The 63,693-nt window shown below is 36.8% G+C and overlaps 3 protein-coding genes and 1 non-coding gene across 5 annotated transcripts; 2 read left to right on the top strand and 2 right to left on the bottom strand.

Moving 5' to 3' along the window:
• Positions 1 to 3,581: 3,581 nt before the first annotated feature.
• On the top strand, positions 3,582 to 3,716 carry LOC138890993 (small nucleolar RNA snoR111). Its single transcript, XR_011407355.1, has one exon. It is a non-coding gene; the product is annotated as a small nucleolar RNA snoR111 (small nucleolar RNA).
• Positions 3,717 to 4,309: 593 nt separating this feature from the next.
• Positions 4,310 to 27,323, bottom strand: LOC104214652 (E3 ubiquitin-protein ligase COP1-like). Of its 2 annotated transcripts, none has more exons than XM_070171743.1 (13): positions 26,744 to 27,323; positions 24,953 to 25,030; positions 24,422 to 24,577; positions 23,477 to 23,818; positions 23,206 to 23,363; positions 23,044 to 23,109; positions 7,812 to 7,890; positions 7,212 to 7,367; positions 7,027 to 7,125; positions 6,199 to 6,303; positions 5,923 to 6,102; positions 5,421 to 5,531; positions 4,310 to 5,325 (listed from the first exon to the last, which is right to left on the bottom strand). In XM_070171743.1, exons 1-13 carry the CDS (start codon positions 27,077 to 27,079, stop codon positions 5,158 to 5,160), a joined length of 2,034 nt encoding a protein of 677 aa, XP_070027844.1. In that variant the 5' UTR covers positions 27,080 to 27,323; the 3' UTR covers positions 4,310 to 5,157. The 2 variants fall into 2 exon arrangements, with proteins under 2 accessions (XP_070027844.1, XP_070027845.1); XM_070171744.1 differs by lacking the exon at positions 26,744 to 27,323 and adding an exon at positions 25,970 to 26,729.
• Positions 27,324 to 31,927: 4,604 nt separating this feature from the next.
• Positions 31,928 to 35,929, top strand: LOC104232378 (tropinone reductase-like 3). The gene is made up of 6 exons (XM_009785568.2): positions 31,928 to 32,374; positions 33,529 to 33,645; positions 34,792 to 34,926; positions 35,121 to 35,246; positions 35,330 to 35,431; positions 35,524 to 35,929. The coding sequence occupies exons 1-6, from the start codon at positions 32,243 to 32,245 to the stop codon at positions 35,671 to 35,673; spliced, it is 762 nt and encodes a 253-aa protein (XP_009783870.1). The 5' UTR covers positions 31,928 to 32,242; the 3' UTR covers positions 35,674 to 35,929.
• Positions 35,930 to 36,124: 195 nt separating this feature from the next.
• Positions 36,125 to 40,585, bottom strand: LOC104232379 (uncharacterized membrane protein At1g16860-like). Its single transcript, XM_009785569.2, has 4 exons — positions 39,770 to 40,585; positions 37,712 to 37,867; positions 36,927 to 37,138; positions 36,125 to 36,787 (listed from the first exon to the last, which is right to left on the bottom strand). The coding sequence occupies exons 1-4, from the start codon at positions 40,508 to 40,510 to the stop codon at positions 36,595 to 36,597; spliced, it is 1,302 nt and encodes a 433-aa protein (XP_009783871.1). The 5' UTR covers positions 40,511 to 40,585; the 3' UTR covers positions 36,125 to 36,594.
• Positions 40,586 to 63,693: the final 23,108 nt, after the last annotated feature.

Raw genomic sequence — 63,693 nt, 5'->3', positions numbered from 1 at the left:
CTACTGCTTTCTTTCTTTGTTTGAAATTAGTATTAATGGTTGTTGTTTCATTTAAAGCTTAAAGCTTTTGTTTTTGGGATTACTACTCCACCGGTCTGTTACTGGGTTGTTACTGTTGCTGGGCAGTTGTTGCTGTTGTACTGTTATTACTGCTGCTGATTCTCATCTTCATTTTCTTTTGCTTCCAATATCAGGTACATATCTGTAAATTCATGTCACGAAAAGCTTCAACATGACAAATTAATGAAGTTCGGGAATTATAATTCTGTTTTCCATTCGTTCAAGTTCATTAGTTAAAAATTTGGTTTTTGTTTCAGTTGATTAATATAGTAGTACGTTTGGCGTAATGAATATAAGATAATTGTTACCTCTTAAAATTCGTTTAAGTGTTGTAATAATATCATCTATTTCGGAATTTTCATTAAGTGAAGTCATGATTAAAATACCAAGGTAGGGAACATGGCATAAAATGGGCCATTAATTACATCCCGTAATATTGTTAGCTAAATGTAAAGTAGAATGGAAGTATCAATAAATTACATTATTAGTATATCTTGTAAAAAAAATCTGATTTTCGTTTAGATTGATATAAGTTGTATGTTCATATATGGCATGATGATGAGTATATATATAATCATAGCTGGAAGGTGAGTTGATACAATATTAGGAATGGTTCAAACGTACAACTATATTGCATGTGATGTAATTTTATTGAATCAATTTGTATAATAGTTCTCTTTCTTATCAACTTGACTCTTATCTTCCATTGCAAACATTAACCAAACCATTGCAACTTTGGACTAAAACAAATACATGAGAAGGACATAGGATTTATAAACGAATCGTGGCATTTTATGTAAAAGATATATAGAAGAAGAGTTCGCCTTAAATGAAACAATGAAGATTCTGCGGAAAATATTAATTTGTTTACCATTTTAAGTTCTTTCCCAATTTTATACACGATTCGATTTATGGACATCCAAAGGTTGTATCCACGAAAAATGTTAGTTTTAGATACGTATTGTCTGTTTTCTTTTTCACGTCATTAATTCTTTAAAATTTGAGGTATATGATTCATATGTGTAAAACAAGGCTCGCGGTCAACACATAATAACAATTTGTAGAGAACCTTATCAAGAATATTTTTGTGATTAGGGATACGTTCGCGTAACCTGATTATATTTCTAAAAGCAATTCGGATTATGCGTTCGCGCAACTTCGATCGAATATTTAATAAAAGGGATTCCTCGGAGAATATCATTATTAATTTCATAAAAACCCGAGATGTGAGGTTCACTACTTAATTATACAAAAAGGGCGAATGTTCTTGATTTTATTAAAGCATAATTTCGAAAATAATTATTATAATAAAAATATTATCTATATTATTGTGTACACGTGCGCGTGACACAACTCCGCATGTTTTAAAAAAATATATAATTTATAACACGAATACACGTACGCGTGATTCAATTCAAAGAAGGGTCTTTAAATATAAATAGAAGCGGTGACAATAAAATCATGCAATAAAAATGTATTTTACAAATCAAATAATCAAGCCGAATATAACAGTTGAGCGACCGTGCTAGAACCACGGAACTCGGGAATGCCTAACACCTTCTCCCGGGTTAACAAAATTCCTTATCTGGATTTCTGGTGCGCAGACTGTTAAATAGACAGAGTCATATTCTCCTCGATTCAGGGATTAAAACCGATGACTTGGGACGCCTTAAAATTCCCAGGTGGCGACTCTGAAACAAACAAACAAATCCCGTTTCGACTGTCCTTTAATTGGAGAAAACTCCCTTGCACCCTCTCGGGTATGTAAAAAGGAGGTGCGACATCCTCTGCATAAGTTAGTTCCAAAACGGACGAAGTGGAATAACAAGTTCCCATCAAAACTTTTAACACAAAAACACAAAGCTCAAATTTATGTTATTGTAGTTGTATTTAACTAGGTGAAAATAATGTGTGAAAGTTGTAGAAAATTATAGATAAGTTGTATTCCTCTATGACAGGAGATGTTGTCATATCAAGTAACTTTAGTGTTCCAGACGAACATGCATGAAAATAAAGATAAATTATGTTATGAACAATTTGTAGAAATTTTATAGATAATTTGTAGAAACATTGAAATTCTGCATTTTCATCTTAATTTTTCAAATGATATGTAGTTTTATTGTAGAATAAATATAGAAAACAAGCCATTGTGAGTCTTATTTGACTCATTCCTCATATTCAACTTATTCTACAAATTCACGCCTCTTTAAATACAATACAATCATACTTTCTTGAATTTAAAGGTATAACAATATATATAACTTAAAAAATATCTTTTCCTCTGCACAAGTTAGCTCCAAAACAGACGAAGTGAAATAACAACCTTCCATCAAAGCTTTTAACACAAAAACACAAAGCTCAAAAATAAATAAACAACAGTCTACAATTTTTCTATAATTTATCTACAATTTTTGCAATATAATGTATGTCATGTCTTCTTCTTCTTCTTCTTCTTCTTCTTCTTCTTCTTCTTCTTCTTCTTCTTCTTCTTCTTCTTCTTCTTCTTCTTCTTCTTCTTCTTCTTCTTCTTCTTCTTCTTCTTCTTCTTCTTCTTCTTCTTCTTCTTCTTCTTCGACTTTCAATCTGAAATTCAGTCAAAACCAAGTCTAATTTTCACCAAAACCTCTTAAAATTGAGATATAAATTTCAAACCATATTCCCAATTATTTACAACAACACCCAATCCAAACAAATAATGATTTTTGAAAACCCAAATTTAAATTCAAAGCTTCAAAGTTTTTTAATGGCTCTTAATGGTGGAATTGTTGCTCTCTTTTTCTTTCCTTTTATATTACTGAAAATTGGGATTGCGAGATAGAGAGAGACGTAGAGAGAATTCTCAATTCTTTGCAACAACATCCAATCCAAACAAACAATGTCTTTTGAAAACCCAAATTCGAACTCAAAGGTTCAAAACTTTTTAATGGTTGTCAAATGGTGGAGGGGTTACAGATTTTCGCTGATTTTAAAATAGGAAATTGTGGATGTTTGAAGAGGAAACGTAGGGATTTGAAGATAGAAACTTGGGGGAGTGAGAATATACGATTGAGTAAAATTAAGAGACTAATTAATACCATTAAAATCTTAAAATGGTACATAAATGATAATTAGATATATAGAAGGTAATTATATTAAAAGTTAAGTATGGGGGTAATATAGTTTATTACATGATATAGGAATGTAAAAATTCTTAAAGCAAACGAGGGTAAAAATGTAAGATCATCCTACGCTATTTGTATACTTCACTCCCAAACAGGCTGAAGCCCGTAAAATCTGAAGAGGGCCCAAAACCTGGTCGAGGGATATTACTGTAAATTCAATTCTGAAGAGTTTTCTAGGGTTTGGCATCTCTATAAATTGCCTAATTGCTTTCACTATATTCACTCTTCTGTTGAGCAGGTAAATCGCATCTATGTTAACAAATGCTGCTAATTCCATGGCAGTTCTGTGCTCTCTATCTATAGAAATTACAATTTGTTTTATTATTTGAAATAGTATCTGTTTTTTGCGCCTCCTTCTGATCGAATGATGAACAAGTATTTTTTGTTTGTTTCATCATTTTTAATTAAATTTACAGGAGGCATAGTGATATCGGCGAGATATCGTTTCGGTCGTCATTTATTCAGATTGACGATTCGATTGTTGCTCGTCTACACCCTAACTTTTTCCATTTTTCCTTCCTCGATTTTCAATTTATTTAGCTTTCGTTTTTTTCTTCTCATTTTTGTATTTACTTTTTAGATATATATGGGTACAACAACGACCCAGTAATTTTAGAAATAGATGGGTATGCGAAAAATATTTTAATAGGTAAAGATGAAGTGTTAAACCTGTTTTCTTCACTTTTAACTATAAATTCGATCCTTGAGGAAATGTCAGACCGATGTACTTTCAAGGTGTAGAATTTAATAAAATGCTTTGGCTATTGTGAAAAACAACCTTAAAAAACGAAAATATCTTTCCCCATTTGCTGCCTAATTAGTTTAGGGTTGTTCTGCGTAAAATAAATATCAATGGATAGTTTAAATATAAATGAAGATAAGGAATCACTAATTTTTTAATGTGTATAGTTCTTTTTTGTGTACAGTTCTTTGTCAAAGTTTGATGTGTAAAGTGGGCAAGTGGGCGTAATAAGTAAACTGTTTTGACGTAGGAAATGTCAAACAATATAAGCCTCAGGTCCATACTCTAGCATTCTGCACAACACAGTACGATCACATATATAAAAAGTGTAGCGTGGCATGAAAGGCAAGAGGAACCAAGATTGGCATTAACAAAATGGCACAATCTAAGCCAAGATAAAAGGCAAGAGGAACCAAGATTGGCACTAAACATACAAATATTTAGTGCACAATCTCTCCAATATTTATCTGAATAGGAATTGATAAAAGTGAATTCATTCTAAATAGGAACTGTCTATGCTCTTCCTCTTATAGAAGGCGCAACAAAATAATCCCTCCTTCATTTAGAGGGTTGGTCTTGTGTGACTAATGTTCCACGTTTACAAAATTTGGTATCCCCAACATGTCCATGAAAAATGAATACTACCTCCCCTCCAAAGTTACAACAGTACAATTTTGTTGGTAAAAAGAGGACTAGCGAGGGTCTATATTGGAAACAACCTTGCTGCCCTATCGGGGTAGGGATAAGGTCTGTGTACACGCTACCCTTCTCAGACCTTATATTGTGGATTTTACTGGGTTTTTGTTGTTGAAAGCAGACTGCCAAGGCATGGAAATTGAACAGAAAAACCTTCATCCCACAAGAAGATTTTATGTTTTTAGACTTTCCAATGAAGTTTGAAGAAACAATCTTTTTCTCTGAACTGCTGCACTTGAACCATAAACATGATGTTTGCTGCAACTTAAGTACATTAAGTACCGTATAATCAGACACCCTTTGGAGCTACATCCCCATCCCCATCAGTCAAATTGGTTTTAAGGAGCAACAAAGATAAAAAACAATCTTCATTAATTACCCTAATAATCCGGTCACACACGTACAATGGAGAATTGGTGCAGGGGCATGGTACCTCTATTCCTTCATAAGAAGCTCCTTAGTCGTGCTTTTATCTTTTTATCGTTCTACTTTTACTCATCAAGCAGTAAGAACAAGCACTTGTACGATCCCTTGACTATTTGCTGTTAAAATGGTTGGGCTCTCGCGCTTCCAACAAACAGAACTAATGAAATGTGATCCCATGTCCTCATCTGGATCATTCTGGTCAGAATCAAATTTGTGCGATGCTGCTGGCTTAGAAATCGCCTGTGCACAAAATCCAACATATGATCAAAGGGAATGATATGAATCTTGTTATTTACTAGAAATAACCCTGTTTTCTACTGTAGTATTAGAAATACCTTGTGATAGACAAACACTTCATTTGTTTCACTGCCACAGGCAATGTATTCACTGTTTACTGCAAGACCCACAAAGTTCTTCTCGTTTGTATGTCCTCTATAATTTCGCAGCTGAAAGGAGAAAAAACATAACAAAGAAATGGCCAAGTCAAAGTTAGATAATTCTGTGGATTTACAAACAAAATTAATTAAAGTATATGCATGGACCAGCATAAAGCCCTTGTAGAAGTAGCTATTCTTTTTGGAAAAAATAACAACTTATTTACACCCAAGCTGCATGCACAGGAAAAAACACCGAAATTTAGCAAAATATGCTCCCTCCCTCCCTCTTCTAATTTTATTTTCAATCCCTGATTGGTGATTGGTTTTCAATTGATTTTTTCTAGTTTGCTTGGTTTTCAGGAATTAATTTTAAACAGTGGAATATGTTATTAACATCTCAAGTATTCACATTGAGGAACACATAGTGAAACAAAAGCAACGAATCTGTGTCATAACTTACTGGAATGTTCTCCTTGACATCCCACAAACGCAATGTACCATCCGTTGATGCAGACGCCAGCTCATTGTTGGATAAAAATTTCACATATGAAACAGATTTATGGTGTCCACAGAAAATATGCAGCGGCTGCTTAATATTTCTCAAGTCATAATAATGGATATGATTATCAGCAGAACCCACCTGCAAGAAACAAGATCATGCCCTGGTGTAAAAGTTCAACAATGTACGAGATTTAGCATAATTTGATGCATTGAATCAAGAGGAAGTGTGACTTACAGCTATATAAAAGCTGGATTGAGGATTGTACTTCACAGAGCAAATGTTTGCTTTCATGTCAATGCTAATAACACTTGCCTCCTGCTTCGTGCACCAAACTTTGACCTGTTGAGCAATTAGAGTTAGCTTGCTATGATATTTCACACATTTGAAATCCTTTTAATCATGTTTTTTTTTGTTGCAGTTAGTGAGTACATTTTGCTCTCTGTTGTTGAACCATACATGGGGCGTGATTCACATAACATACAGAAGCGGCCTCACACTTACTAGTTCATGCATAACCAGCATATGATTTTGCAAATATATATTTTTAGACTCTGGGACTAATCAGACCAGAAAAGTTAACCATCAATGAGGATTGTTATTATCAACCCAATCTGCGGAACTACCTCTCAAACTTGAAAGTGAATATAGTTGTTATCAATCCAATAGGAGGAACTGAAAGAATCTCTCAAACTTTTATTCCTACATCTGAACCAGAACTTTAGCAAATTCCTAAAATACGAAAAAGAATTCAAAGGAATGAAAAATCGAAAATAAGACGAATTATGGGCCTTGTTGCCTGCTGCATCTCACTCTTCTGATTTGTTGATGGTAAACCCAACTGCATAAGGAGTAACAAAATGATGTTTGTAGCTCAAAAAGGTTTGCATAATTAAGACAACCGTTTGCAAACTAATCTATTAGCAACTTCCAGGAATTTGATATCCATAAAGCTGAATGACATACTCCCCTATCTGCTCTATTTGTCAATTTCGTCAACTGTACGTTCGCTACTGTAGAGAAGACCATGAAAAGCAAAAAGAGAAATGATGAAGTTCTTTTTACCTTGCAATCATCACTGCCAGACACAAGCATAGAAGGATCAGTATGAGAGAAATCAACACTCCATGCTCGTTTTTCATGCTCCTCATACTCCATCACACTCTGAGCAAGAAAATATATAATAATGTTATTAGAGATTTGAAACATGCCCCATGATCAAAGATAAAACTCCTGAAAACAGATACTACCTGGCGACTGCTCACATCCCAAATGGTTACTATGCCTTCATAGTCACTGCTCGCAATGTGGTTCTTTGCGTACTTGTTCCAGCTCAGACAACTAAGTTTGGATCGTGAAGACATTTCAACAACAGGACGTTGTGCATCAGCTGGTTCATTTACCACCTGAAAATGAGAACATATCATATTCGATTTATACATAGTAGAGAAATAGAAGTACAAGAAAATGCTCTTAGAATATTAAGTATTTAAATCATCTCAAACTGTTGAGGTAATTTCAACAGAAAGAGCACCATCATACGACTTTTATCAGGATGACACTATTCTATTTAAACATCTTACTATTTTTTGAGAAGGTTTATTTAAACATCTCATTAAACCAACGTTTTAATAAAAAAAAACCCAATGTGGGAAAGGGACATGAAGCTATAATCCAGCTTTACTTGACAGCACTTGAGAATATTCCAACATTGTCGAATAAAACGGGAAAATAATCTACCAAATGTGAAGTAGTAAATCAGCCACAGCAGATTCAAAAAGAAAAACTACCAGCTGGAAATTTCCATTAACAATGGGAGGATTTATTAAGATCACGAAAAGTATACTTACTGATGAAAAGTCAAAGACCTTGATTCTTCTCGACACGCCAGCTGTAGCAAAAAATTCATCATCTCGATCAAATTCAATACTGAAAAATGAGGCAATTGCAGGTGTTAAGAACCCAGAGAGAGAGAGAGAGAGAGAGAGAGAGAGAGAGAGAGAGAGAGAGAGAGAGAGAGATTGAAGAGATAGTAGAGTCCATTCACTAGTTACCAAAATAAGACCTCCCAGAGGAGAAGATTCAACATCTTGCTACCGCAGGCATGGGGACTGCTAGGATGAGTCCAGATTAATGAAAAACAGAGTAGAATTACCATTATATTTCTAACAATGATAATGACCTTTCTGACCCATTTTTGGGATCAGGAGTGATCGGATGATGAAAATCTCTCAAACTCCACTAAGTCAATCATATGGTGATATCGCCAAAAGCCAAACAAAGAAAATTCAGCAAGCTGTTAAAACAAAAAAATAACAGAGGAAAGAAGAAATTGCAGTCAAAGAGATTGTAGGAGAAATAAAACACTGAAGAATGTTATTGCTTTCACTGGAACTCTGATTTACAGCAAGATACGCAAAGCATATAAATAAGACTGAACCACTAACGTTCAACTCCTAAAAAGACTCTAACAACTAGCAAGTAATCTTATCCAAATTAACAACTAAGCTGATACTATTCCTATAAAATAGGAACTGAATTATTTGACTCAGTAAACATAAGTAAAACAGTAAATAAAACATGTAAGATGCACTAATTTTTAACACTCTCCCTTAGTGCAAACTTACGATCAATAACTCCAAGAGCAGCTCTAAAATATTCAAACTTAGGCTTTACCAAAGCCTTTGTAAATATATCTGCGACTTGCTCATTTGTAGAAATTCCTTTCAAAACAACTTCTTGATCTAGCACTTTTTCTCGAATGTAGTGATGACGAACCTCAATATGCTTCGTCCGACCATGGAAAATGGGATTCGACGCAAGCTTGATAGCACTTTCATTATCACATCTAAGTTGAACAGCATAATCAACTTTGTGCAACATCTCTCCTATTAATCTTTTCAACCACATACATTCTTGCGCAGCCATAGTTGCTGCGACATACTCAGCTTCGGTGCTAGATAATGCCACCACTGATTGCTTTTTACTGCACCAAGATACCATGGCTGACCCGGTGCTGAAACAATATCCCGAAGTTGAATGTCTATCATTCACATCTCCAGCCCAGTCCGCGTCGGTAAAGCCACTTAATACGAATTCTTCATGTCTTCTATACATCAGACCATGGTCAAGTGAGCCCTTCACATAACGAAGAATTCTTTTTGCTGCATCTAGGTGTGAACTTCTTGGACATTGCATGAACTGAGATACAATTCCAACAGAATAAGCAATCTCAGGTCTTGTGATAGTTAAATAAATTAAACTACCAACAAGCTGCTGAAAACTTTTAGCATCTTTTAACAGTGTTCCTTCATCTTTCATCAATTTGAGATGTGGCTCCATTGGAGTAGCTTTCTCTTTCGACTCCCCCATGCCAAAACGCTGCAGCAACTTTCTTGCATATGCCTTTTGAGAAACAAAATATCCTTGATCTGTTTTTTCAATTTCAAGACCAAGAAAACAGCTAACTTCTCCCAAATTCTTCATCTCAAATCGAACAGAGAGTTCACTTTTCAACTTAGAAATCTCAGCTTCATTATTTCCAGTAACGATCATGTCATCCACATATGATAAGACCATCAAGTGCATATTTGATTCTATTTTAATAAATAAACTAGAATCTGCATCAGAAACTTTAAAGCCACAGAAGATAAAGTATTGAGCAACTTTACCATACCAAGCACGTGGTGCTTGTTTAAGACCATACAATGCCTTCTTTAACCGGCAAACATGATGAGGATATTGCGTAGAGACATAACCTTTAGGCTGTTCCATAAAAACATCACGATCCAATTCTCCGTAAAAAAAACGTTCTTTACATCAAGTTGCCACAACTTCCAATTCTTAGATGCTGCAACAGAGAAAATGGTTCTTATTGTTACCATTTTTGCAACTGGGCTGAAAGTCTCCTCATAATCTAGTCCATAACTTTGAGAAAAACCACGTGCAACAAGCCGAGCTTTGTACTTATCAACGACCCCATCTGAGTTTTTCTTCAATCGGTAAACCCATTTGCAAGTGATCAGCTCGCAATTCTCTGGCTTCGTCACCAACTCCCATGTCTGGTTTTTGTTCAAAGCATCAATTTCTTCTTGCATAGCTGCTTCCCACTTTGGATGACCTTTGGCTTCTTCAAAGCTTGCTGGTTCTTCATCCAATCCTCCTATAAAAAAGCATGAAGTAATTGAGCAGTTATTCAGTTGTACCTCATAGTATTTCAGGTAACTTGGCTGTTGTTTCTCCCTTGTTGATCTCCTAGGAGTTTGCTGTTCACCACCATCTGAAATTGAGGTATTTGAAGTTGAGATTTCATCATTGTTCGAAGCCTGCGGGTTACCCTCTGGAATCACCTGCAAATGTTCTTGATCACCATCAAGAATGGTTTCTTGATTGCTTGTTTTCTCGGCAGAATAGTATGATGATACTTCATCAAACACAACATCTCTGGAAGTGACAAACCTTTTTGTTCGAGGATCCATACACCTCCATCCTTTTCTATATGAATCATAGCCAACAAAGACACACCTTTTTGCTTTCGGGTCAAGTTTAGTTCGGTTAGATTTGTTGCGGAAGCCAAATGTATATAGTGTGAATAAGTCACAACTACTATACCAAAAATTATGACAGCCACCAAATAATAAATAAGACAATAAAACAACAATAAAGGAAACACCAGAATTTACGAGGTTCGGCTAATTTTGCCTACTCCTCGGACACAACCAATATTTTATTCCACTCCAAAATACAAGTGAAATAATACTAAAGAGAGAAGATACAAATGCCTTAAACAGATGAGAAGGCAAATGAGAGGTGTGTTTCAATCCTAAACATTAGGCCTTCTTTTATAGGGGAAAAATCCCCCCAAACTTAACTCCCAACCAATGTGGGACTTTGGCATTTTGCCAAACTTCAACAAATCTCCACCTTGGCAAAATTCCACATTTTCAATTCTCTCTCAATAACAAATTTTGGTTGTGTCTTCATCTTCAATCTTCAGTGTTCAACAATGTTGATCAAATCCAAACAATGTTGAAACTTGATCGCAGTCACCACCTTAGTTAGCATATCAGCAGGATTCTCCGTAGTATGAATTTTCTTCACTGTGACTCCTCCTTCTTCTATGATTTCTCGTACGAAATGATACCGAAACATCAATATGCTTCGTCCTTGCATGATAAACTTGGTTCTTCGCTAATTGAATAGCACTTTGACTATCACAAAAAATTGTGATACCTTTTTGTTCAACACCAAGCTCCTTTAGCAATCCTTGAAGCCAAATTGCCTCCTTCACAGCCTCTGTAATAGCCATGTACTCTGCCTCTGTTGTAGACAAAGCAACTGTTGACTGCAAAGTAGACTTCCAACTAACTGGTGCTTTTGCAAAAGTAAACACATAACCAGTAGTTGATCTTCATTTGTCCAGATCACCCGCAAAATCTGAGTCACAATATCCAACTACAGACTGATTGTATTCCTGCTCAAAAACTAACCCGACATCTACAGTATTATGAATATACCGTAGAATCCACTTCACAGCTTGCCAATGCTCCTTCCCTGGATTGTGCATATATCTGCTAATAATTCCAACAGCTTGTGAAATGTCAGGCCTTGTGCAAACCATTGCATACATCAAGCTACCAACAGCATTTGCGTATGGTACCTTTGACATATACTCTCGTTCAGCTTCATCCATTGGCGACATAATAGTACTTAGCTTAAAATGGGAAGCAAGTGGAGTACTAACTGGCTTAGTCTTGTCATCTATGCCAAAACGTTGAAGTACTCTCTTCAAATATTCCTTTTGAGATAAACAGAGTTTCTTTGAACGTCTATCTCTAATTATCTCCATGCCAAGAATTTTCTTTGCCTCACCCAAATCCTTCATCTCGAACTCCTTCTTCAGTTGAATCTTCAACTTATCAATTTCTTCCGAATTCTTGGAAGCTATCAACATATCATCAACATATAGGAGAAGATATATAAAGGAACCATCTTTAAGCCTGCGCAAATACACACAATGATCGTATTTGCTTCTCTTGTACCCTTGCTGCAACATAAACTTGTCAAATCGTTTGTACCATTGTCTAGAAGATTGTTTCAAACCGTACAACGATTTTTCAAGTTTGCACACCATATTTTCTTTTCCAGCAACTTTGAATCCTTCTGGCTGAGTCATGTAGATTTCCTCCTCCAAGTTTCCATGTAAAAACGCAGTTTTTACATCCATCTGAACTAGTTCCAAATCCAATTGTGCTACCAAAGCCAACATAATTCTAATGGAGGAATGTTTTACAACTGGAGAAAACACTTCATTGTAATCAATTCCCTCCTTTTGAGCATATCCTTTGGCCACCAATCTTGCTTTGTAGCGAACATCTACTTGGTTAGGAAATCCTTCCTTCTTTGCAAATACCCATTTGCACCCAATTGCTTTCTTTCCCTTCGGGAGATTGGCCAATCTCCATGTATGATTCTGATGAAGGGACTGTATTTCATCATTCATGGCAATCCTCCACTTATCTTCTTCTGAACTTTGGACAACATCTTTATAAGTGGTAGGAACATCATCAGCTACAATTGAGGTTGCACAAGCAACCGTCTCTATGAGACGAACAGGTTTCGTTATTGTTCTTTTTGGCCTGCTGGTTGCTATTGATTCAAGTTGTTGTTGAGGTTCCTGAGTTGGAATCTCCTCTACTGGCTCTCCTTCCAGAGGGTAATCTTCATTTGTTTCCTCCTCTGCTTCTTGTGTAGGAAAAATAAATTTTCCCTCAAACTCCACCTGCTTAGAAGCACCTTTATTTTGTTTGGTGTCTTCTGTTACCTTATTTACCATAGCAGATTCATCAAAGGTAACATCTCTGCTGAATATTACTTTCTTTGTCATAGGACACCATAAGCGATATCCTTTGACTCCAGAAGTAATTCCCATAAAAATAGCCTTCTTTGCCCTTGGATCCAATTTTGACTCCGTCACATGATAATATGCAGTTGAGCCAAACACGTGCAAAGAGTTATAATCTACAGCAGGTTTTCCGTACCATTTTTCAAATGGTGTCTTGCCATCAATAGCAGCAGATGGTAGACGATTAATGAGGTGGCATGCATATGTAATTGCCTCAGCCCAAAATTCTTTGCCCAAGCCAGCATTGGACAACATACACCGTACCTTCTCCAGCAAGGTCCGGTTCATACGTTCTGCCACTCCATTCTGTTGTGGTGTATGTCTAACAGTGAAGTGTCGGACGATGCCATCATTTTCACAGACCTTATTGAAATGATCATTTTTGTATTCACCTCCATTGTCTGTGCGAATACACTTGATCCTCCTGCCTGTCTGATTCTCCACCATCGTCTTCCATTTGAGAAAAATTCCCAACACTTCATCTTTGCTCTTCATTGTATACACCCATACTCTTCGGGAAAAATCATCAACAAAGGTTACAAAATAGTGCTTCCCACCCAATGAAGGTGTTTTGGAAGGACCCCAAACATCAGAGTGTACATAATCCAAAATGCCTTTAGTATTATGGATCGCTGTACCAAATTTAACCCTTGTCTGTTTCCCTTTAACACAATGCTCACAAAACTCCAAGTTGCAAGCCTTTACTCCTTTTAACAATCCTTGATCTGATAGAGTTTTCAAGGATTTTCCTCCAGCATGTCCCAAGCGCATGTGCCATAGCTTGGTTGCTTCTGCCTCTTTGTCGTCACTGGATGTCACTGTCGCTGTCCCAATAACTGTACTGCCACGATAGCGGTACATATTATTATTCTTCCGATTAGCCTTCATTACCACTAGTGCACCGGAGCATACTCTCATCACTCCATTTTCTGCAATGATTTTGAACCCTTTTGATTCAAGGGCTCCCACAGAGATGAGATTCTTCTTCAAATCTGGTACATATCGAACATCTGTTAATGTTCTGATCATTCCATCGTGGTTCCTTAATCGTATTGAACCAATCCCATATGAGGTAAGAGGGCTGTTATCCGCTGTGTGAATAATTCCATATTCTCCTTCTTGAAAATCCACGAACCAGTCCCTGTTGGGACACATATGATAGCTACAAGCCGAGTCCATCAACCATATGTCTGATGATGTTGATGACTCTGTTGTAACTAATGAGAAGTCTGAATCATCACAATCAGCTACATTTGAATCCATAATGGCCTTTCCATTATTATATTTGGCCTTATTCTTCAACTTCGGACAGTCTTTCTTCCAGTGCCCTTTTTCTCGACAAAAGGCACATTCATCTTTGCTGGGTCTGGATCTTGACTTGGATCTTCCCTTCTTTGTCCTCGTTTGATTTTGAGGACGACCCCTCACAAATAGTGCTTCTCCTTCTCCGCCCTTCTGTTTTTCTCGCTTTCTTTGTTCATAGCTGTACAAAGCCGAACAAACTTCTCTGAGAGAAACTTCGTCATTTCCATGGAGTAGAGTAGTTTCAAGGTGCTCGTACTCATCAGGAAGTGACGCCAACAACATTAAGGCCAAGTCACCATCATCATAAGTTGTATCCATATTTTGCAAATCTGTGACCAACTTATTGAAACTGGTGATATGTTCATTCATCGTGGTACCAGGAACATAGGTGAAGTGAAACAGTCTCTTCTTCATGTACAATTTATTTTGACTGTTTTTCTTCAAAAATTTATCCTCCAGTGCTTTCCATAATTTACTTGCAGAAGTTTCCTTTGTGTATGGATATTTCTGCTCTCTAGCAAGGTAGGATCGAATGGTACCGCAAGCAACACGGTTGAGAATCTTCCAATCTTCTTCTCCAATAACATCTGGTTTCTTTTCTTCAATGGCCAGATCTAGCCCTTGTTGAAAAAGGACATCTAGAACCTCGCCTTGCCACATCCCAAAATGTCCGGACCCGTCAAATATTTCGACCGCAAATTTCGCATTTGACACAATTCTTGTCATAAGCGAAGATGCCAATGATGACGTATTGTTGACACTTGATGTAGATTCTTCTTGTTTATTGTCTCCCATCTTTGACACAAATATTATTTAATAGCTGACGACACAAATCAAGATTATTTCCTTTCTGGTGTGGAAGATCAGACTAAGCTGCAACCACAGAGCATACTCAGACAGAACCTTGACTCAGTTACCAAGATAAATCTTTTCTGATGTGGAAGATCAGACTATGCTGCAACCACAGAGCATACTTAGACAGTACCTTGGCTCTGATACCAATTGTTGCGGAAGCCAAATGTATATAGTGTGAATAAGTCACAACTACTATACCAAAAATTATGACAGCCACCAAATAATAAATAAGACAATAAAACAACAATAAAGGAAACACCAGAATTTACGAGATTCGGCTAATTTTGCCTACTCCTCGGACACAACCAATATTTTATTCCACTCCAAAATACAAGTGAAATAATACTAAAGAGAGAAGATACAAATGCCTTAAACAGATGAGAAGGCAAATGAGAGGTGTGTTTCAATCCTAAACATTAGGCCTTCTTTTATAGGGGAAAAATCCCCCCAAACTTAACTCCCAACCAATGTGGGACTTTGGCATTTTGCCAAACTTCAACAAGATTTTGGTATATGAACATAACAAATTGAACCAAATACCCGAAAGTAATTTACATTTGGCTTTTCATCATATAGAGTCTCAAAAGGAGATTTTTCTTTACCTGGCCATGGAGGCAAACGATTTATTACATGGCATGCACATTGAATTGCTTCAGCCCAAAGCTCTCAAGGGAGATTCTTATCGTGCAGCCAGGAAAGGCTCATGGAAACAAGATGAGCTAATTTCCTTTCCGAGACACCGTTCTGTTGAGGGGTACTTGGACATGTCATTTGTCTTGAAATACCGTTGTCATCACAGTACTTGAAGAAATCATTTGACATATACTCGCCTCCGTTGTCACTTCGTAAACACTTAATCTTCACCCCAAATTCCTTTTCCACAGCAATTTTAAACTCAGTAAATTTTGACAAAGCTTCGCTCTTCTCTTTCAAGAACTTCACCCATGTATATCTTGAAAAATCATCTACGAACACCATGGCGTAGCGAAAACTGCTATAACTTGATGTTTTTGTTGGTCCCATCAAGTCGGTATGAACCAGCTCAAATATAGAGGATCTCCGATTCAACGATCTCTGAAATGGAAGGTGATGTGATTTGCCATATTGACAGCCTTGGCAAACTACATCTTCATGAATATTCTGTAGAGCTGGTATGCCATCCACCAATTTCTTCGAAGAAATTTGCTGCAACAATTGGTAGCCTAAGCGTCCCAGTCGAGCATGCCAAATTGCTGGACTATCTGTTTGACTTGTCTTCTTCACATAGGCTTCCCCTACAGTCGTGACAAATAAAGAACCTTTCTTTTCACCAGCAAGAATAACATCAGCAGCTATATTCTTTACGTTATCAAGAACATTTACATCATTTGGACCGAACAAAACATATTTTCCTGAATTGGTAATTTGGGAGACTGAAACTAAATTTCTCTTCAAACCTGGAACATGAAAGATGTCGTTCAACTTGATAGCCCGTGTATCTCCAACGTCAATCTTCAAAACTCCTTCTTTAGCTACTGGATATACCGAGTTATCAGCTGTAACAATAACTCGTTCTCCGTTATGTTGACGTAGCTCTGAAAGTAGTGAATCATTGCCGGTTACATGATGAGAGCAACCAGAATCAATGATCCACTCTTGTCTGCAGCTATCGTGGTTGTAAAGAACTTGAGCTGGTACGGCACCATCGTTCCTCCCTTCAACTACTTCAACGGTGAAGCATTGCTCCCATTTGAGTTGCTCGTTTCCTTCATTTTCAGTGGTAACATTTGCCTTTGAGATCTTCACTCTACAGTTTTTCTTGATGTGCCATATTTGAAGAGAGTACTTCAACGTTTTGGCATAGATGACAAGACTAAGCCAGTTAGTACTCCACTTGCTTCCCATTTTAAGCTAAGTACTACTATGTCGCCAATGGATGAAGCTGAACGAGAGTATATGTCAAAGGTACCATACGCAAATGTTGTTGGTAGCTTGATGTATGCAATGGTTTGCACAAGGCCTGACATTTCACAAGCTGTTGGAGTTATTAGCAGATATATGCACAATCCAGGGAAGGAGCATTGGCAAGCTGTGAAGTGGATTCTACGGTATATTCATAATACTGTAGATGTCGGGTTAGTTTTTGAGCAGGAAGACAATCAGTCTGTAGTTGGATATTGTGACTCAGATTTTGCGGGTGATATGGACAAACGAAGATCAACTACTGGTTATGTGTTTACTTTTGCAAAGGCACCAGTTAGTTGGAAGTCTACTTTGCAGTCAACAGTTGCTTTGTCTACAACAGAGGCAGAGTACATGGCTATTACAGATGCTGTGAAAGAGGCAATTTGGCTTCAAGGATTGCTAAAGGAGCTTGGTGTTGAACAAAAAGGTATCACAATTTTTTGTGATAGTCAAAGTGCTATTCAATTAGCGAAGAACCAAGTTTATCATGCAAGGACGAAGCACATTGATGTTCGGTATCATTTCGTACGAGAAATCATAGAAGAAGGTGGAGTCACGGTGAAGAAAATTCATACTACAGAGAATCCTGCTGATATGCTGACAAAGGTGGTGACTGCGGTCAAGTTTCAACATTGTTTGGATTTGATCAACATTGTTGAACACTGAAGATTGAAGATGAAGACACAACCAAAATTTGTTATTGAGAGAGAATTGAAAATGTGGAATTTTGCCAAGGTGGAGATTTGTTGAAGTTTGGCAAAATGCCAAAGTCCCACATTGGTTGGGAGTTAAGTTTGGGGGGGATTTTTCCCCTATAAAAGAAGGCCTAATGTTTAGGATTGAAACACACCTCTCATTTGCCTTCTCATCTGTTTAAGGCATTTGTATCTTCTCTCTTTAGTATTATTTCACTTGTATTTTTGGAGTGAAATAAAATATTGGTTGTGTCCGAGGAGTAGGCAAAATTAGCCGAACCTCGTAAATTCTGGTGTTCCCTTTATTGTTGCTTTATTGTCTTATTTATTATTTGGTGGCTGTCATAATTTTTGGTATAGTAGTTGTGACTTATTCACACTATATACATTTGGCTTCCGCAACAATTGGTATCAGAGCCAAGGTACTGTCTAAGTATGCTCTGTGGTTGCAGCATAGTCTGATCTTCCACATCAGAAAAGATTTATCTTGGTAACTGAGTCAAGGTTCTGTCTGAGTATGCTCTGTGGTTGCAGCTTAGTCTGATCTTCCACACCAGAAAGGAAATAATCTTGATTTGTGTCGTCAGCTATTAAATAATATTTGTGTCAAAGATGGGAGACAATAAACAAGAAGAATCTACATCAAGTGTCAACAATACGTCATCATTGGCATCTTCGCTTATGACAAGAATTGTGTCAAATGCGAAATTTGCGGTAGAAATTTTTGACGGATCAGGACATTTTGGGATGTGGCAAGGCGAGGTTCTAGATGTCCTTTTTCAACAAGGGCTAGATCTTGCCATTGAAGAAAAAAGACCAGAAAGCCCTTGCGGTACCATTCGATCCTACCTTGCTAGAGAGCAGAAATATCCATACACAAAGGAAACTTCTGCAAGTAAATTATGGAAAACACTGGAGTATAAATTTTTGAAGAAAAACAGTCAAAATAAATTGTATATGAAGAAGAGACTGTTTCGCTTCACCTATGTTCCTGGTACCACAATGAACGAACATATCACCAGTTTCAATAAGTTGGTCACAGATTTGCAAAATATGGATGCAACTTTTGATGATGGTGACTTGGCCTTGATGTTATTGGGGTCACTTCCTGATGAGTACGAGCACCTTGAAACTACTCTACTCCATGGGAATGACGAAATTTCTCTCAGAGAAGTTTGTTCGGCTTTGTACAGCTATGAACAAAGAAAGGGAGAAAAACAAAAGGGCGGAGAAGGAGAAGCACTGGTTGTGAGGGGTCGTCCTCAAAATCAAATGAGGACAAAGAAGGGAAGATTCAAGTCAAGATCTAAACCCAGCAAAGATGAATGTGTCTTTTGTCGAGAAAAGGGGCACTGGAAGAAAGACTGTCCGAAGTTGAAGAATAAGGCCAAACATAACAATGGAAAGGCCATTATGGATTCAAATGTAGCTGATTGTGATGATTCAGACTTCTCATTAGTTACAACAGAGTCATCAACATCATCAGACATATGGTTGATGGACTCGGCTTGTAGCTATCATATGTGTCCCAACAGGGACTGGTTTGTGGAATTTCAAGAAGGAGAATATGGAGTCATCCACACAGCGGATAACAACCCTCTTACCTCATATGGCATTGGTTCAATACGATTAAGGAACCATGATGGAATGATCAGAACATTAACAGATGTTCGATATGTACCGGATTTGAAGAAGAATCTCATCTCTGTGGGAGCCCTAGAATCAAAAGGGTTCAAAATCATTGCAGAAAATGGAGTGATGAGAGTATGCTCTGGTGCACTAGTGGTAATGAAGGCTAATCGGAAGAATAATAATATGTACCGCTATCGTGGCAGTACAGTTATTGGGACAGCGACAGTGACATCCAGTGACGACAAAGAGGCAGAAGCAACCAAGCTATGACACATGCGCTTGGGACATGCTGGAGGAAAATCCTTGAAAACTCTATCAGATCAAGGATTGTTAAAAGGAGTAAAGACTTGCAACTTGGAGTTTTGTGAGCATTGTGTCAAAGGGAAACAGACAAGGGTTAAATTTGGTACAGCGATCCATAATACTAAAGGCATTTTGGATTATGTACACTCTGATGTTTGGGGTCCTTCCAAAACACCTTCATTGGGTGGGAAGCACTATTTTGTAACCTTTGTTGATGATTTTTCCCGAAGAGTATGGGTGTATACAATGAAAAACAAAGATGAAGTGCTGGGAATTTTTCTCAAATGGAAGACGATGGTGGAGAATCAAACAGGCAGGAGGATCAAGTGTATTCGCACAGACAATGGAGGTGAATACAAAAATGATCATTTCAATAAGGTCTGTGAAAATGATGGCATCGTCCGACACTTCACTGTTAGACATACACCACAACAGAATGGAGTGGCAGAACGTATGAACCGGACCTTGCTGGAGAAGGTACGGTGTATGTTGTCCAATGCTGGCTTGGGCAAAGAATTTTGGGCTGAGGCAATTACATATGCATGCCACCTCATTAATCGTCTACCATCTGCTGCTATTGATGGCAAGACACCATTTGAAAAATGGTATGGAAAGCCTGCTGTAGATTATGACTCTTTGCACGTGTTTGGCTCAACTGCATATTATCATGTGACAGAGTCAAAATTGGATCCAAGGGCAAAGAAGGCTATTTTTATGGGAATTACTTCTGGAGTCAAAGGATATCGCTTATGGTGTCCTATGACAAAGAAAGTAATATTCAGCAGGGATGTTACCTTTGATGAATCTGCTATGGTAAATAAGGTAACAGAAGATACCAAACAAAATGAAGATGCTTCTAAGCAGGTGAAGTTTGAGGGAAAATTTATTTTTCCTACACAAGAAGCAGAGGAGGAAACAAATGAAGATTATCCTCCGGAAGGAGAGCCAGTAGAGGAGATTCCAACTCAGGAACCTCAACAACAACTTGAATCAATAGCAACCAGCAGGCCAAAAAGGACAATAACGAAACCTGTTCGTCTCATAGAGACGGTTGCTTGTGCAACCTCAATTGTAGCTGATGATGTTCCTACCACTTATAAAGACGCAGTCCAAAGTTCAGAAGAAGATAAGTGGAGGATTGCCATGAATGATGAAATACAGTCCCTTCATCAGAATCATACATGGAGATTGGCCAATCTCCCGAAGGGAAAGAAAGCAATTGGGTGCAAATGGGTATTTGCAAAGAAGGAAGGATTTCCTAACCAAGTAGATGTTCGCTACAAAGCAAGATTGGTGGCCAAAGGATATGCTCAAAAGGAGGGAATTGATTACAATGAAGTGTTTTCTCCAGTTGTAAAACATTCCTCCATTAGAATTATGTTGGCTTTGGTAGCACAGTTGGATTTGGAACTAGTTCAGATGGATGTAAAAACTGCGTTTTTACATGGAAACTTGGAGGAGGGAAATCTACATGACTCAGCCAGAAGGATTCAAAGTTGCTGGAAAAGAAAATATAGTGTGCAAACTTGAAAAATCGTTGTACGGATTGAAACAATCTTCTAGACAATGGTACAAGCGATTTGACAAGTTTATGTTGCAGCAAGGGTACAAGAGAAGCAAATACAATCATTGTGTGTATTTGCGCAAACTTAAAGATGGTTCCTTTATATATCTTCTCCTATATGTTGATGATATGTTGATAGCTTCCAAGAATTCAGAAGAAATTGATAAGTTGAAGATTCAACTGAAGGAGTTCGAGATGAAGGATCTGGGTGAGGCAAAGAAAATTCTTGGCATGAAGATAATAAGAGATAGACGTTCAAAGAAACTCTGTTTATCTCAGAAAGAATATTTGAAAAAAGTACTACAACGTTTTGGCATAGATGAGAAGACTAAGCCAGTTAGTACTCCACTTGCTCCCCATTTTAAGCTAAGTACTACTATGTCGCCAAAGGATGAAGCTGAACGAGAGTATATGTCAAAGGTACCATACACAAATGTTGTTGGTAGCTTGATGTATGCAATGGTCTGTACGAGACCTGACATTTCACAAGCTGTTGGAGTTATTAGCCGATATATGCATAATCCCGGAAAGGAGCAATGGCAAGATGTGAAGTGGATTCTACGGTATATTCATAATACTGTAGATGTTGGGTTAGTTTTTAAGCAGGAAGACAATCAGTTTGTAGTTGGATATTGTGACTCAGATTTTGCGGGTGATCTGGGCAAACGAAGATCAACTACTGGTTATGTGTTTACTTTTGCAAAGGCACCAGTTAGTTGGAAGTCTACTTTGCAGTCAACAGTTGCTTTGGCTATTACAGAGGCTGTGAAGGAAGCAATTTGGCTTCAAGGATTGCTAAAGTAGCTTGGTGTTGAACAAAAAGGTATCACAATTTTTTGTTATAGTCAAAGTGTTATTCAATTAGCGAAGAACCAAGTTTATCATGCAAGGACGAATCACATTGATGTTCGGTATCATTTCGTACGAGAAATCATAGAAGAAGTTGGAGTCACGGTGAAGAAAATTCATACTGCAGAGAATCCTGCTGATATGCTGACAAAAGTGGTGACTGCGGTCAAGTTTCAACATTGTTTGGATTTGATCAACAATGTTGAACACTGAAGATTAAAGATGAAGACACAACCAAAATTTGTTATTAAGAGAAAATTGAAGATGTGGAATTTTGCCAAGGTGGAGATTTGTTGAAGTTGTCAAACTCCCACATCGGTTGGGGAGAAAAATTGTTGGGATTTTTCCCTTATAAAAGGAGGCCTAATGTTTAGGATTTAAACATACCTCTCATTTGCCTTCTTATCTTCTTAAGGCATTTGTATCTTCTCTCTTTAGTATTATTTCACTTGTATTTTTGGAGTGGAATAAAATATTGGTTGTATCCGAGGAAGTAGGCAAAATTGGCCGAACCTCGTAAATTCTGGTGTTCATTTTATTGTTGCTTTATTGTCTTATTTATTATTTGGTGGCCGTCATAATTTTTGGTATAGTAGTTGTGACTCATTCACACTATATACATTTGGCTTCCGCAACAGGAATCTTATCCAAATGAACAACTAAGCTGATACTATTCCTATAAAATAGGAACTGAATTATTTGACTCAACAGTAAATAAAACATGTAAGATGCACTAATTTTTAACAGCTGTAGACTAGTGGTAACACATCAACAGACTGGCATCATCATCTATGTTGCGTGAACTCTACAAAATGTAGCGCATCCGTGTCGGATCCTTCAAAAATGCACTACTTTTGGAGGATCTGACACGTATCCGGCCATATTTTCGGAGAGTCCGAGCAACATAGATCATCATTTAAATTTTATAACTTTAAAAATTGGCCTCTTGGAGGGAGCTACATTCTTGCCTTCAGTACTTATTAGAACTCCTCTAGCTCATGGAATCTTTCTACATGCAATAAGCTCTTTACCTTGAGACAACATTAGCTGAGTGGAAAAGATCGACAGGCCTAAGTTCAGCAACAACCCGCAACCGACTGTTTGAACAAAAAAAACATAGACAAAAACTTTAAGCTCAAATATATAGGAGGCTTTGCAGTCAATGCAAAATGTATTGACCGAAGAACACGGACCTGTATTGCGTAAAGGTAGATAGAACAGATTGAAAATCCTCAAGTTCTGCACAATAACCTTCTCTGTTTATGACGTTTGCTACCCTTTCTTCCTGTCTATGTGACTGTTTTGTGCAGTGTCGCCGCTTTTGCAAATAATAACCTTGTATATCATCGAGCTGTTGCAATATGTGTATTAAAGAGGGGATATAAACAACGAAATATTCTTCCAGCATAGGCCAACCCCAAAATTTACAACAACCTCCAATAAGCTAATTTACAAAATACTGACCTGTGCATAGATATGTCTCTTTCTTGCTGTCGCAAGTCCAGATTGATCAGAATTCTGCGAGTCGGAATCTGTCCTGTGAACATTCTCTGGAGCTCTTGCATCTGCTTTCCTGTTCTGTGAAGTGTCTAAAGCAGCATATCCTTGTTGCTGTGAAATTGAGGAACCAGAAACAATGCCACTACCTTGCTTATCTATCAATGAAGGCGGAACTGTCACCGCAGAAGAATAATTTACTAGCATTCTCATCTTTGCTGCATATCTATGCCTTGCCCTATACAATTCCACTCTATGTTTCTCCACAGTACTTATATCTTCTTTAATGAACTGGAGATCATTTTCAACCTATGAAATATGCAGGAAATAGTAAATAATCTGCTTGCACCCTAATAAGCAGGAGAAAGATGAAATCAAGCCTGTGGGAACCGAGAAAACATACAGCTAAAACTATAAGTATTCTTCCTTGGTTCCAAATTGATTGCTTTACCCTCTATTTTGAGTTGTCTCAAAGTTCTTCCACTTTCCTGAAAGAGAGGCTTTTCCATTACTTTCGAGACTTTTCCATTGTTTTTTTTCCAGAAAATATTGTGGGATCTCTATCTCGGACCATTCAAATTAATTAAAACAAAATTCAAGTCCAGCCTGGATAACTGTGCCCAAAATTCCAAGAAATAGGAACACTTCAATTGAGATATAGGAGCATTGCCCAAACTTCTTGAAGTAATTCACAATTCATGTCGCATTAAATTTTCATGTCACATCTAAGGGAAAAAGCAGGTCTGAATATGCCTTTCTCCATTTAGTCTACAAAGCAAAATAAACCCATGTCCTAACCGCATGAAGCATCTAAAATTAATAGAAGAAAGAACCAAATTGTCCACGACAGAATAAATAATTACAAAACTAAAAACCACTCTACAAGTTAATAGATATAAGTTCAAGACAAACCTCATTAAGCTCTTCAACCTTTCGCTTCCTCAAAAACTGGAGAAACTCAAGCATAATCCGGAGACTTGATTCAGCTTCTTCTTGCTCCATTTTCCTTTTCTTGTCCATAAGAAGTGATAAGAGGCTTTCAAGCTCTTTAACAGACACCTCGCTTCCCTGTTAAGAATCAGAATGAGAAGTCTCCAAGAGATAAATGGCTCACCCAGGCAAGATAAATGCTAGATAAAGACTCTCAAAAGAAACTATCAACACAAAATAACTAAGTACCCACATGTTATGGATGTGAGCATGTCCAAGTAACTATATCCTGTCAGATGACTTTTCCTCTTGCAAATAGACAGGATGTAGCTGAAACATATTCTACCCTTTTTTTGAGAAAGAGATATATTTTACCCTCCCTACCCTTTTCTTACAAATTCCACTAACATCAGAAACTGCAATTCATCATCATCACAACAAATAATCTGCTAAGCCGTTCACTTTACTATAAGAAACAAGAAAGCTCGTCTAACGCAGAACATAATATCTGACCTGCTGTATTGCTTGAGAAAGTTGTTCCAAAGGCGTGGCCCTTCTGGCTATTTGGAGAGCAGAGGTCTTCATCAATAACTGCACAATAAAGCACATAAACACAACTTCGATCGACAGATAGATAACCTTTGAGCGATGTAATTAATCATCAATAAATCAGTAAGCAGTGAAGTGTTGAGCACGAAACGGAGAAAGAACAAAAAAAGAAGGAACGAGCGTGAGAAGAAAAAAGAAACAATGGAACTGAAATACAATAAAGGAGAATCAATGAAGTTCTCTATCATCTCAAACATTGATCTATTCAGAGTTTTGAGAGAAAGCATTTAACGGGAAAGAAACTTACATCTTTCGAGAGTTTATATGAAAGACTTCCATAAACTATTCACCAATTCAAGTGAATCTCAATGTAAATTCTGAAAACAAATTTCTCCATAAATGCTTGCTTAAGATCCATATAGAGCATTTGCTCACAAGATAGGAAACAGTTACCTCTATTCCCAGCTTTGAAGTGCAGTGATCAATTCCTGCACTACTTGTTCATAGAAGTCTTACCTTCGGAAGCCAGCATAGCAGCTCCTTATGGATTTCTTCATAGCGACAAACTAATATTTGTTTTATATCATTCTATCAATCACTTATAATAGGTTTTCAAATATTGGATTGAACTCGTAAAGTATGACAGATCCCAAAAACCAAATAAAGGAAGAGTTCTGCAGTAAATTGATGGCTACCGTAAAGATAATTAAATTAGGAGTAACGAATCCAATGAATAAAGAGAAATTGAGAGAAATGAATTCAGAGAACTCAAAAAAACCTGCCCAACTAGTTTAGAATTGAGACAGCTGAGCTGAGACTTTAACTTAAATAGACTTCAAGTATTACCAATGTTTGTGTAAGTGAAAATCATAAAAAACTTTATGCAAATCTAGGATCAAATCACAATTACTAAAAGGAAACAACTCACACAAAAAAAAAATGAAAAGAATGGGCAAGGCCCCAAGAAGTTCTTCCAAGTACCAACTAATGTAGAACCGGAAGTAAGAATTTGATCATTGTCAACTGAATGAATAAACCTCTTCCACAACATATTTCCTGTCTTCCCTCCTATATTTCAAACAAATGCAACAATTTAACAATATAAAAAAAATGATTGAAGTTATATACACGGATAACGGACACATTTTTGTACAATGGATTTTAACCAATAATAGCATATTAGCTACCATTATTACCAAATTACCAATTAATATTTGTCAAGTTTATTTGTAAATACCTGATTATGTGAATTGTCAGTTATATAAACTGAAAATGCAACCTCCAAGAGGGGTTGCTCTGATGGTAAGCAACCTCCACTTCCAACCAAGAGGTTGTGAGTTCGAGTCTCCCCAAGACCAAGGTGGGAAGTTCTTGGAGGGAAGGATGCCGGGGATCTATTTGGAAACAGCCTCTCTACCCCAGGGTAGAGGTAAGGTCTGCGTACACACTACCATCCCCAGACCCCACTAAGTGGGATTATACTGGGTTGTTGGGATTATACTGGGTTGATGTTGTTGTATAAACTGAAAATGCACACATTTTTTCACATTGAATTTTAACTTATAATAGCAGATTAGCTACCATTTTTTATCAAATTAACGATTAATATTTGTCAAGAGATTTACCTGTAATTACCTAATGAGTGACCTGATTATATAGCTAGTATTTACACAGTCAGTGTATGGAACTTAAAATTAAAAAAATAACTTAAAACAAGCATGAATATAAATAGGGGAATTAAAGATGAAAAATTACCTTATTGAGGAGGAAATTAGGATAAAGCTGCTTAACAGTTAAGTAAACAGAACAACAGGGACAAGCTCTTTTGTTCTGTAAATGAGTGACAATGCACATGTAGCAGAAGCTATGTCCACACGCCGTGAGGAACACGTCATTCATAATTTGCATGCAAATTGGACACATCATCTCTTTGTCCTCTTCCTTCTCCGCCGTCGCCGGCAATGGAGGTGGCAAAGCTAACAATTGCTCCGATTTCACCGCCGCCGCCCCTGGCGCTAATTCGCCGGAACTTAAATTCTCCGATTTCATCGCAGACACGAAATCTCCCACCGAACTCTCACCTTCTTCCATCACTACAAACTCTCTCTCTCTCTCTCTCAGTCGAATGAAATTTTTGAAACGAGTGCAGAATCGAATGAAATTTTTGCTATACAGAGCAGATTAAGAATTTGAAACTAATGAATGCTAAAGCGAAATGCAACTTTTACACATAAAACGGATTCAAAATTTAGAATCAGAGTGCACAATACTAATATAGTTATGAACTGAGTGCATGTAATATGTAGCAGAGATTAGTTTTTTAACATATTCAGAATTTAAAATTCAGTTGGATGCAACTTATTATTTTATTATGTTTCTTACAGATTAAGAAATAGGAAAAGTAGAGATGGTTAGCGTTTTATTGTAAGGGTAGTAACGAAGGGGACGCAAATATAAGATTTAAATTTTATGGTTCAATTTTTAAGTTTTTTTTATTATTATATTTTTAACTTTATGGGTTCATATTTACTATTTTTATAATCTAATAAATTTTTATTTTACACCGAAAATTATGAATTCAATTGATCCCGACCGTAAAATACTACATCCGACCCTTATACTACTACCTTCTAGAAAGCCTGACTCGGCTCCTGAAAGAGCCGTATTCTAAATGGTATGATATAGATAATGTACTCTAATACAAAGATTAATAATTATTATAGTAATTCATAGATTGTGAGACAACTTTACCGTTATATCAGCTACCCTTTTATGTAATTAAATATTATGAAACTACTATTATTCTTTTCCATTTTTCTTTGAATAACGCGTTTTAACTCTTGAACCTTAGTTCCGAAGGCTTTTGCTTTTGGATTTATTGGTGCGTTTTTGTTTCAATCGTCATGTATGAGATAATCATAACGGATCTATCCAATGGAAGTCAAGTTGTTGATATTTATTTCTTTTTTAACTAAAATTTATAGTCTTTACATATATTATGAGATTTAGGATAATAAAAAAAAAATCGTTCGGTCTACTAAGCTTTCGTTATGTGCGGGGTCCGAAAAAGGGCAGGGCTTCAAAGGTCTATAGTACACAACCTTACCCTACTTTTCAGCAAAAAATTGTTAAGGCTGTGTACTATAGACCTTATGGTCCGGCCATCCAACAAGTAATAAGATTATAATATAAAAAGATGTCATCAAATATATAAAATCTAAAATTAGATTATTTTTAAATATAATAAGATGTTATCCTGTTAGAAACTGAAAAATAAGAAAATAATATTCACATGGAACGAAAACAATGCTTATTCCGTAAAACAAATCCAATAATGTGTTAGTTTACAGCTTGTTTGGATGGTAGTTACTTGTTGTATTGTATCGTATTGTGACTTTAAATACAATATTTATTTTGATAATTACTTAAATTTTATTGTATCGTATCGTTAAATCCGTCGTGTAGAAAAATGTCACTTTATGGAACGATCGATTTGGCGTGGTCGCATCATTTCTTTATTTTTTTAATTTACTCTCATCTTGTCCTTTCTTATTATTAAATAATTATATTTTATCTTGTACCCTGCCTTTTTATATAAAATTTTACCTTGTATCTTACTTTTTTAAAAATAATATTGTAAATTTATTTTTTATATTATTAGTGCATGATATTGTGAAACGACCGACAAATAGTAGAATTTATTCAAATATTATATACAACAAAATGGTATAATATTTTCTCCTAGGTAGATGACGAGGTCTAAGGCAGAGCTGTTGGTTTCTCCGTCGTATGATCAGTGGTGTCCCAAGTCTTTCTTTTTGCACATTCTATGGTCTTTCCATAAAATGAGGATTTAAACGCAGACCTTAGTGTACATGTCGTGGCCAGGGACAGATGTGCGATGGAGGTACATTATTCTGTTCAACTAGTATTCCCTAAAGACTTTTAGTGTTCAGGGTGTCAACTGCTTTAAATTAACCATTTTCAAAATATATATGTACGTATATATATAGAGGATTTTATCCGAAGTTTATGGAGTCCGGTGACCCCTCACCCATACACATGGGTCCGCCTTTGGATGTATGTCTGCTAATAACGGGTTCAACTGAACCCATAACTTTTGATGTAGAGTAAAAATTTATGTATAAAAATTTGTTAAAATTGTGAAAATAGTAGATACAAATTCATAACTTTAAAAATATAATGGGTTCAATGCTAAACCCTTAAAAGTTGAACCCATATAGTTTATATTCTGAATTATCGTGGTTATTGCATTAAAAAGAGAATAGGGGAACTTCACATATAGCCATTTTTTAGGACTATTATTTAGGGATTTCTCAATACTTATTTTGTCTTAAAAATTAAATAAAAATCTTAATTTCAAGAAAATTCAGGACATTTGGCTTTTTCGTCTTTTTTTTCCCGTTTTTTTTAGCTGAGGGTATTTTGAAAACAGTATGTATATCGTTTGGGATAGGGGTGAGGTCTGCTTACACATTATCCTCCCCAAATTTCACTGGATCGTTATTGTTGTAAATCGATTAACTCAAATTCAGTCTATTAGAATCCAGTAAAATTTCTTAAATTCTCTTAACACGAACTCAAAATCTTTAAGAGTTAAAGAATTTTATCGATCTTATCATATTGTATGACAAAAAGAATATAACTCAATGTCTAAGGAAGAGAATACTGTCTTACTGATGTTTATTCTTTTTTAATTTTTTTGGTTTTGATCCAGTGGAAGCAAAATGGATGCAACTATCGGCCGGGGCGGATGTAACTCTATATCAATGGGTTCAATTGAACCTATAACTTTTGACATGAAGTATAAATTTATATGTAAAAGTTCACTAAAATCCCAACAAATTATAAATATAAACCCATAACTTTAAGAATATAATGAGTTTAGTACTAAAAATCTTAAAGATTGAACTCATAAAATTTATATTCTGAATCCGCCTCTGACTATCGGATCCTTGTCTTTAGTGGCATACAAAGCTCATTGGTATCACCTAAATAGCTTAAAAAAAAAAAAAAACCTCTGAATTGACCTCACGCTAAATCTTGAGTTCTCTATATTCATTCTTTCACGAAACTAATATAAATCACAATAGTTAATTAATTAACAATTTAAAATTTTTAAAAAGTTATTTACGAAAAACATAATAAAAAAAAACTTATTTGACTTTGTCGTTGTCTATGATGGGTCTAAGGATAGGAAGGGGTAGGCCTAAGAAATATTGGGGAGAGACAATTAAGCAGGACATGTCATTGCTTCAGCTTACCGAGAATATGACCCACGGTAGAAGGTGTGGAGTCAAGAATTAGGGTTATAGGTTGACTGATGGTAGTATGTTCCTCCTTACCATTAGTACTAGGACTATTTTTGTATTATCTTAGTCATGGTTCGTTATTATTACATGTTGTGTCACTCGCGCTCGTTACCATATTACATTGTTGTTATCATTGTTTGCTACTTGGTTGCTTTATCTTATCTCCACTTTTTTTTGAGCCGAGGATTTATCGGACAACCTCTCTATCTTTATAAGGTAGGGGTAATTAACTCTGGGTATACACTACCCTTCCCAAATACTATTTATAGAATTACACTAGATTTATTATAATTGTTGTTGACTCTTTAAATAGTAATTTGTTCATTCTTTTTGAAACAAAATATATATATATATATATATATATATATATATATATATATATATATATATATATTTAAGCTGTTAAGAACTTGAACAGCTTAACTGCCTCGCCTAAATTTTATTTTTCGAGAGTTTTAATTCTTAAAACTATAAATCCTCATACATGTAAAACATGTGATGTTTGATCAAGTCGTTCTCCAACTCATTGACCTTATCATCTCTTTATTACGTATAAACACTAGTCATTAGTCATTGGAGCCTTGTAACTATAATTTGCCTAATTATTATTTATAGTTACCGTTCAATTATTACCAGTCTGTATCACTTGTATTCAGATGCATAACACATACCTTTTGTATATTGAGAGTCGAACTGAGCGGGCGCTCTGACCAACTGAGCTACGAAAGCTTATTGATCTCTTGTTTCAGTTCAAAACAATTGATCTCTTGTTTTATGAATTTGCTATAAAATTCAAATATAACCACGATTGATAAATTTATTAAAAGTATAGCTACGCATGGTAAACACTATATATATGTTTGAAGTGTCGCATAATTTTCCCATAAATATTTGATCATTCTATAAAGGGTAGCCCAGGCTAGCCTAGTGTACAAGGTATTTCGCAAAAAGGTGTGATATAAACAACCTATCCTAATATTAGTATTAGTGGTTGTTTTCGTAACTCGAACTCGAACTCGTAACCTATAAATCACATTTTATGGTTGCTAGAGATGCCACTTTCAATGATGGACGTCGGCCCTTGTGTTAAAGTAGCAGTGAGTTTCGCTTAGAAATCAGAAGTTTTTAATTTCTTCTTTAGAGTCCGGTAGGTCAATTAAGTTGCCTAAATCTCTACCTTATTTGCTGCTCGTCTTTCATGATATCACTTTTGTTACGACCCAAACCGATGGGTCATGACGAATGCCTGAGTCTTACCTGTCGAACAACCATAAGCATGTGTCTAAGATATAAACATGAATTAAGTATATCATGTATAACATTTGTCAATAAACTGTTGAATCATGTGAATAACATACACGAGAAAACATGCCCAAAAGATATATATATATATATATATATATATATATATACACACGGAATACAGTAGGGCGAGCTGACAAAGCTGTTATGGACGACTATATATCAATATAGAAACCGACAAGGCCATATACTATCCAACTATACGTGATTGTTTACACACATTCAATAAAAGTGTACAATTATATAAAGGATGGGACCGGACCCATTATACCCATATATATACAAAAATATCGTACCAAAACCCAATAATAGCTCTAGCGAAAGGATTCCAGAAAGGCAATTGCGAGAGGTGTGAACTAACCTCTTCCTTTTACGGCCAGCCCCAATGCTCCCCTTCATAAATATCAAATAAAAATTTAGTCAAAACAAGACTCAAAGTTAAAATCTCCAAATCTGAACAGAAAGAAAAGTCTTGTCTTTCCAAGAAGAAAAACAATTACTAGTATTCCATTTCCCTAGAAAAGAAATCAATTTTGGCTTGCTGCTATTGGCTTCTTAATACTCTACTTCTTTCTATCTTGTGTTGTTCAAAACGTTAAGCATCTAAACAAATATAGCAATGGAGAAAATTGGTAAAAGATTTGAAGGGAAAGTGGTAATTGTCACAGCTTCAACACAGGGTATTGGTTTTAGTATTGCTGAGAGGCTTGCTTTAGAAGGTGCTTCTGTTGTTATCTCCTCTCGTAAACAGGTTTTATTTCTTCACCCAATTTTTTTTATTTTTTATTGTCCTTTCTTGCCAATTTTTGGAGAATTTTGCTAAAGTTTGATGCTTATTTCCCTTTCAGTTATCTTGTTGCATATACTCCATCCTAATTCCAAAATCAGTGGGAAAATTTGGCATATGAGGATAAGCTCATCTAGTTTTCAATTCGGATATTAATTTTCTTATTTTTTGTGAAATGAATATACACATGTAAAAGCTAGGTAAAATTACTATGAATTGCAGCTTTTTGTAGTTATATATGCATTTTGTACTAGAAAAATTGTGTCAAACAAAAGGCATAGGACCATTGTTTTCTTGTTGACTTTATGTTTTGAATTCTGGTGGAATAGAATTGCGATCCGACCACGAATGATCACGGTGCAACCCAAAATTGGGAAAAAATGGGAATCTGTATAGGTAGGGGAGGTTGAGGGCCGATATAGAGAGATGCGGGGGGCAGAGCCATGTGATATGGACTAGTGAAGAAAATATGGGACTTATTAGCCGTGCACGATCAGAGCGTGACCAGTGCGTGGTTGCATAGAAACTTCTAAGAGTTACGCAACTTGTCCCTGACCACTGACCATTGCGTTGCGTGGAGCAACTCAAAGAGTGGAGCGATCTTAAATCTGAACCCTCTTACTCTCTGTCCTAGTTTATGTGTCATACTTTCTTTTTTTGTTTGTCCCAAAAGAATGTCATATTTCCTTATTAAGAAACAATCTAATTACATTTTAACCTTAATGAGATGATTTGTACCTACAAAAATGTTTATTCCTTGTTTTAGACTACAAGTTTTATTTTCTTAAACTCCGTGCCTTGTCCGCAACATAAATTGGGACAGAGGGAGTATATTTTTTCTTCTATTGAGAGGCTTATTGGCTCAATTGGTTCGGAAAACACTTGGAGTATTTAAAGGAGATTGTAATGGGGGATCTCATGCACCGTTTCTTTTCTTTCATAGTGGACAACTCTCTTCAGCTTATTTCCTGTTCTCAGTTTTCTTTGTGTGTGATTGTGTGCTATTTAACCACCGGTATTTTGCAACTTTTTTCTGGATGGAAGTATGTGTATCTGTCTATTCTTGCTCTCTTTGTCATGCTGGATTTGACTTGAGGTATTGTATATTCATTTTACAGAAAAATGTAGATGAAGCAGTAAAGACACTTAGTGATCGAGGAATTGAAGTCTTTGGTTTAGTATGTCATGTGTCAAATGCACAACAGAGGAAGAATTTGATAGAGAGAACCATTCAGGTATGAATGATACTGTGCACTGTACCACTGTTCCGGCCTGACCCTTGAATTGAAATTTAAAATTGTAACTTCGGTTCAGAATTTTGAATCAATGGGGTCTTTTAGGTCTATTGGTGTTTGTAATCTTCTTTAGCTCATATTCGGACCAACTGAAACTGATTTAATTTATATGTTTTAAGTCTAACTGTAACAAACTCTTTAGCATGCGAAGCAATTACTTGTAATTCACCTTTCTCTGTTGTTTTTCGCTTAAGGGTGTTTCTAAGGAGTCTAACCATTGAATCAAAGGTCCAGGTGCACTGGTGCAGCTATTTTCCTGAATCAGGTGGATAAGAATAGGTCGTAGAGTCTCTGTACATAATCTTTTATAGGCAAATGGTTCACAAAGTAGTAGTTTCTCTTATCTTTCTAATTATTAGCAAGTGCAAATAAGACTTAAATGATTGAAAAGGGTCATTGGGTGAAGAGATTTTAGGACCTAAAAGAGAGCTTCGATAGGCTCTTGATTTAGGAGGCACCTGTTTCAGAAAACATATCTGGGAATAATTTTTCGTTTTTGTAAAAACTGAAGAATGTTTCTCTAATGACGTTTCTTACACCTGTATTTTGAACAAACACCACTTAGTTATCAGTTCATGTACAGGTATTAGGCACATTTCATCAAGGTTCTTAGGTATCTTATTGGTTTATCTGCCAGATTATGCTTACAGCCAAAATCACATAAGATCAGGTACAAGATATGTGGTTGCGCTGCAGGAACGCAATGTCACTATTTTGATTGCACAAATAAAAGCTTTATCTATTCTCAAACCCCGTAATTTCCATATTCAGCAGGGTATTCCTACTCTTAATTTTCACAATTCTTAAATTGTTAAATCTTGATTGGGATCCCGATCAGTGAGAAAAGTTGGAGTATTTTCCGTTATCCTAGTATCTAATCTCCTCATATCAACACTTCTTGGTCTGTGCTTACATCTCTTGGAGGTCAAGCGTTTATTTGTTTCCTTGGGAATGGTTTTTAGATCTAAGAATTTCTTTAAGGCTAATTGCACGTTTTTTCTAACATCTAACTACGAAAAATGAGTAGTCAATGCTGTTTTATTTCGTATCATCCAGCTTTTTTGATATAAATTTGTAATTTTCCAGAAATATGGGAAACTAGACGTCGTCGTGTCAAATGCTGCTGTCAATCCTTCAGTGGATGCAATACTAGAAACTAAAGAATCGGTCCTTGACAAGCTGTGGGATATCAATGTCAAAGCCTCTATACTATTACTACAAGTAAGTTGATGAGAATAAAATGTTGCAAATGCATGTTTTACTTCCTGGAGCATTTATCGAATACATTAAAGGATACTAACTATTTGTTCTTTATCACATCTTTCCATTTATTTGAAATTCCTCTGTCCAAATGCTTACTTTTTCATGTTTTGGCCATTGCACATAATATTCTGCTCTTTCTGTCGCTTATATAGGACGCAGCGCCTTACCTTAAGAAGGGTTCGTCAGTTGTTCTGATTTCCTCAATTTCTGGTTACTCACCACCAGCTTCCATGGGTATGTATGGGGTGACAAAAACGGCGCTTCTTGGACTTACTAAGGTGCTAACTTTTTAAGTTGGCATCCTGCCACATAAGTAACTATGACCTATTAGCTTTTTTCTAATTGTCTTGTTTGATACCAGGCTCTAGCATCTGAAATGAGTCCAGGTACTCGTGTAAACTGTGTAGCACCGGGTTTTGTACCTACACACTTTGCTGATTTCATTACACAGAATGAACATGTGGTAAGTTCTTATTAATTTAAATCTCTTACTCAATGATAAAACAAGATGAATATCCATTGTTTATTTGTTAACTAATTGCTGATTGTGTATAGAGGAGAGAGATTGAGGGCAAGACATTACTCAATAGGCTTGGAACAACACAAGATATGGCCGCAGCTGTTGCGTATTTAGCTTCTGAAGACGCTGCTTATGTAACCGGAGAAACTCTGGTTGTCGCTGGAGGAATGCCTTCCAGACTTTAACCTCTTGATCGTGGTGCCTCTCGTTCTGGTTTTAGCTCCCTTGTGTCACTCTCGGAGGACATGCTTATGGTGTTGAAAAATAGAATATTCTAAAGCATTCGCTTTTGGATATTTGCCTTTGTGAGCAAATGAAAGTGTTTACTTTTCTCATTAGTAAAATGTCTGATAACATTGTGAACACTGGGGTAGAGTGCTATCCCATTTACCCTTTACCGTTACTTCAATGCATTTTATAAATTACTACCTCCTTTAGACATTCTTCTTTCCTTTTATCTTTCTTGAGTCGAGGATCTACCAGAAACAACCTCACATTTCTCTGCCTTCCTATAAGTAGGAGTAAAGACGTAAGATCGGCATACACGCTATCCTCTCTAGACCCCCACTTATGGGAAAGCATCGACATAGGTGATAAACTCTTTATTAACAGGTGATAGTTGAGACACGGAGCTAATGAAATGAAGAGTGTAATATTACTGATACAATTACAAGAGAAGCTTAATGCTTATAATAATATAGAACTCATTATTTTACAGAGGAACCCCACAGCCGAATGTGCATATGAAATGAAAGCTAAAGCCAAAATATGAACATATATAAATACCTTGATAGTTTATGTACATAGAAGTATCTAAAACCAAACCAGAAATGAAATATGCACGATACAACACGACTAGCTGCTTAAGGTAGAACGCTTTTTCCTCCTCTTCCTTCGCGATCTCTGCTAAAATAGTGAAAACGTGGGAAAACTAACTTCAGACGTCTACCATCTTCAGCTTTCCCTGCTGATGTTCCCTGTTTGATGTTACACTTGAATCTTTGCACTGGCACAACCAAGGAGGTTTTGCTGTCCCCACATTGCCATCTGATTCACTCTATCGTCATGACTCATCAGAAATCAAAATTGAAACTACATGAGCAAACTTATACAGGGATCACATCTGAATTCTGACTGTCATCACATGTTAAGATGAGGCCTTCAATGTAAGTAGGGAGAAGGCAGCGAGTCCACTGACAACCTGTTGAAATAGGCTCCGCTGGTGGAACAATCATTAGGACATTCTCATGGCGCCTTACAACACCCATGACGCTTACAGTGCTCCCTTCTTTGATGTAGCTGTCATTAGGAGCAACCACAAAGAATGAGCCAAGACTCGGAAGGTTGTCACAAAATTATGATAGAGGCACATAAATATGAAAGCCCATGTGAAATCATCTGTCAAGTTCGTGAATTGCAAGATAAAACCACAACTTACCCTTCTTTGAGGCGCATTATGCGGTCATCACTTGAGAGGCTCCGATCAGCAAGCCAGCGCAGGAAGTTGGGAGACAACTCTTTGTTACTCTTTGTTACATCAATAACTGTTGTCGGCTTGACAAATGGGGCAACTTTTGCTCCATAACCTGCCTTCACCATAGCTCTTAATCCCGACTGGAAGTCTGAGATATAGAAATCAGCTACATATTTCTGTTTTCAAGAGGTAAAAGCAACCATGAATCTTCAATTGGAGTTTTAGGACAAACGATTAGGAGTTAGGCCAATACAGAATCACAAGGATTAACACTACAGCAATAGCCATGTCAACAACCATGCAAAAGCTAACCAGCCGAAGCAGAAGAGTTAGCATATGATGAAGCTTCTGATATTCAAGTCTAATAGTTAGCATATGATGTTGGTCAGGCCTTTTGATATATTCTATGAACTTGTAGAGATTAGCATGTTATTAGTTATTCAACCTTGAATATTGACAGTCCATGGGCCCCGCATGCCCCGGCTCCCAACCTTTCAGCTCTTAAACCTAATACAACTTTATTCAAGTTCCTACATGATAAGAGTACAAATGCTTTGGAATAAATTGGAAGCATTACAAAGCTCTCACGGGGACAAATTGAAACAAGGACCAACAGCAAGTGTATTTTTGCAATTGTGTTATAAAAGAATAATGTGATACTTGAGATAAAATTCCGAGATGGGCAATACCAATTCATTTTTGCCAAGCAAGCCTGGAAATGCTCAAATAGTAAATAAATGCAAACTAACCTCCGAATGCCTGCGTCCCCATGAGAAGCAACGGTGGCTAGGATGTGCAGATTTACCACCCCAACCTTTGTATTCATACAGTTCTGTAGAAGCATATACACATCTAGGTATCTGCTGAAAAGAAGTTTCAAGTGGGATACTTCCACAAGTGACAACCTACACAAAACAGTATATTATACTCTTCCTATTATTCTAGGAATGGAAGAAATTTAAATGTGGAAACTTAGATGTCTGAATACAACCAAACAGCATGTTATAACATATTCAAAACAAACATTAATAACTGTGAGGTAACTTTCTGTATGGTTTTCTTCCAAATGCTCTTCAGTGTGTAAGAAATTTTGTGAATCCATAAATCCAGTGAAACAACACATAAAATTGTGCTTAGGTACGGGTGCGTATATCCGTCACGGGTGTGTATATAAAAGTCAGTTTCAACATCACATAAACTTTTAGGATTCAGGGAACAGACCAGTACATTCTTGTTGAAAATTAACTTATATTTCTTGTCAACAATGTAATTTAACTCAATTTTTATTTGATTAAATGACCAATGGTTGTTATATAATAATGAATGACTTGATTTTTTTACATTTAATTAATTAAATACTTATCGATAATATTTTTATAATCGTGGTGTCTGGCCAACTTGGGCGCACCTCGACTAATTCCATAGGATACCTGCTACCTCCCACCAGTAACAGGTACCAGGTAACTTTGTCCACCAATGTTTGGACAGATGGGAAGAAATCACGTAGTATTTTTGACTCCGTTGGAATTTGAACTGGGGACCTCATGATTCTCAATCCACATCATTGACCACTAGGCCGCACTCTTGGGTGCAAAATAATAATTGATAACAAATAATTGGGGGCGTTTCGAAAATCGAACTCCAGTCCTCTCGCATAGATTTTTAATTTAATGAATATACACAGTTCGCTAGCAACTACTCACCCTCATCGACGGGTGCTAGGAAATGCAACTTGCATTTTTGGAGGATCGGACACGGGCGCGAACATTTTTAAATGACCTGAGCAACATAGTATCTATCCCTTCCACACCAAATTAGGTTATCCCCTATATCCTCCTACAACAACTCTGTCCCATTAAGAACTTCGAAAACCTTTAGGACATATAAAGGTTTGTCCTGGGATTGATAGGGATTATTATCCCACATCCAATGTGGGACAGTTAATACCAATTTTTTGGTATAAAACTGATACCAATATCAGCCAATGGCCTAATAACCATTACCAAGCTTGGGATAGATGAAGTACCAAATTTTATCCCAGGATTAGTATCCCTATCCCGGTAACCAAACGATCCCTTAGAGTATCCATAACTCAGGCCTCAGCAGCCAAGATTGGAAACCCACAGATAAAAGGTGCACATAACCCTTCTTTAAGCAGAACCTGGGTTAGTTCAAGAGCATGGTATCTTTAACTCAAATTCAAAACACAATAAAGATCCTCACAAACAGAATCTCACTCCAGAACATAGCAAACTTTACCTTTGAAGACAAGATGATGAATGACAGTCTTAAAATCATGGATCTACCTCTAATTAAAACCATCGTCGCCACGTAATAAGCATGCCAAATGTTTGCACAGACAAAATCTCATTCCAGAACATAAGGTAATCTACACCTCCAAGGACCAAATGGTAAATGGCCAGTCTCAAAACTAGCATCAGTACCATCCTACAAAACTACTCCCTCCGTCCCAATTACTGTGATACTCTTTCCTTTTCCTTATTCCAAAAAGAGTGACACATTTCTAACTTTACCTTAATAATATGATTCATAGCCATAGAAATATTTGCCTTATTTTAAACCATAAGTTTCAAAAGTATTTCTTTCTCTATTGAATCCCGTATCCAATCAAACACCCCCACTTAAATTGGGATGGAGTGAGTATTATGTACTAACTACCACCTAATTACAAAATTATAACTAAAAACAAGAATTAGAAACATCAACCTCATCACATCACACTCAATATTAAGAATGAAAATTTAAGAACTGATATAAGCAAAGCTAGTAAATGTTTGCGAAATTACCCCAGTGACCTTGACATATTGACCATCAACGGCACCTCTAAGCTCAGCATCAGGATATCTTTTCAAAAAACCCAACAACCCTCGTTCTTTATACCCAAAATTCCACAGTAAAATCATCACCATTGGAGCTAAAACACCCGCTATCGCCACGAGAATCATCGCCTTTTTAACCGCCACCATTAGAAATGCACCCACCACCAAACCCATCAACACTACCACTAAAAACACCCACATTGTTACCCTTGAAACCCTGAATCCTAGCTTTATCACATCTCCCAAGCTCGTAACAGCAGAACCGTACACAACTTTCTTAAACGAACCGGTGGGCTCGAGCGGGCCGGATCGCCGGCTCGCATTAGTACTCAACGGGCCAGATGTAATGAGGCCTGTAGGTTGAATCGGAGTCATAAGCTGACCGGAGGAAGACGATGATGATTTCCTAATCGGGCCGGAACTTCCGGGTTTATGGACCATAGGGCCGGAATTCGGGCCGGATCTAACAGGTCCGCTGTTGTTGTGCTGTGAAGATGAGGACCTTGATGAGGGTTTGAGAAGAGTTGGTGGTGGGCCAGGAGGACCGACGCCGTACATCTTCCCCAACTCGCCGGACTTCTTGACGTCGCCACCAGTGTACGGCACGGCGCGGGAGGCCATTGTGGGCTGACGTTCCTTGAGCTGCTCGGGTCGACCCGAGACGATTAACCCGTTGCTCAGCTGGTGCGACCCGCTTCGAGAACCCATTTTGGGTGAGAGGGAGTGTATGTGTGTGTGTGAAGTTGCAGAAGGAGAGAGTTGAGTGTTAGAGTAAGTGAGTGAGGAAATGGAGGTGAAGGGAAAGGGGAAGTGGCAAAAGACGAAAAGGACCTGGAGATTAGTGATAATGACGGTTTTGTCCCCTGTCCCTAAATTGCATTACAACGTGCGCTGTCTGTCCATTCTTGGTGTGTCGGCTATTTTGCGCGCTCTTAAGATTTAAGTTATATAATATTATTACAAAATTAATCCTAGCTAATTTGAGTTAGTGGGCGTTTGGACATAAGAATTCTAATATTTCTGAAAAAAAAAAGTAAAAAACAAAATTTAAGTAAAAATAGTATTTAAAAATTAGAGTTGTATTTGGACATGAACACAATTTTAGGCTATTTTTGAATTTTTGTGAGTGATCAGAAGTGGAATTTGAAAAACTGCTTTTGGAGTTTATCAAATTTTCGAAAAAATTTCAAAATTTATTTTCAAGTGAAAAAAGAAAAATTTCCATGGCTAAATACTGATTCGGAAAAAGGTAAAAAAAATTCGAAAAAAGTAAAGTTCTTTTTTATGGCCAAACGAACTCTTAGAAACTAAGTGAATATATAATTTATCACCCATTTTCCCTTAAATTTTATGTGATTATATTAGATTAGGCAATGAATTTAAAATGTAAATTTGATTTATGTATACTATTATAGACTTGGAAGAAAATTTTAGAATAATAGTTGAAAATTATCTTAATAGAGAACCTATCACATTATAGTTCAAAATTTAACGATTCAATAAATTTATTGTTAAAAGTTAAAAATGTTATAAGTATTATACGGAGTATTAATTAAAATCATATTAATTATTTTGACGCATTTATAATTAAAAACATCGTCGGGTAAATAAGTTGAAGAGGACGAAGCATTTTCTATTTACGTTGTTAGTAGAAAGCCAATGACGTTAGACAGCAGATCTTGAGTTGACAGTTGTTACATCAATTTTTGTTTTTTTATGAAAATTAATTAAATAAGCCTTAATTTTTTATATTTATTTCCATCTCCTTGACATTTTTTCTCTTTTATTTATTTCTGTCGGTGGCAAATAAACTATTGGCATCTCTAGGTTTTGTCATGTGAATAACTTAGCCAAAGGTTCTCCTATGTATTATACTGTCAATTAAATTTTATATAAATAATCCTTTTTTGTAAATAATGCACTAGTAAAATCATGTTTAGCTTGAAATTTTAATTAGGGATAATCTCTATTAAAAGATGGCATTCGAAGGATTTTGTTTTTTCTTGGGTAACCTGCTTACTGTGCAATAATTCAAACCACGCAGAAGATGTAAACCACACTAGGGATGCCCGGTGCAATGAGCTCTCACTGAGGAGGCTGTTGTGAGGGGAATCGATCCTAGGTCTCCCATGTGGAAAACCATTCACCCAACCAACTCATTTATCCCCTGCGGTCCTTTTTGAGTTTTATAATTATGTTTTATATTAAATTCTCATTTCTTATATGGTGATCGTCAATCTTATTCCATTATAATTAAGTGGGCGTTTGGACATAAGGATTTTAAAATTCTAAAAAAAAAAGTGAAAATGATATTTGAAAATTAGAGTTGTGTTTGGACATGAATATAATTTGGGTTGTTTTTGAAGTTTTGTGAGTGATCTGAGTGAAAATTTTGAAAAATAGCTTTTTGTAGTTTTTAAAATTTTCAAAAAAATTTAAATCTCATCTTCAAGTGAAAATTGAAAATTTTATGTCATAACACATATTTCAAAAAAAAGTAAAAAAAAAAATCGAAAAAAATGAAAAAAATTATATGTCCAAACAGGCTCTAAGTTCAAAAGGAAGGTTAAAAACGAACATTTAAAACTCAAGGTCGCTAACCATAATCCTATGATATAAAGTATGTATTAGGTCAAAAGATAATCTAAGCCGATAAAAACACCATTGTTAAATGCTAATAGCCCCGTTTAGCCAAGCTTTTATGAAATTTAAAAATCTTAATTTTTCATTTAAAAATGTTTATCTCATATTCAAACATTTTAAATTTAAAAAAAAAACAAATGGGACCTAAAACAGGAATCTAAATTAGAGATTCAGAATGTACCCAAATAAGTGCAAGAAAATTGATATTTGAACTTTTCAATTTGTTAAACTGGTATAGTCACTTTCAAATCTTGTGTCCAAAAGGGTAGTTGACCTTTTGCTGTCACAATTTATTTCTCAAGCGTAATTACCTTAAAACAGTGCAACAAATTTGCAATTATCACATCTTAATCAAATATATCAAGTCATTTAGTTAGTAGCCATGTTAGTGTATTGGTCAACTACAGTAACTTGGTTCCCATCAATTTCAATTTCTATGAGATAAGGGCGGAGTCCACAGTTTCACTAAAATGATCCAAAATATAAAGAAGTAAACATACGAAATCTGAAAGAATTTAACATATAATATATTTAAAAAATTGAGTTATCTAAGAAAAGGATAGCCAGTACACTAAACTCCTACTATATGCGGAGTCCGAGGGAAGGGAGACTATAAGTGTCTATTGTACGCAATCTTACCCTGCATTTCTACATGAGATTGTTTTCACCAGTGTTTTAAAAGGCGTTTTCAGAGCGAGCCCTGGGCGGGGCACACCAAAAACGCCCCGAGGCGATGGTGCGGGGCGAAAGTCTCAAGAGGCGTACGCCCAGCAATTCGGGGCGTGCGCCCGGGCATTTGAGGTGCGTTTTTTAGTGAAGCATAACCCCCAGAGACTTTTTCAAATTAAATTAAAATTTGTCGAATAAGTCATTTATATAATATCCGAATTCTCAAAATTCATCTTGGTAATTACTCAAAAATTTTAAAATGGAACTGAAATATATTAAATTTAAAAGTCAAGACCTTTTTTTTTTATTGATTGAAGCCCTAATTCATGTTCTTTCCCAATTCTTTATCTTGTCCGCTACTTTGTTAATATCTCCTAAAAACAACGAATATTCAATTTTTTTTACAAATATTCATTCTCCTTCATAGCAGCAAGTTCAAATTTCAAATTGCAAGTTAGTCATCCTTTTTGTTCCTCCATATAGAAAAATTTATTCTTTTCGACTCAAGTTACTTGTGCTTCTGAGTAGCGTATAATAGATTATTTTGACTAATTTTTTGTGGGGATGGAGCATGCACGCGCCACTTCACATATTTATAGTTTTCTTCAATTCTTATGCAATTTTAACTGCTTATAAATATTTATTGTAATTATATTATTTTAAAAAATATTAAAAATTAAATATCTATGGGGCTTATGTCCCGTGCATCGGGGCTTACGCCTCGCTGAGGCATATGTAAAACGTTTCGCCTTATGCCCACGCCTTTTAAAACATTGATTTCCACGGCTTGAATCCGTGGCCTCTTGGTCACGATTGACCTATTTACACATTATAATTTTCCGACAACAGGATATCAATTGACTCCCCTTGAACAAGGGTAACTCCGCACATAGTTGAGGGCCTAACTGCAAAGAATCTCTACCTTCTGTTGCTATTTTGATATTTCACTAGTTTTGATGAAATTTTTATTAGAACTGAATAACCAAAAAATTCTATCCGATTTGGACCTTTATTAATTGTTAATGATTAATATACGCATTTTTTTAGGAAAAAAAAAACGCATTTAAAGGACTCACAAACAATTTGTCTAAGATTAGAGTAAATCTTTTTAAGATGCAATTATACAAACTTGTATGCTTATAATCCAGTTGCTAAGATATACTCCCTTTATCTCAAATTATCTGTCTTTATAAAAATAGTTATCTCAAATTATTTATTATTTTAGAAGTTCGTGACAAGATTATTTTTTTTCCTCACAAAGAATTTTTTTTCCTCATTTTAACCTTAGTAGTAATTGCTCTTGAAAATGGAGATAATATATAAATAGAATAAATATCCAATAACATAAAGTGTCGAAATAATGCCAAGTACACATAAATAGGAAATTACATCTAAAGAGGAAAGTTAAAAACTTTTGCCAAGGATGCCGATGTGATTAATCCTTAACTTGAAAGAATATGTTTATTATTGACATCATAACTTATTATCTTTTCATCAAACTCGATTAATTTAATAATTTCTTGAGATAGTTCATCATACATCATCTGCCTGGCAGGCTGGCAGTAAACATTTTCCATTTTGTATGTGATTCGAGCAGATATTGAATAATAGTCCGTCCTAAGCTATAACCATTTCCCTGGAAGGCCATATTATATCGAAGATCTGTGCAAAAAAAATGAATTAGTAAAGGTTAGAAATAGAAATTCAAGAACGGTTGTCTCTGTATCAATGAGCTCGAAATACATTAAATTCAGACTTTTAAATTCGTTGCTTGAGCTACAAACTTTTTCTGGCCGATACTTGATATTCACCGAACTTTTTAATACGTTAACCAATCTGAGATACACACATTATTGATTATAAGTTGTCAATAAAACCTTCAACGGTAGGTAAATATGAAATCCATAAAGATGGCTAATTCGAAAGATAAAGAAGATAGTCTCTCTCAATTACCAAAAATTTGATTGTTTAGTTAGCATCTATTATTTCTGATTTGCATATAAGATATCGGAATGTATAGTCGCCCTACGTGGATTTTGTAACTTTAACAACATTATAAATCAACTCTGATAGTAGATTTTATTACTTTAACAATATTTACAATTCAATAGAAAGAAAACTATACTCTTGGGTTCTAAAGTAATATGACAAGTCGAGTAATAGGCAATTATACCACATTAATATTATTATGTCAGCAGAAGACTTAATCCTTAAAATTTATATCGGTGGTTCAGGTTCAAATCTCATCAGAGTGCCCCGTTTTCAAAGGGAAAAATATAGCATAACTATTGAGTTCTAACTTGAACAACATTATAAATCAACCTTGATGGTGGATTTTATAACTTTAATAATATTTACAATTCAATTGAAAGTGCAACTACACTCGTGGGTAAAGTAAGGTAGACGAGTCGAGTAATAGGCAATTATACCCAATTTATATTTGTGTCGTTGGTTCAGGTTCAAATCTTATGGGCTGCCCTATTTTTACAAACTAGAAAATATGGCATAACCATTTAGCTCCCAACATTCTAACTTATTTTTCTTTGGGCTAAATAAATGCACACACGTACACACATGTGTAATGATATTTGAAAATAAATGATCTCGAAGGTCTGTGCAAAACAAAGGAATTAATAATTGTCGGTGCTAGAAAATATAGAATGAGTCTCTCCATTTCATTGAATTCCAAATAACTAAAATTTTACTGTACCAATACTTTTTTAAAATAAGAATAATTAGAATTTTGCCTTGTGTATGAATGATTGTAACGACCCGACCGGTTGTTTTGAGCTTTTGCATTTCGCTTGCCAGTTCTCGGGCATGACTTGCCCCGTGTAATATAATATGATTTATGTAGATCGTTGGTTTTGGTTTTCAAGATAATCGGAATAAACTTGGAAGAACAATTCCCAGTTTGAAGTTTGAGATTTGAAAGGCTTGACCAATATTTGACTTGTTTGTATATGATTTCGGATTGAAAATTTTATGGTTTGGTTAGCTCCGTTCGGTGATTTGTGACTTAGGAGCGCAATCGGAATGGGTTTTGGAGTTGTAGAGAAGATGTAGGATTAAATTGGCGAAGTTGATATTTTGGCGATTTCCAGTTGATAGGCGAGATTTTGATATAGGGGTCGGAAAGAAATTACGAGAGTTGTAGTAGCTTCGTTGTGTTATTTGGGATGTGTGTGCAAAATTTCAGGTCATTCGGGTGAGGTTTGATAGACTTTTTGATTGAAAGCATAATTTAAGAGTTCTTGGAGTTCTTAGGCTTGAATCCTATGTTAAATTGGTTATTTTGGTGTTGTTGTGAGCGTTCCAAAGTTTTGAACAAGTTTGAACGATGTCATGGGTTGCAGGCCTCGGAACCCACCTGCGCGGTCCGCACAAAATGAAGTGCGGCCGCGGTAGGTGCTGTGCGGACTGCACAAAATGCAGTGCGGCCGCGGTGGGGAACATTTCACTTGTCCTATTTCGGAAGCTCATATCTTTTGTTCTACAAAGAATTTGGAGATGATTCAAAAACGAAAGTTATATTCCTTCGTGTCTCGTTTCCAGAAAGGTAAAGATATCGCAATTTGAACATTTGTAGCGAAAGTTATGGCCAAAACACTAAAGCCTGTCACTGAAGAGGAAAGCCTGTGCGACCGCGGTCGTTTTTGTGCGGGCCGCACTGGTTTTGTGCGGACCGCGGTCGATTTTGTGCAGCCCGCGGAGGTGGAAATCTGTGTGATACTCTATAAATACGAGGTTTTGGGTTTTATTTAATATTTTGACCTAGAGAGCTCAGATTTTGGCGATTTTTCAAAGGTTTTTCAAAAAATTCATCGGGGTAAGTGATTCTAACTCAAATTTGGCTAGAATACATGAATCTATCATTTAATTCGTGATTTGGGATGGAATTTGAGAAGAAAAGTTGTGAAATCTTCCAAAAATATAAAAATGATGATTTGAAGGACCAAATGGTATCGGAATTGGATAATTTTGGTATGGTTAGACTCGTGAGGGTATGAGAATTCTGAAAATATAAATTTTACCTGATTTCGAGACGTGGGCCCGGGGCTCGGGTTTTGGTAATTTCTGAAATCGTGCCCTTTGTTGATTATTCTCGCTTGGGCTTTGTTCCCTTAGCATATTGTGACGTATTCGTTCTGATTTTGGATAGATTCGACGTGCGTGGAGGCCAATTCAAGGGGCAAAGGCATCGCGAGCTAGAGAATTAGCCGGTTCGAGGTGAGTAATGATTGTAAATGATGCTCTAAGGGTTTGAAACCCCGGATTGCACATCGTAGTGCTATATTTAGGTGAGGCACACGCTTGATGATGAGCGTGGGGTCGTGCACTATTGGGGATTGTGACTTGGTCCGTCCCAATTGATGATTTTACCGCGTATTTGATTGAAACTTGTTTGTTTTCATCATGTTTTGGGCTGATTGTCATATTTGGGCTTCGTGCCAACTATTTGTACCCTTCGGGGATTTTTATTACCATTTCCTCACTGTTTGACTTATTACTTGAACTCAGTCCCGTTATTTTCCACTGTTTTACTACTCAGCCAATTTTACTCAAATTTGAGACTTAAATGATATTTTAAATGATGTTTTGGGCTGAGAAATACTGTTTTACTTTTGCCCGAGGGGCTTGTGAGTATTTTTGACTGAGTAAGGCCGAGGGCCTAGTTGTGAGGAAATACTGATACTGATTGAGGCCGAGGGCCTGAGATATGTACGCCAAGAGGTGGCTTGTTGATATTGTTTATGAGGCCGAGGGCCTGAGATATATACGACACGAGGTGGCTTGACTGATATGAGGCCGAGGGCCTTGATTTGGTGCCACGAGATGGCTTGATATTGCGCTGGGCCGTAAGGGGCCCCTCCCGGAGTCTGTACACCCCCAGTGAGCGCGGGTACCCATTGTGATGTGAGATATAGCCCGAGGGGATGATATTGTTCTATGTGATAGCCCGAGGGGCTGGTATTGTTCTATGTGATTTGCCCGAGGGGCTAGTACCATTTTATGTGATTGTCCGAGGGGCTGTTATTGTTCTGAGATATTGCCCGAGGGGCGGAGTTGTTGACATTGTGTCCGAGGGGCGAACCTTTATATGTTTATCTTTCATATTTACCTCTCAATTACTTGTTTTACTTGTTGAGAAAGGGATTTTTACTTGACTTTTCACTGTTTTACTGTTTTAAGTGATTTTACTGCTTCATTATAGAATGCTTTGTGCCTTATGTGATTTCTTACCTTCAGTCATTATTTATATTTGTTACTCACTGAGTTAGAGTACTCACTTTCATCCCTGCACCCAGTGTGCAGATTCAGGCGTAGCTGGTGTCGCTCCTGAGTGTTGATTCCTCCAGTTCCAAGCAGTTTTTCGGAGACTACGAGGTAACTGTTGACGTTTGCAGCCCTGTGTCTCTACTTCTCTATCATTTCTATTTCCTTTCAAACACTTGTAGTAGTTTATGACTTTAGCAGACTAGTATTGTGGTTTAGAGATGCTCGTGACTTGTGACACCCTGGTTAGGGCTGTGTTGGGTTGTACTTCCGCACTTTATGGGCATTATTCGCTACTTAGTATTGTTGTATCATGTTTCAGACTGCTTTTATGTTATTTAACTAATTAAAAAGTGAATTGGGTTTAATTGGCTGGCCTTGTCTTCACGAGAGGTGCCATCACGATCGGGTTCGGGGTTAGGGTCGTGACAAGTTGGTATCAAAGCCTAGGTTACATAGGTCTCACGAGTCATGAGCAGGCTTAGTAGAGTCTCGCGGATCGGTACAGAGACGTCTGTATTTATCCTCGAGAGGCTGCAGGACCTTTAGGAAAACTTCACATTCTTGTATTCTAATTGTGCGTCCTTGATTCAGCTTGAAAAGTAACTTTTGAATTCCTTCCACGCATTCGTATGCGCGCATGAGCGCTCAGTATCAGATGTGCCTCGGTGGCTTGTGATTCCCTGATCGAGGGGCGATTTATGATCTCTGTAAGTTGATGTTGGGATAGTCTGGAGGACTTGAGGCCGGATCTTTGCCTATAACTTGAGCACCGAGGTGTTGATTGTGTGAACAAGTGTTTTTGAACTCATATGTTCGGTAGTGTCCCTACTAATGGGAGTGACGGTTGGATAACTATGTGATGAGTATGCTAGTACTGCGAGATGTATCCATATGATTTGGAGGCGACGAGAAGGGTCTGCTAGAGGATAGAAGTACTATTAGGTGCTTGAATTCCATCTTGATTCGAGGTATAGCCCCGAGTTACGGGCGTGTGAAGGATCTTTTCATGTTTCCTAGTTGTAAGTGAAGTAAATTTCATATTGCGGTATGAGTTCAGACTCAGGAAGACTAAGTGATTGTGTATAGTTTATGACGGTGGAAGGTATACAAAAATGTTAATTTGAGGCAAAGTAGGTGGGTTATCTCTTGCGAAGTGTTCTGAGGTTGTGTGATCCTTATGTGTCTGTTAGAAGATCTCATTTGCAAGTGAAAGATATGTGTTGTAATTTAAATTGGGTCACTTAAGAGAGTGGGCTTGACTGTTGCGAGGATGAATGCGAGATTTGCAGAAAAGTTAAATTCTAGATGATCCGTGTTTTCACAAGCTTACAAGGGATTTGAGTTTGATCTCACTAAGGTTCTATGGCAGCAATGGAGTATATGCGTTATGAGTTATTGAGTGTGTTTTGATCTATGGCTTCGAGCCAAGTGGGGGAGTCTACTGTTGATTAGTTGATTGCATGGTTATGTGCTATGTTGGTTTCGATTTGAGACGTTCGGGTGAATCAGTTATGGCCTACGGAGGTTGAGACCGAGGATGGCTCCGGTAAAGGAAAATTTCGACGAAGATTATATTATGCTTCATAGGTGTGTGAAAATCACAGGATGTCTTGAGTTGTTATTGGCAAGAATGCTCGGTGCATAGAGCAGGAAGTTGATTGGTTGTAATGGAATGATGTCACATTCTGTGGTGTCGGAGTGCTAATGATGCACAGGTTGATCGGTTCGTTTGATCAGACTAATTGCAGTTTGAATAGAGTGAATGACTCTCAAGAATAGTTCTAATACGTTCAAGATTCTACATGTAAAATGAGAAATTTTAAGGTTGTATATGTGGTTAGAAGCTGAGTTTTCATTGGAAGATGTCAAGACTTGTGGTATTTTCTATATTAATTATGGGATTCTATGTATCAGTATCAGGAAGGTAAAGGTAACGAATTTAGATTCGTAGGAAGGTTTCTCGGAGTAAAGCATTTTGAATGTTGTACTTTTGAGAATATTTGAGAGAGTATTTAGCGGCTTATGAGTCTTGGACGGTGTGGTTTTGTGCTTGGGTCTCGCGTGGTGAGTCTGGGTTGAGGAATTGTGGTGTTGTAGCAAGAAGAAGTGTCAAGCTAACGGTAGATCAGAGGGAAACTCAAATAGATGGGATAGCGTGGTAGTAGTCCAGATCGGTATGGTAAGGATATGATTAGTTCCTTGGGTGTTTTCGAGGTAACGAGTCTCTGCAGGTGTTTCGCGGCAATTCTTTTGGGTTTTAGTGACATGCGTAGCTCGGTTGAGTTAGAGGATTCAGTCCTGATGAGTTAGTGTTGTGCAAAAGGAATTCGGGGAGTTCTAGATGGTTTCCACCACAGTTAGAGAGGTATATTTTTCCTATTGGCGTGAGGATCATGGGATGTATAGTGGTTCTCTTCTAGATGAGATCAATGGGAAGTTCTTGGCTAGTGGAATTTATAGTTGCTTGTGGTTCGGAAGAGATATGAAGTTCTCATGGTTATCCTAGGATAGTACGGGTTATGCGGTATATTGTGAAGGATTGAGAATCACGTGTGTAAGGTTGCGGTTCAGTTTTGAACGGAAAGTCATAAAATTCTTAGGCAGCACAAGCAGTTTCAGATGATTAGAGAAATGAGCTTCAGATGATTAGGGGGATGATCTTCAGATGATTAAGGAAATGGTATTTCTAGTTGGAGTGACTTTACGAGGGTATATGTTTTAGGAAAGGCAATGTGATTAAGTTGATGATACTTCAGTAGTATTGCGGCACTTTCTTGTTAGATCGACTGCTGATATTCGAGTTTGCTTGGTGACACAGGGGAATTTTAGAGTATCTTTCATGGAATGATTGGGTATTCGAGGTGCGGTATGCAATCGAACGACGGAATTGGGATCAGGTGTGTTGAGTCATGTGCCATATGGACTTAGAGTCAGGGAAGTTCTCACATTTAGGCTATATTGTAATTGTGAGTCGTGTGTATCGGCACTGTTTAGTAATTATTGGGGGTTTGGTAACCCGAGCGGATCTTTCATTGCTTGGTATATTAGATTTTGGATATGATATTGGGTTCAGACTGGTTGTCTCCATGTTGTGTCATTTTGGACTATTGCACTAAGGCGATGCTGTTGGCTATGCCAAAAATGCCATGGATTGAGTGGCGAGGTTCGACAGATTATGTCTTATTTAAGTGGTTTTATATTTTGAAGATCCAGCGGACGGTTGGGAAGATTGTTTTTCTTATGTGGGCTTTCATGATAAATGTCAGTGTAGAGGCTCCTACCATTGATTCAGTTCCGGTAGTGATGGACTTTTCAGATGTGTTTCTTGTAGCCGAGCATGTCGCCGGGCAGGGTGGTTGATTTCGGTATTGATTTGATGTCGGGCACCGTATCGTATGGCACCGATAGAGTTAGAGGGGTTGAAGGAACAACCTCAAGATTTCCTTGATAAGGAGTTCATTGGCAGGCCAATGTGGATGCATGTTCTAACTTGAGTCGGCTTGGGTGGCTCTGAATTGTATTGCTGAGAGAGGTGTTGTGATTTGTCAATTATAGGCACCTAGGGTGTGGTTCTATTGAGGTTTCATAGTGGAAGTCGAGCGGGAAGAGAAATTGGGTGTTACTCGGTGAATGATGTATGGGTTATGTCCTTTCGGGCTTGTATGGTGTAGGTTATTTGATCTACCATGGGTATGATGAATTGCTTTGATTCCAGACATCAAATTGTGCGTAGTTGTCGATTTCGAGCATAGTGACTTGAGGTGGTTCATGTGGAGCAGTGTTGGATAGGATCGCGCATTGCAGTAAAGTTATGTGGAGGTATGACCTGGCGGGTTAGATTCGTGTGTTCTGTTCCCATGATGCGAGAAGGGTTCTCAGCCTTGTGTTGTGGTGGTACTGGTGAGCTTGAGGTACAACTCTTTCATTTGGGTCATTTTCATGATTTGAGTACATTCGGATTGTTGGTTATTGGTGCATGTATTGTGCAAGCTGTGGCTTAGGCCTGTATTGATGTGTCATGTCATCAAAGTAGTGTGTTGGATTAGAGGAGACCGTTGGGATCATTAATGAATACGAACGGGTTCGATTTTAGCATATCCGAGGGATAATATCGAGCTTCGGCTCAGAAATTTGTTGTGGTATTTGCCCAAGGAGAAGTGGCTTCTTGAATGGTTGATTTGGGAAATGGTTATGGCTTACCGCATGTTTTAGTGATCATTGGAAGTATATGAAAGTGTTAGGGTGAGACTTTAGTTGATAAGATTTTTGCTATCGGTATGCAGATGTTGTGTGCGGCTGATGTAGTTAGAATTTATCACTACAAGTGTTGAGTTATGTGGTATATCATGTGACTGCACCGGAGATAGCATATATGGTTTGTTACAGCTTGTTCGGACTTATTCACAGTATAAATGTGAGATTCTGATCGTGTTAATGATTTTAGAAGTGGAAATGTGGTTCTATGGTTTATGGACTAGGATGGATTGTGAAATTTCAGTTATATTGTGTTATCGAACCTATATGAGATAGGATGATGTGGGATCACCCCCGGGTATATGCATGGTAAAGTTATTCAGCAATTGGTTGGCTTCTGGAACAACTCTGGGCACGTTCGAGGACGAACATGTGTTTAAGTGGGGGAGGATGTAACGACCTGACCGGTCGTTTTGAGCTTTTGCATTTCGCTCGCCAGTTCTCGGGCATGACTTGCCCGTGTGATGTAATATGACTTATGTAGATCGTTGGTTTTAGTTTTCAGGATAATCAGAATAAACTTGAAAGAACAGTTCCTAGTTTGAAGTTTGAGATTTGAAAGGGTTGACCAATATTTGACTTGTTTGTATATAATCTCTGATTAAAGTTTTTATGGTTTGGTTAGCTCCGTTAGGTGATTTGTGACTTAGGAGCGCGATCGGAATGAGTTTTGGAGTTGAAGAGAAGATTTAAGCTTAAATTGGCGAAGTTGATATTTTGGCGATTTCCGGTAGATAGGCGAGATTTTAATATAGGGGTCGGAAAGGAATTCCAAGAGTTGCAGTAGCTTAGTTGTGTCATTTGGGATGTGTGTGCAAAATTTCAGGTCATTCGGGTGAGATTTGATAGACTTCTTGATCGAAAGTATAATTTAAGAGTTCTTGGAGTTCTTAGGCTTGAATCCTATGTTAAATTGGTGATTTTGGTGTTGTTGTGAGCGTTCCGAAGTTTTGAACAAGTTTGAACGATGTCATGGGATGTGTTGGTACAATTGGTTTGAAGTCCCGGGTAGGTTCCAGGATATTTTAGGCCGAAAATCATAGTTGTAGCAGGTCCAGAAGGGTTGCAGGCCTCGGAACCCACCCGCGTAGTCCGCACAAAATGAAGTGCGGCCGCGGTAGGTGCTGTGCGGACCGCACATAATGAAGTGCGGCCGCGGTGGGGAACATTTCACTGGTCCTAATTCGGAAGATCATATCTTTTGATATACAAAGAATTTGGAGATTATTCAAAAACAAAAGTTGTAGCCCTTCGTGTCTAGTTTCTAGAAAGGTAACGATATAGCAATTTGGACAAATGTAGCGAAAGGTATGTATAAAATACTAAAGCCCATCACTGTAGAGGAAAGCCTGTGTGGCCGCGGTCGTTTTTGTGCGGACCGCGGTCGATTTTGTGTGACCCGCGGAGGTGGAAATCTGTGGGGTACTCTATAAATACGAGGTTTTGGGTTTTATTTAATATCTTGATCTAGAGAGCTCGGATTTTGGCGATATTTTGAAGGGTTTTCAAAAAATTCATCGGGGTAAGTGATTTTAACTCAGATTTGGCTAGAATACATGAATCTATCATTGAATTCATCATTTAATTCGTGATTTGGGATGGAATTTGGGAAGAAAAGTTGTGGAATCTTCCAAAAATATAAAATGATGATTTGAAGGACCAAATGGTACCGAAATTGGATAATTTTGGTATGGTTAGACTCGTGAGGTTATGAGGATTCTGAAAATGTAAATTTTACCAATTTCGAGACGTGGGCTCGGGGTTCGGGTTTTGGTAATTTCAGGAATCGTGCCCTTTGTTGATTGTTCTCGCTTGGGCTTTGTTCCCTTAGCATATTGTGACGTATTCGTTCTGATTTTGGATAGATTCGACGCGCGTGGAGGCCAATTCGAGGGGAAAAGGCGTCGTAAGCTAGAGAATTAGTCGGTTCGAGGTGAGTAATGATTGTAAATGATGCTCTGAGGGTTTGAAACCTTGGATTGCACATCGTAGTACTATATTGAGGTGAGGCACACGCTTGATGACGAGCGTAGAGTCGTGCACTATTGGAGATTGTGACTTGGACCGTCCTAATTGATGATTTTACCACGTATTTGACTGAAACTTGTTTGATTTCATCATGCTTTGGGCTGATTTCCATATTTGGGCTTCGTGCCAACTATTTGAATCCTTCGGGGTTTTTTATTACCATTTCCTTACTGTTTGACTTATTACTTGAATTCAGTCCCATTATTTTCCACTGTTTTACTACTCAGCCAATTTTACTCAATTTTGAGCCTTAAATGATTTTTAAATGATGTTTTGGGCTGAGAAATACTGTTTTACTATTGCCCAAGGGGCTTGTGAGTATTTTTGACTGAGTAAGGCCGAGGGCCTGAGATATGTACGCCACGAGGTGGCTTGTTGATACTGTTTATGAGGCCGAGGTCCTGAGATATATACGCCACGAGGTGGCTTGACTGATATGAGGCCAAGGGCCTAGATTTGATGCCACGAGATGGATTGATATTGCGCTTGGGCCGTAAGGGGCCCCTTCCGGAGTCTGTACACCCCCCAGTGAGCGCGGGTACCTATTGTGATGTGAGATATAGCCCGAGGGGCTGATATTGTTCTATGTGATAGCCCAAGGGGCTGGTATTGTTCTATGTGGTTTGCCCGAGGGGCTTGTACCGTTCTATGTGATTACCCAAGGGGTTGTTATTGTTTTGAGATATTGCCCGAGGGGCGGAGTTGTTGACATTGTGCCCGAGGGGCGGACCTTTATATGTTTATCTTTCATATTTACCGGTCAATTACTTGTTTTACTTGTTGAGAAAGGGATTTTCACTTGAATTTTCACTGTTTTACTGTTTTAAGTGATTTTACTGCTTCATTATAGAATGCTTTGTGCCTTATGTGATTTCTTACCTTTAGTCATTATTTATATTTTTTACTCACTGAGTTGGAGTACTCACTTTACTCCTGCACCCTGTGTGCAGATTTAGGCGTAGTTAGTATCGCTCCTGAGTGCTGATTCCTCCAGTTCCAGGCAGTTTTTCGGAGACTACGAGGTAGTTGTTGACGTCCGCAGCCCCGTGTCTCTACTTCTCTATCATTTCTGTTTCCTTTCAAACACTTGTAGTAGTTTATGACTTTAGCAGACTAGTATTATGGTTTAGAGATGTTTGTGACTTGTGACATCCCGGTTAGGGTTGTGTTGGGTTGTACTTCCGCACTTTATTGGCATTATTCGCTACTTAGTATTGCTATATCATGTTTCAGACTGCTTTTATGTTATTTAACTGTTTAAAAGTAAATTGGGTTTAATTGGCTGGCCTTGTCTTCACGAGAGGCGTCATCACGATCGGGTTTGGGGTTAGGATCGTGACAATACTGAAACATTTTGCCTTTGGTCTTAGCTTTTAAATCATTAAATAAACGGCCATAACTTTGCAAAATAAGCATTAAGATGAGTATTAGTAGAATTGAAGTTGTTGTCAGAGTTCGCATACATTATGGATGTCAAGGTTATGCAAATGAGAGTAATTGTTTTTCCGTAACGGTATGTTATGAGGTCTGATTTTTTTATCTTAAAATACTATGGCTTTGTCGTATTTCTGATTTTTCAAGGCATGAGAGACATTTGTTTGTGGCAATCTAGCTGGTATACATAGGAGCGTATGTAGGGCATACTCGATGGGTTCAATTGAACCCATAACTTTCGACGTAGAGTAAAAATTTATTAAAATTGCAAAAATAGTAAATATAAATCCTTAACTTTTAAAAATATAATGAGTTCAATACTAAAAAATTTAAAAGTTGAACTCATAGGTTTAAATCCTGGATCCACCTCTGGGTATACTTGACTTGCTTTATTAAGGCTATAAAGAACATTATTGGACTTCAAGAAATAACTGTATGTTTCTCTATTGAGTTTCCTTACTACTTTATTATACGAACATCCATTACATTAATATGTTCCAAAAAATAATAGCATTTTCATGCTTTTTTGTATCTACCATCTTTTCCAAGATATATTTTCTTAACAAGAATTATATTATTATTCTCCTTGGAATGCGCGGATACGGATACTAGTAAATAAGAATAAAATAAAGAAAAAACCCTTCTAATTGAAATTTTTAAGGGTCATGTAAAGGAGAAACGCGACAGATAATTTGAGACGGTGGGAGTAAATCAGATAAAATTATTTCTCGTGACACATACATGAAGCCATTCATCTTTAATTAAGAAAACAAAAATACTCAAACTCAATAGTTTGTATATCTATTACTATTAGGGCTGTGCATTTGGATCGGATATCCAAAATCCGATCCGATCCGCTCAATTTCGGATTTCGGATTTCGAATTTCGGATATTTAGATCGGATTCGGATTTGATTTATTAAAATTTCGGATTTTCGGATTGGATTCGGATTTATATAGTTTGAAGCCGATCCGATCCGAAATCCAAATTTATTAAGGGAAGTATAAAAACTAATTTTATTGTTAGGGTTAGCCGGTTAGGTCTTATTTTATTCTGCTGCTCCCTCACTTCACGCCTCACACCCAGAGAGGCAGAGACTGCTGGCTGCTGCTCACTTCATGCCTCAAGGCTCAAGCTGCTCCTGCTCGTCGCTTCCTCTATCTCTTCTCAGTGTTCCGACGACCGCACTGGTAAGACACTAAGACTCACTCCTTCTCTCTCGTTCTCTCTCTCTTTCTCCCCCTTTCTTAGAGAAGGATGACTTATTTTCTTATCTGTGTGTCTACCTTTTTGGGCTTGTTCATGTTTATTTGCTTTACATTTTACAGTATGAAAGAGTATGAAGAGAAGGCAGTGTCACTGGCACTGAATCGCCCCAAGCTCCAAGATCTCACCAATAGAAGTTGGAACTTGGAACTCATTTGTGTAGTCTATTAAGGAATTCTGGTTGAGGATTTCAGTTCATTAACATATATTTGAGATTTCAGTATATTTTGTTTTGTTATGAAGATTGTGTTTTGTTTATGTAATGGATTCTATCACAAGAATTAGGATTTGCAGCTTTCCTTTTCTTGTTGAATTATAATTTTTAACTATGTGTATGTCAATTAGGACTGATGTTCGAGAACTTTGTTCACAAGAATTAGAACTATAGAGATGACCAAGAACTATGTGGATTAGGACTGATGTTCACAAGAATTAGAACTATGTTGAATTGAACTGTTGTTTATGTTAATTTTGTTCTATTATGATTTGTGAAATCCGAAATCCGAAATTTCAATGCGAAATGTGCTAAATCCGATGCGATCCATGCACAGCCCTAATTACTATTGTAGTTTGTAATTTTTTCTGCGGGACAATCATTCATAACTTGTTATTTAATTTATTTAGTCTTTCTTAAAATAGCAAGGTTGTTATCCGACGTAGATAAAATTAATGCTGTTGTTGACTAAACTTGGGCAAGAGTTCCATTTTATAAATTTTAAATTCATACCAACCGAATCATTCTATTAAATAACTTTGAGCTAATCATATGCTTCAAACGATATAATAATGTTACTAAAACACCAACTTATAAGAAACTTGAGCTACATGAATAAAACAAACACCTAACTTTAGGTTTAATAAAGCTACTTTTGTACGCTATGTTCGGTACTCATTATTATTGATAATTGATACTACTTATTAGCACTAATTATTTCCTCTGTCTCCATGTGGCGGGACTCGAATTTCGAGAGTCAAATTTCTTAATTTTTACTGTAAAGTTTAAATAATTTTTTTAAAGTTTTTAAAAATAAAATTTATATATTTAAAAATTACATAAAAAATACTATAAGTCAAAATAATTAATAATTTAAAATATATAAAGTTATATAAAAAATTACAATCAAAGAAAACAAAATTTTGGCGCTCGATATCCGAACTAATTGGGATAGAAGGAGTAACTACTGTCGTTAGCTTCTATCAATTGTTAATCGTTAATTTTCTAGTTAAAAACTAGTAATGTGTTATAAATAGAGTTTTATTTAAGATGAATGTTTATATTTTAGAGAGATTTTAGGGATTTTATTTGGTGGCTCACTCTTTCCCTATAAATAGAGGGGTCTTATTCCATTGTAATTCATCTCAAAGCAATAAGAATTCTCTATCTCTTTCTTTGCAATATTCTTCTTTATTATTTTATTATACGTTATCAGCACGAGACTCTACCGTCTCAAGAAGCTCTTTGAGAAGAATAAACAAATATGGATATCTCACAAAGTAAACTTGGAACAAAGTTTAATTGTAAAAACATTTGTTTAATTGATTCATGTACGACACATACAATATTTAAAGAGAAGAAATATTTTTATCATTTAAGTATGTAAGGCAAATGTTACTACAATTTCTGGTAGTAGTAATCTAATTGAAAGCTCTGAAAGAGCTACTATAACTCTGCCTAGGGGAACAATAGTTATCATAGATAATGTAATGTTCTCCTCCAAGTCTAAGAGGAACTTGTTGAGTTTTAAAGATATCCGTCGAAATGGATATCATATTGAGACAATAGATGAGAATAATCTTGAATATCTCATCGTTACCAAGAATGCCTCTGGCTAGAAGAGAGTTATTGAGAAGTTCTTATCTTTATCTTGTGGCTTGTATTGGACAAGAATTAGTGTAATTGAGGCACATTCTATCGTAAACTAAAAGGTTACTGATTCCAATACTTTTATACTTTGGCATGATCGATTGGGACATTTTGGATCAATTATGATGAGACGAATTATAAAACTCAAATGGGCATCCATTAAAGAATTTAAAAATTCTTTTAAATAATGATATTTCTTGCACTTCTTGTTATCAAGGCAAGTTAATTATTAGACCATCACCAACAAAGGTTGGGTTTGAGTCTCCTGCATTTTGGAACGTATACAAGGGGACATTTACGGACCTATTCACCCACCTAATAGGTCGTTTAGATATTTTATGGTCTTAATAGATGCATCTTCTAGATGATCTCATGTGTACCCATTATCATCTCGCAACCTCGCGTTTGCAAAATTAATGGTACAAATAATTCGATTACGGGCACAGTTTCCTGATAATCCAATTAAGTCTATTCGACTTGATAATGTTGCTGAGTTTTCATCCCAAGCATTTAATGATTATTGCTTACCAATTGGAATAAAAGTGGAACATCATGTAGCTCATGTTCACACTCAAAATGGTCTTGCAGAGTCTTTGATTAAACGTTTGCAATTGATAGCAAGATCATTACTCATGAGAGGTTACCCACTTCTGTTTGTGGTCATGCCATTTTACATGTAGCAATGCTAGTTCATCTTAGACCGACATATTATCATAAATATTCCCCGTTGCAAGTAGTTTTGGGTCATGAATCTAATATATCCCATTTACAATTTTTTGGATGCGCAGTATACATGCCTATAGCACCGCCATATCGTACCAAAATGGGTCCCCAAAGAAGGTTAGGAATATATGTTGGGTTTGAATCGCCCTCTATTATTCACTACCTCGAAACATTAATGGGGGATTTGTTCATTACTCGATTTGCAGATTGTCGATTCGATGAGACACTTTTCCCAAAATTAGGGGGATAAATTGGTGAAACCAAATGGGAAATTTTGTGAAAAAATCCATCATTGTCTCATCTTGATCCACATGCCTCTATTTATGAAAAAGAGGCGCAAAAGATTATTCATTTGTAAAAAATAGCAAATCAAATGTCAGACGTATTTACGGATCTGGAAAGGATAACAAAATTATATATCCCTGCAGAGAATGTTCCAATCCGTATTGATGTCTCTATTGGACAATCTTCTAGTGCCATAGCTAATGAGTCAAAAGCACGCCTAAAACGTGGCAGACCATTGGTTTCTAAGGATCGAAATCCTAGATAAAGAAAAGCAAATGATCAAGATGACACTACGAAAGGGTCTCACAAAGAAATCCACGATTTAACCAATTCTGAGATTCATGAGGAAATCACTGAGTCTAAGACTCTAGAAAATAAGGAACTATCAATAAATCCAATCAAAATTGAGACAGATTTAAATTGATTGGATATAGTGGTGGACTATGTCTTTGCATACAATATTGCATCTAGCATTATGTAAGATAGTGAGGATCTTGAACCTCAATCTGTTCGAGAATGTCGACAAAGATGTGATTGACCAAAATGGCAAGAAGCAATCCAATCAGAGTTGAATTCACTTGCAAAACGTAAAGTTTTTGGGCATGTAGTACAAACACCTAATGGTGTTAAGCCTATTGGCTATATGTCACGCCCCGAACCTGGGCCTGGACGTAACACGGCACTCGGCGCCTGATACATGTGACTGAGCGAGCCAACTGGCTGGCTGAATCAACATGTGATATCATAACACACTAAATGCGGAAGATAAACTAATACATGCTGATATACTGAAAGTCTGAATGATAAAACAATCAAAGTGCGGAAATACTAATACAATTTTGAAACATATTTGTAGTCGACACAGCTTAATCTGAAAAGCCTGGGACTCTGTCTAGCTGTTACTCTAGTCTATGAAGCCTCTATTGAAGTACTGAAAACACTGTCTATTTGTAAACACTGAAAGACTGTAAAGTAATGATAATGCCTTGAAAGAACTGGGGATCACCAAATAGCTGGTACGAGAATCCTAGTACTCTGAATCATCAACCTGTAAATCATTACCTGCATCGTGAAATACAAGCCCTAGGCAAAAGGGACGTCAGTACATTTGAATTGCACTGGTATGTGAAGCAACTGAAAGAAAGAATTATAAATGCTGAAACTGAGCTGATAATTGAGAATTGATAATTGATAACTGAAATGATAACTATTGAAACTAAAACTGAAATAATAACTAATAACTAATAACTAATAACTGACAACTGAAATGATAGTTGGTAACTGAAATGATAACTGATAACTGAAACTGAACAAAGGAAGTAAGGATATGTATACTCCCTCTTCTGAATAGTGAACAACCTGTTTATCTGAAGAATCTACGGCATCAGGTCCAATATATATGTGCACAAGCTACGGTCTCAGGCCCAAGTATACGTATACATAACTACGACCTCATGCCCAAAAATGCATAAAGAATAAACTATGGCCTCAGGCCCAAACATGCATAAATCATAAACTACGGCCTCAGGCCCAAGTATGCATAAAACATATAAACTATGGCCTCAGGTGCATAAAGCACATAAACTACGACCTCAAGCCCAAGTACAAGTGTTCAACATTCAGGAATTTAAAATCAGAAACTGAGAATCATACTGCAATACATGATAGTGAAATACTGAATCACATTGAGTTACATGATACTGGAATACTGGATTATACTGGGTTACATAATACTGACATATTGAATGGGACTAGACTGAGACATGAATTCTTGAACTGATTATGAATACTGAAATTTCACTTGTATATGGCATACTGAGTAATCTATACTAAGACTCCGGAGCATCAAAGCTAAGTCTATATTGAATATGCATTGAGCTCACAACGTTCATAATGAAAGTCATGAGCGAGTTATAAAGGTAGAGAATAGAAGTTCTACAATTATTCAAGAAACTAGGCTTAACTATATTTCTGAGGCAATTAGTAACATCATAAAAGAAACGCAGTGTAGGGAGAATCATTAACATTCCCAAACATAGAGAGTTAGCCTCACATACCTCAATTTCGCCCTTTAGTGATACTACAATGATCCATAATACTAAGAACCTTCAATCTACAATAGCAACATTCAATGGAACCCAATATTAGTAACAATTTCCATAACTTAAGCCATTTAGGCATATTATCAAACACCTTGTAGACATAAATATTTACATCTCATCACCATATAATTAGTTCATCTATCTACCACCATTCATCAACAATTTATCCTACCATCTTGATTGACCAACTTATAACTTCCAAAATCACATATATGACAATCAATCCACACCCAACCAACTAAGTTCTATTAAATAAACATCTTTCAATCTCTATAATAGTTGTGTAATTAAATTGGGAACTTATGGTTTCCAATCACCACACCAAGAGTTCCAATACTTATTCATACTCTTATTCCCTTAATAAACACATACATGTAAGTCTAATGGTGTAGGATTACCTTTTTAGAAGAAGTCTTGCAAAACCCTCCTTTGAGTTCTTGAAGAAATCCCTTGAAGATCTAAGTATTTTATGTGTAGATTTTATCAATACTAGTGTATAAATGATGGAATTCACACCAAGATAATGGGGATTTCTTACCTTGAAGATGGGAGGGGTTGGAGGTCTTTAGAGGGAGGAGGAAAACCCTAAAGTTTGTCCAAATAAAGTGGGGAAAATAACTCCCGAAGGTTTTATATCAAAATCGGGCCGGGTTGACCAAAAAATGAAGACTTGCACAGCCGCGGCGCATAGGACGATGCATGGGGTGGCGTGGTAATGAAAAATGTATTTAAAAATGAAATTTTGAGGTGCTCTGTTAATTTACACAGCCGCGCCGTATGGGGCGGCGCGGTAGTGTAAAATTCTGCGCTGCTTTTGGTAGTTTGGTCATAACTTATGGTAGGAGCGTTCAAATGATGAACGGTTTTAAGCGTTAGAAACTAGACTCGAAGATATTTCATTTGATAGGTTGTTCATCATATAACACCTTATATAAATGTAGATATTCTCATCCAAAATATAGTCTTGTGCGTGCTCATTTAGAATTTTAGTCTATCATGCAATTTTCCAACTTGGCTTAGACTTAGGTCTTTCCTTGGACCCCAAATCACTTATGAATGCCTCGTACACTTATTATCATAACCAATTTATGACTATCACATTAATACTCATTTAATTCATCCATAACTAATTCAAATTTACGAGTTGTTACACTATAAATTGGTCTTAGTACGCAAGAGAAATGAGAAAAATGAGGTACAAAGATATAAGGCACGCCTTGTTGTACAAGGATTTTCACAAAGGCCTTGTGTCGATTATGAAAAGGCATATTCGCTCGCTATGGATGCTATAACATTCCATTATCTCATTAGTTTTACTGTCCATGAAAAGCTTGATATGCATT

Source organism: Nicotiana sylvestris, chromosome 4, assembly GCF_000393655.2.
Source record: "Nicotiana sylvestris chromosome 4, ASM39365v2, whole genome shotgun sequence".
Taxonomy (NCBI): Eukaryota; Viridiplantae; Streptophyta; class Magnoliopsida; order Solanales; family Solanaceae; genus Nicotiana; species Nicotiana sylvestris.
The sequence above is the reverse complement of the archived record's forward strand: the minus strand, read 5'-3'. Positions and strand labels throughout refer to the sequence as shown.

What these genes read in the sequence shown, in the direction of transcription:
- LOC104232378 (XM_009785568.2), top strand. Translation starts at nt 32,243, where the DNA reads ATGGAGAAAATTGGTAAAAGATTTGAAGGGAAAGTGGTAATTGTCACA. An exon ending in TGATAGAGAGAACCATTCAG is followed by an intron (nt 33,646 to 34,791) that starts GTATGAATGATA and finishes GTAATTTTCCAG; the next exon opens with AAATATGGGAAACTAGACGT. An exon ending in CCTCTATACTATTACTACAA is followed by an intron (nt 34,927 to 35,120) that starts GTAAGTTGATGA and finishes TCGCTTATATAG; the next exon opens with GACGCAGCGCCTTACCTTAA.
- LOC104232379 (XM_009785569.2), bottom strand. Translation starts at nt 40,510, where the DNA reads ATGGGTTCTCGAAGCGGGTCGCACCAGCTGAGCAACGGGTTAATCGTC. An exon ending in AATATGTCAAGGTCACTGGG is followed by an intron (nt 37,868 to 39,769) that starts GTAATTTCGCAA and finishes TGTTTTGTGTAG; the next exon opens with GTTGTCACTTGTGGAAGTAT. An exon ending in GGGGACGCAGGCATTCGGAG is followed by an intron (nt 37,139 to 37,711) that starts GTTAGTTTGCAT and finishes TCTTGAAAACAG; the next exon opens with AAATATGTAGCTGATTTCTA.
- LOC104214652 (XM_070171743.1), bottom strand. Translation starts at nt 27,079, where the DNA reads ATGGAAGAAGGTGAGAGTTCGGTGGGAGATTTCGTGTCTGCGATGAAA. An exon ending in TCAGCTAATGTTGTCTCAAG is followed by an intron (nt 7,891 to 23,043) that starts GTAAAGAGCTTA and finishes CTCATTTTTCAG; the next exon opens with TATTGAATTTGATCGAGATG. An exon ending in CTGGCAGTGATGATTGCAAG is followed by an intron (nt 6,304 to 7,026) that starts GTAAAAAGAACT and finishes ATTGCTCAACAG; the next exon opens with GTCAAAGTTTGGTGCACGAA.